This window comes from Lolium perenne, chromosome 7 (genome assembly GCF_019359855.2).
Source record: "Lolium perenne isolate Kyuss_39 chromosome 7, Kyuss_2.0, whole genome shotgun sequence".
Classification (NCBI taxonomy): Eukaryota; Viridiplantae; Streptophyta; class Magnoliopsida; order Poales; family Poaceae; genus Lolium; species Lolium perenne.
This window is the reverse complement of record NC_067250.2, coordinates 318,690,129-318,753,269: the sequence shown is the minus strand read 5'-3', so window position 1 is coordinate 318,753,269 and position 63,141 is coordinate 318,690,129. Positions and strand designations below refer to the sequence as shown.

The window sequence follows — 63,141 nt, the reverse complement described above, 5'->3', positions numbered from 1 at the left end:
ATCTCTTGAGGAGGAGAAAAACTCTTGCCTCGATGCTCTTGCTTCTCATGTGTTTTCCATTGTTGTGAGCAATGTAGTTACTTCGTCAATCATGCCTTTTGGGAGCTCTCATGAATTATGGACAAAGCTTCAAGACAAATATGATGTGTCCAATATTATTAAGGATGATTGTATTGCTTCCACTTCCGGCCGTGATGAGTTCTCATCTTCATCCACTTCACTAAAGTGTGGTAAGACACAAGGTAATGATATGGTGAGTGGTGGTGAAAATTGCAATGTTGATATTGAGCTTACTATTGATGATTCTTCATCTCTATCTCATTGCAATGCTTCATCTTTGGACTTAAAGATATCTAGCACTAGAAATGATTTACATGCTTGTGTTGATAGTCCTTGCATATCATGTGTAAGTTGCTTGAATAAATCTCATAATGATATGCTTGATTTGTCTTGGGGCCATGATAAAAATGATTCTATTTCCTCTAGTTGTTGTGTGTCTAACAATGTAGAGGAAACCAAAGATTCTATTGGTCAAGACAAGATCTTGAAAGGAGCCTCAAGTAACTCCTCATCTTTATCTCACGGTCCTCATATATGCCTTATGGCCAAGGGTTCCACGGTACCTCCTACCATGGAACCTAATATGTCTCGTGGTGATAAGGATGAGGATGAATATGAAGAAGAGGATTGGGTTGTCTCTCTACGCGATAAGGGTGAGAGCGTATTCAAGGTTATTTGCAAAGATAAAATTGCTAGCACTCACTTCTTTGAAATCTTGACTACCGCTATTGAGAGCCAAAAACTTATTTGGATGCATGAGAACACCATTGATAAAAAGGGTGCTCTTGAAAGAGAGTATGCCAATGATGTAGCATCCTTAAAGAATGATCTTGAAGAAGAACAAGATACCGTAGCCTCTCTAGAGGAGCAACTTGAAACCCTTAAGGTGTCTCAAAATGAAATATTTGCTAAACTCACTAAAGAAAGAGACCATGCTAAAGCTAAATTAAAATTGCTTAAAAATGAAAAGTCCAAAGTTGGTGTTGGTCATGATAAACTTGTTAAGGATCTAGATGATCTAGACAAGGCCCACAAGGCCTTGGAGAGCGAACACTCTATCCTCACCAAGTCATATGGGCAACTACAAGCTTCATATTTAAAAGAGCATGCTATGTTACCCTCTCTTCTTGATATGTCTTGTGATGATGCTTGTGCTACTAACTCTACTTCTTGTGAAGCATCTATCTTGAAGGAGAATGTTGATCTAAGGGCTCAACTTGATTTGCTAACTAGCAATTATAGGAAATTGGAAGAAAATCATGGAAAGCTTGCTAGCTCCCATGAGGATCTTCTAGCCTCTCATGATAGGCTAAAGTTAGCTCATGAGGCTATCATATCTAAGGCAACACCTTGTGAGCCTCATGTGGGTACTAGCACTACTACTCAAAATGTTATATTGCCATGTGCTAGTCCTAGTAATTCATCCACTCATAATATTGCTAAATCTTGTGATGAATTATCTTCCTTGCCTTCTTGCTCTAACAATGAAGGTTCTACTTCCTCTAGTACTTGTGTTGTTACTAACCATGTAGAGAAAAATCAAAGAGCTCAAGGCTCAAGTCACTTCTTTGAAGAATGACTTGGTAAAGAGTCATGAAGGGAAATGCAAACTTGACACGATGTTAAGTGTGCAACAATCCCCCAATGACAAGAGTGGACTTGGATTCAAATCCAACAACAAGAACAAGTCCAAGAACAACAACAACAACAACAACAACAACAAGGGCCAAGTACAAGTCAAAGACCCGGCCAAGATTGTTTGCTTCAAGTGCAAAATTGAAGGGCACCATGTTAGATCTTGCCCTTTGAAGAAGAAGCAAAAAGGGAAGCGGCCTCAAGCTCAAACTCATATTCAACCTCAAGTTGAAGAAATTCCACTTCCCAAGAAGAATCAAGCCAATGCTCCCATTGTGGAGAAATCTAGTGAGAAGAAGGAGAAGAAAAGAACTTGCTACATATGCCGTGAGAAGGGCCACATCTCCTCTTTTTGCACTATTGGTACCTCATCCAACTCTATCTCCATTGATGATGTTTATTCTCTTCGTAAGGATGAGGGTGGCAATGTGTTTGCCAAATATGTTGGTGCTCAAAGTGGTGTCAAGAAAAGAACCATTTGGGTTGCCAAGCCTATTGTGACTAACCTCTTAGGACCCAACTTAGTTGGGGACCAACAATCCAAAACTTGATCAATAGGTGCTTGTTGGAGGGCATTGGAGACTTGGCTACATCATGAAGAATTAAGGGATCTTCATCATTTATATTATCTCAAGCCAAGTCTTTTGGTTATCTTGCTTCTATCATGTATTCAATGTTCCTCCTTGCGGTAACATGTTCTCAACTCACTTATATTGAAAGTTACTCGCCCCTTTGCATGTGTTAGTTTTTGTTCCTAACATGTGTTTGTATATGTTGTGATTCCTATTTGCTTTTCTTGAGAAATCAAGTCTATGCATGTTGGGTTGCACACCATGTATTTGTGTTTGTGTTGGAGCCACTTTGCATCTTGTTGTATCTTATATGGCTCTTATGAGAGATTAATGGACTATAACATTTTGGAGGAGTGATATGCCTTTAGAAATTTCACAATCCTAACAATGTGTGTACATGAGGAATATCACTTAGAATTGATATTGCAAGATTATCTAGTCTCTATGTGGTATGTCATCTTCATGAGAAATTCAAATTCTAATGTCCATTAATATCTATAGTTGGATCTTATTTGCCTCTTGTGAAAATAAATTCCTTATCACATTATGGGGGAGTAATAAGCTTTGTGCATATTACAAGCCTAGGAAATGTGAACATTTGAGGTTGTGTCACATAGAATTGATATTGTAAATTGTCTCTCATATGTGACATGTTTTCTCAAACAAGTTCCAATTTGCTTAAATGGCTTCATTGCTAATATCTTTGTGGATCTTATTTGTGAAAGTTTTTCTTGGCATGGTTTTTCACAATGTGTCCCTCAATACATTTTTGGAAAACCATATGCTTCAAGTCATACTATTAATTTCTTTGCATGTTGGTATGAATACTATTAATTGCTTTGCATGTTGGTATGAATACGATTAATTGCTTTGCATGTTGGTATGAATACTATTAATTGCTTTGCATGTTGGTATGAATACTATTAATTGTTTTGCATGTTGGTATGACTAAATGAAGCTATCAAGAAACTATCTTTGCAAGATGGTTAACTCTTATCTTTTACCATATGCTTTATTTGTTGTAAATATGATCTTATGTATACTTACAAACTACCACCGGGAAATATTTCCTAATATCTCTTGTCCTAGGACAAGTGGTAATAAATTATGAGGTAGATATTTATTGATCATATCAACATTGGCTCTTCTGTTCAAATTGCCCTATTTATTGCCATGAATTTGTTTTGCTTTGACTCCCATGTGTCTTCCTTGCATCTTATGGATCTAATTTGACTATTCAAACTTTCTTAGCATTTTAGTAGATATAGGTAGCGTGATGATCCTAGTTTCGTGCATTTTGTATTCATATGAAAAATCCTAGATAATGCACTAATCTTGGGGGAGCTCTCCTATATTTGTTAGATTGCTTAACATCTCTTGATCATTATCAAAAAAAATTGGTTTTGGGAGACATAAATTTTCTTTTTTGGTACTTTATGCCATCGTAAAAAGTTTCGAGGGTTTGGTTTATTTGTTGGAACCTTTCTCTCTTGGGAGTTGGTTATCTCATTCCTTTGTGTTTAGGTTTAATTAGCTTCTTATAATGAGATAAGTCTTTGGAGTCAATCTTGTGTTGATTTGATTCTTTGATATAAGTTGGACAACCATTGTCTCTTGATTTATTTGGTATTTTTTCCTTTGGTTCTTGAAAGTATTGTGCATGCATATTTAATATATGTATATCTTATGGCATGTGTTACTTTCTTTGATCCAATATATAGGGTAAACTCCATCAAATCCTAATTTGGCTAAGATGTGCATGAAATTCAATTGCATATCTATATGCACATAGTATTGTGGAGTTCGTCATATATGTTGTAGTGTGTCTAACTACTTCGGACCCAATTAGTTTGGGGACCTTTTTGTACTTACCTTTGTGTTAGGTACAATGGATATGCATTGGATGCTTGTCTCACTCTTGGGGAGAAGTGGTGACTCAATGGTAACTTGAGGCAAGCTAGGATGGTCAACGAACACATATCTACTACATCCACACCAATGCTATCTCGGTAACAAGTATCTTCTCATGCATATTTTTCTAGCATCCAACCATGTGGTTGCATCTTGGCATGAATCTCTTGATTTGCAAATGTTGTGCTTCTTGCTAAAGTCTTAACGAAACCTCTTTATTGCGAATGTGAGTAATTTGAGATGAGTACATATGTTGGGAAGTATATAAAATCATGCTCATGATTCACCCATCCCATCTATGCCTATCTAGCAATTTTATTTCATATCAATTCCTCAAGGCTCTCACGTGTGTAATATAGATGAAAGTGCAAATTTAGTTATTTCTTTTGGTATCCTCGTTTGTGATACTTGTTGCCTTTCTAAATGCATCCCAACTATCTTCTATCCCTTGTTGATATTTGTGATGTATTTTAGATGTTTGTGGTTTAAGTTCATGAATGTACAATAAGATAAAATTGAGCCTTTGGCCATGCTATTAAGCAAAAATTCTTATTGGTAAACTGCATGACTTCTTTTTGGGATATCATACTATATTTCTTGCGTATCCATTTTGTGTGTGCATGTTTCTTTGTGGATAAATATCTTTGTGATATTTCTCACTTAGAGAAACTTATACACATAAGAGATGATACATCTCCATTTGATATCTTATTTATTTGTTGCATGTTGATTGGTCATGCTAAGCAATATAATTCATTGAACACTATGATGATGCTTTTTGCTCATCCTTGTAATAGTCTTATAATATGCTTTATCATGCCTTTCACATATCCTCTTGGTTGAGCCTTTCATTATGGTGCCTCTTACTTGTTGCTCAACCATTTGTTTGTTACAAGTGTTAAGCTTAATTTTCTATCTATGATCTATTGCAAATGTTTGTGTTTTAAATGGTAATGAGGGAGTAAGGATTCCATGTTATGCATATTGTATTCAAATGCAACATTTTAATTTATGCATGTACCTTGGGGAGCTTCCTCATTCTATTTAAGGCACTATTTTGTGGTGATCATTAGAGTTTGATTCACTTGGTATCTTTTGTTTTGAATGATATTATGGGAGTGATGATTCCATGTTTGTGCACTTTATACTTCAATGCAAATTGTCTAGTTTTGTGCACAAACCTTGGGGAGCTTCCTCATATTATTTAGAGTAATCTTCTTGATCTTATCATAATATCTATCTTTCTTTTGGTATCTTCTTTGTGGTTCATTTGGTTGCTTGCTTCATTTGTTGAAGCTTCTAGACTTTGTTATCTTTTTGCAATCTTTGATCCTATCTATAGTGTGATTCCTTCTGAATATTCGTCATTGGATACGTGCATTTGATTCCACTCAAATTATGAGAAATGCACACGCTATGGAGGAACTCTCACTATATTGACCTTCTAAATTTTTCACCCATTTCGGCAATTGGTGCCAATGGGGGAGAAGTTTGGAGGGTTTAAGGGAATTTGGTTATGTCTTTGCTTTGTGCTTAAGCATGTGCCTTTATTGCATTGCATCTTGTTGCTTTGCATAGTTGAATAGTTACAGGAAACTCCACTAGGCTTTCAATGCCAATATATGCAATGAAAGTCAAGATCATTCACACACGCATATATTATGGGGGAGTTTGCTCTATATATTCAACTTGCTTGCTACTTCAATTCCTTATATAAACCCTCTCAAAGAGATTGTCATCAATTACCAAAATGGGGGAGATTGAAAGTGCATGGAGCCCCCATGTGTGGTTTTGTTAATTAATGACAATCCCTATGGACTAATGTTTGCATTGAGTTATATTTGTAGGAGTTGTCCATAGGCAATTCTTGAACCATATGTTGGCTTCAAGGTTGCAATAAGAAGAAATTGATGAAGGATATCAAGTGTCAAGTATGTCTTGAAGATGAAGATGAAGATGAAGTGAGCCCTCAAGTTACTTCAAGACATCAACATGATGAAGAATGAAGAAATGAAGTGCAAGTTCAAGATGAGCCAACTCGAAGAGTTCATAAGCTTGAAGCTTGCCATGGAGAAGTGATGTGCAAGTTCAAGATGAGCCATCTCGAAGAGATCCTTTGCTTGAGTCTTGCCATCCATATGGTGATCATGGATATGTGAAGATGCGCCGAAGAAGAAGCTCTCCCATGGTGGACTATGGGGGAGCAATCCACATGGTGGTCATGGTTATGTGAAGATGCGCCGAAGAAGTAGCTCTCCCATGGTGGATTATGGGGGAGCAATCCACAAGACTTCGTCAAGCAAGCACAAGCAAGAAAGGCGTTTCATCTTGTTGAGGTCAAGATCGTCGTCATCGAGCTCAAGTGGAATGCGCAAGTATAAGGTTTGCTCTTGATAGGGTTTCTTTCTCACCGGTCTCATAGTGTAGTTGGAGACCGGTTTATAGTTTAGTTGCCGTACTATCAAGAGGGCTCTCGAGTGAGTAACTCGATCGTATCGTTCGGAGAGAGCTCAAACCTTTGGCATCCTTGCATCATCTTTCTTGGTTGTTATTTGGATCTTATCCATGTGATGTTTTAGAGCTTGTGCGTATTCTCATGACAAGCTCTAGTTCATCGAAAATGGATTTTGCATAGATCACTTGTTGCATTTTCAAGGTTGAAAGTTTTACCGGTATGTCTTTTTTAGATAGGTCAAACCTTTCTTCATTTATTTATATCCTACCTTGCTGGACTATGATGGTTCCCTGCATGATCTTGTAGAGCTTGTTACTAGCTTCGAAACAAGCCCAAGATCATCAAAATCGGAGTCCGGATGCTCAAGTTATGATCATTCTCGTTTTGGTGTTTCTGCAGTTTTCAGGGGGGCGGATATTCCGGCCCAAGTTTGGGGCGGATAATCCGGCCCCCCCGAAAAATCCGGTTTTTGGGAAAATCCGGCCAAATATCCGGCCCCCTTACTGAGAGCAGTTTTCTCATGTCCTTAGCCATTTTTTGGGGCCCGGATATTTTGCAAATATCCGGCCCGGAAAATCCGGCCTAAGCACACCCAAACGGTCATATTTCGATGGGAGGGGGTATTTAAGCCCCCCTTCTTCCTCCTTGGGCAGCTATCTCTTCCCCTTTGTGCTCTCCACCATTTTTGACCTTGAGAGCTTCCCTTTCCCTCTACTCCTCCTATGCTTCTTGAATCTTTTTGAAGGAAAAGGAAGAGGAGATCTAGATCTACATTCCTACCAATCAAATCCCTCTCTTTGTGAGGGGAATCCACTAGATCTAGATCTTGGAGAATTTTGTGTTCTCCTCTTTGTTCTTCCTCTCTTATTCCCCCAATAGCTTTTGTAGCTTTGTTGGAATTTGAGAGAGAAGGACTTGAGCATCTTTGTGGTGTTCTTGCCATTGCATTTGGTGCATCGGTTTGAGTTCTCCACGGTGATTCGTGGAGGTGAAAGGAAGAAGGTTGTTACTCTTGGGTTCTTGGAACCCTAGACGGATTCTAGACCTTTGTGGTGATTTGTTGGGAGCCTCCAATTAAGTTGTGGATGTGTGCCCCAACCTTTGTGTAAGGCCCGGTTTCCGCCTCGAAGGAAATCCCTTAGTGGAACCGTGACCTAGGCCTTTGTGGCGAGGGTCACCGGAGATTTAGGTGAGGCGCCTTCGTGGCGTTCGGTGTGTGGTGTGAGTACCGCATCTTGGGGTGAGGCCTTTGTGGCGTTGGTGTGCATCGAGCAACCACACCTCAAGGTGAGCCTCTTGTGGCGTTCGGGAGCACTAAGCCACCGCACCTCTCCACCGGAGATTAGCACTCGCAAGAGTGTGAACTCCGGGATAAATCATCGTCTCCCGCGTGCCTCGGTTATCTCTATACCCGAGCTCTTTACTTATGCACTTTACCTTGTGATAGCCATCGTGCTTGAAGTTATATATATCTTGCTATCACATACTTGCTTGTATTGCTTAGCATAAGTTGTTGGTGCACATAGGTGAACCTTTGCTTAGAATAAGTTGTTGGTGCACATAGGTGAACCATAGTTTATAGGCTTTGGACTTGACAAAGTAAACGCTAGTTTTATTCCGCATTTGTTAAGCCCATCTCGTAAAAGTTTTAAACCGCCTATTCACCCCCCCTCTAGGCGACATCCGTGTCCTTTCAGACAGGGCGGCGGTTGCCTCCATGGCAACGCTGATGGGTTGTTGAAGTGTGGAAATTTTATAATTTGGCTCACTTTTCTCTGATTCACTATTATTTGCCACGTGGCCACCACATGTCAGTGATATGATAAGTGGTGGTTGTGTGGCAAATAATAAAGGTGTAAAGAAAAGTGTGGCAAATTATAAAATGCCCCAGTGAATTTATAGAGAGACGAGGGAGAGAGTGACACATGGGCATGTGAAATCAAAATTACCTAACTACCCTTATAGTAATGAAAAATATATGAATATTGCCAATACTTTTCAGTACTCCTATGTTTTCCACCATTGGATTGACTAGCTTGGACGGACTCCTAAAATCTCCAACCATGATAAACCATGTAATTGAACAAATGTTTGTCCTTGTAGTTGTATTTATGGTAAGACGTTGTATTGCTAATTATTTATGGTTAAATGTTGTAGTTGAACAAATGTTTATCTTAGCATTACTCTCACCGATATAATTTGAATATGTATCAAGGAATAATATATGAAGAAAGATGGCCAGTACCTTAGCTGTTCATCTGCCATGTGTATTTTCTTGTGTATCGACATGTTTGACGCTAATATGATTTGGTGGTGAATAAAAGATGCATTTGAATTATATATCTCAAGCTCATGGTTTTGACTTTGGTGCATGCCGAGATTAAAATTCTTGAAGATAGAGCAGCTTGATATGTTTCCATGCAGTAAAACCAGAATTCTCACAAAGAAGTTCACCATTTGCAAAACTGTACAATGGTTTAAATGGTAAGTATTGAATGTTGCATAAATCTTTATTTCGTTAGAGCGTACCAGTTGCATATTCTTACATATTTTAGGTAAAATATTTTTTTTTTTAATAACAGCAGGAGAGCTGCTGTGTTCGTTGCATTAGAAGAAAAGGTACAGAGACCAAAAACTGCTCAGTTTATTGAAGGAAAACCGAGCGAAAACCTTTACATCAACAAAAGCACCGCTAGACATAAAGGACGCCAGGAAGGTTAGGAGCGAAACAAACATAAAAAGCACACCACCGGGGCAAGCAGCGTCACCGAACATCATCCATCGTGCTTACGATGGGACGACTTCGACTTCATTGCAACAGCACCAAGGTCACTCCAATCATGTTGCATCGATCACATTTGCCACGAGCTTGTTCGTCGGCTTCAACAACACCAGAGAGAGAAGACATAACCGAAGGGAGGCGGCATGTGCCGCTCTGGTCTTGGGAGGGCGGAAACAAGACTCGTCTGACGCCGTCTGCATGTCGAGAGTGCTCTTGCTATCGCCACCACGGGGCAACCCACGATCACCACAGACTCCAAGAACGTCCGCCACTGATAGTGCCCGGCCAACCGCTTGACCGCAGTCCGTGTGCTCCCATCGGTACTAAGTCTCCAAAACGATGCTTCCAACAAAGTCGCGACATCGGGATGCCGCCATCGCCAATCCGACAAGCGGATTTAGGTTTTCACCCAAAGACAAGAACCAAGAGTGGGAGAGGTGCACGATCTCCTCAGTGACGCCTTCAACAAGGCGAACGACACCCAACAGTGACGTCATCACCAGCATCGACGGGAGTCGAGCAAGATTTTCATCCGGAGAATCGCGCATCTCGCCGGAGCCTGAGTTCCAGCACACCTCAGTCACACCCAACTGCTCCACATACCTCACCGGAGCACCAACGAAAGACGCCTTCATGACCAGCACCTCCGCCGGCAACCAAGAGCCTGTGTGCACCGCACATACTTCCAGCCGTCAGCCGGGCAGCCTGCAAACTGCCTCAGCCGCCAGAGCTCTGGATCTGGAGCAAGGACCGCTTGGCCATCCGCTCCACCATGACTGGAAGCAGCCGGAGCAGTGTATCGCGCCACCACGGAAAAGCCACGGCCCGGGCTGCCCAGATCCGGCCCAATCGGGTCCGCGCGGCCAGGCGCAAAGCAGAACACGCCGCAGCTGCCGACCTCCATCGGCCCGCCAGGAACCGCCGCGCCCCGTCCCACTTCCGCACCGGCGCCCGCTTGGGCGAGGCCGTTCGTACCAGCGCCGACGTCGTCGCGGCGAGCAAGAAGCCTCACTTCGCCGGCGACCGCCACCGCAGCCGGCCCGCCGCCCGGCGCACAACCGCTCCGACGCCCGCGTGAGCGCGGCCGGCCTCGCCGCGCCAACGGCCGCTTGGCCGCGGTCGGCCTCGCCCGCACCGACGCCCGCTTGGGCGCGGCCGGCCTCACCCGCACCAATCAACGCCCGCTTGGGCTCGGTCGGCGCCATCGAGGGAGGATCTCGCATCGTCGCTACGGGGAGAAGACCCGCCGCCACCGGCCACCGCACGGGCTTTGCCCGGCGGCATCCACCAGCGGCGGCGGGGGAGGACCCAGGGGGAGGGGGCGGCTTGGTGGTGCTGGTGTGGGCTCCGCCCGAGCCGCTCCAGGAGGAGCGACGCGGGGGCGTTCCGAGCGGAGAGGGGGGCTCTCTCTTCTTTTTGGAATCAGCAAATGGCGGAGTCCCTTTACATATTTTAGGTAAAATATTTATGGTGACATACAATGCTCATGTAAGATGGTTATGACCAGAGGAAGGTGCTCAAGTACAATTCAAATGAAGTCAAAAACAACATTTATGTTGTTGTGCGAGAATATACTAATTGTGTCAAGTGAGTACATCTAAGTTATTTGGATCCTTATGCTGTATGCATACGGAATTGTATTGTGCAAAGTACAAATTTATTTTTCATATTTATATACATAACATGTGATATGATAAAAAAAATTAAGAGCACTTTAGGAGGTTTATAATTGTTGTACATGGAATTTTTCTGTTGATCCATCGTATATGTTCATGCTTTGATGTTTTGGGGAGTTCTAAAAAGGTTGTGTACCCAATTTAAATATGATTACACTTTTCTCATTATTAAATGAACCCACAGAACATTTGGGAATAATAGACTATGGACTCTCATTTTTATCTGTTCAAAATGATAGAGATTACACTGAGCTTATTTTCTACTTATTGTTTCGCTTCTCTACTTTTCCCTGCCTCATGTTTCAAGTTAGAGCCTTTCTAGAACACCAATACGTAGTTTGCATGGAATATATAGACTACAGCTTCAAGTAACAAGTATACTATAGGGCGAGAGGTAACTAGAACTGCCCTTAGATACATATGGAAGATACTAACTGCCGTTTACTCCGTAGCGAAGCACGGGCATTCAACTAGTGTTTGATCTAATAAGAGAAACAATTCATTCGCCATACAAGGGAAAAATCTTGGCTCAGAAAAATGCAAATGTGATGTGTCAAGGTTTCTAGAATATGAACATCATACTTAAGATATAGATACAGTTTCAAAAGACAGAACCTGGAAATGCTTCTCACCGATCAGTCAAGATGCTCAAGCGCAGTTCAAAAAAAAAGTTGCTCAAGCGCTCAGCTCCATTCCTTTCATATGCTTGAGCAATTTCGACCTACAGGACTCCCTGAGTATGCCTCGGTGATGCCCTCTTGACGTCAGCAATTAATGCCAGCACCCCATTACGTTACGCTTGTAGGCTGCTGCCAGAGCACCATGCCACCATAACCATGAGAATGACATTAGTTCTCTCTGGTGCCTGTATGACATTAGTTCTCTCTGGTGCCTGTTTAGGAGCAAGACTCTGATTTCTACTTCTGTGCGATTACAGCGACACAGCAAACACGACATTAGCTCAACAGAGGACTCTCATCTCGTCGGACTCTGAACGAACTAGATCATCGATTCATGTGGGCCTCCACTTTCTAGATGGGCTTTTGGGCAGACCCTAAATGGCAGGAGACCCAGAGGCAGGTTCGCTTTTGTTGGGCTAACGAATCGCGGGTACTGGCTCGTTGGAATAGTCCCATATCGCTAGGACGATCGAGCAAAGGCGGTTCGTGGAACAATAAAACAGGACGCAGGGCACCGATCCAAATCATACCTTTCTCGGCCTCTGGCTAAGATCAAGTGTAGTATCTGTTCTTATCAGTTTAATATCTGATATGTAACCCTACGGGTTCATAATATTAAATTAATCTTTTGTGGGGGAGTTCTCAGCAGCTTGCTGCTGGGTTCCTCAAGTGTTGCCATTGCGTTGCACTACAGCTCTGGCCGGCGCACCCCAACCAAAACTGAAAAACAAACATGTTTAGTCGTGCAGAGCTGAGGCTCCATTGCAAGATTGGAGCAGCAGATACAACTCTGAACAGATGGTTCATCCAAAGGTAAATAGACAAACTTCATCTTTCTTTGTACCTAGAACACCTACAGTAATATATCATATGATTATTTCCCGCATCAGAAAATCACATGTTTATTGCTCATCCGGAAGGAATCAAGAGAGCATTATTCTTCACGCGGGTGGCCTGGCAGCTACTAACTTCTAGTCTACAGCCAAAACAAGTCCGATCTAGTTGCTTCAATGCAAAAGTTCCTTCCCAAAGAGCCCAGCGATGGCTCGCCCAGGGTCTTCTTGCTTCACCAAGGATTCTCCTACCAAAACCTACATTCACGACATGCACGCTTGTGTCAAATGAGGTTCAAGGCAGTCAAAGAATTAAAATAACTAGAGAAGCAAATATAAGCTGTCCTTTCGGTAAAGCTATCATTTATATCCGACTAAATCTCATGGTTTTCTGATAGCATTTATATTTTATGGGACAAAACTGATGACATTGGAAGAAAAAAATAATGCTTTTTGAAAATCATGCATGAAAAGTTTCAATAATCCAAAAGCAATCTGGTGACTTACAGCAGAGACGCCAGCATTCTGCACATAAGCAACGTCGTCTGGGTTGAATAGCCCAGATTCACCAACAACCTGAAAATAATACATAAAGGTAGGGGAAATAGTTCAGCAAAAAACCAACAATGAGCATTTGAGATGACAAAGTAGAATGACCCTTGCAACAAAAGAAGCGGATATATGTCTGACTTCAAGGGACATGTAACATTCAGCATGACAACAATGATAGAACTTCAGATAATACCAAGATAACTGTGTAGAGTTTGGTCAGGGTGGCATAATAGTTCCCGTTTTACTTTTACTGTAAAACTTGTCTTCCAAATACATTCAGACAGTAATCCAAGTGACTGGAAGTTTATGGGTTCAACATACCAAAAAAAATACGACATTTAATGGCATTGATGTCGTATAAAGTTTTTTGAAGAAGTTAATTACTGTATGCCTGAGAACATTCAGTCATACCTTCCAATTAGAGCATAAATATTAAGGGACTAACGAATGTTTTTTCTTCAGTCAAAGAACATACATGCATATAAAACTTGACAAGAAAAATTCACACATTAGCATCAGAAATTACCAATATTCCTTTCTCCCTGATGGCATTGCCATGCTTCTCCAACAACGTCTTCGTGTTCGAAGTATCCACTATAAATGTTTCTGCATCATAAATAAATTTCGAATAATAAGAAAAACGATTATAAGCCATACAAGGGACAATTCTTGACTCAGATAACTGCAAATGTGGCATCAAAATTCTAGAATAAAAATATCATACTTAACATAGCAGTATGTTTACTCAACTACTGAACGAAATGAGCACCAGAAGAATCTCATACCAAGGCTGCGGTTGTTAATGCCAATAAGCTGAACATCATCTATCCTCAGGACACGCTCCATCTCATTTTCATCATGAACCTAAAATCAGACAGAAACTTAGTTTTCTGCAGACTAAAGATCAAATCATATGGAAGGAGTACCTCAATAAGGAAAAAATAAAGGATATGTCAAACCTCAATAAGAGCTGTCAATCCCAACTCCTTGCATATCTGGAGCAAATATTTTAAGTCCATATCAGTTAGTACAGCAGCAATGAGCAGAACTGCATCAGCACCAATCGAGCGGGCATAATAGATCTGCCATTCATCAATGACAAACTCTTTGCATAGAAGGGGGCACTGCATTAATAACAGATACAACGGTACAATGAGAAAAAATGGCAACCCAGAACAATCCGCTTCACATGTAAAGTTTATCCATCTATCATTACCTTCACTCCTGCTCTGCGCACCTTCCGAAGATTCTCAAAGCTTCCCTGTAGAATCAAATAAATTTTTAGCTTGCCCAGCAAATAAAACATCTAACATCGCCAGATACAGTTTCAAACAACGAACCTGAAAGTACTTCGCATCAGTCAAGATGCTCAAGCACGCAGCTCCATGCTTTTCATAAGCTTGAGCAATTTCAACCTACAAGAATTTTCCACGCCAGTTATTTAATTAATCTTTGAAATTACCAGGGCTCATGGCAGCTTGAAGGAGACCAGAACTCACAGGATCGAAATTCTCCCTGATCACCCCCCTACTTGGTGATGCCTTCTTGACCTCAGCAATCAATGCTGGTACACCATTACGCTTGTAGGCTGCTGCCAAAGCAGCATAGAAGTCTCTTGTAGGAGGAGCCTTCACTGCAGACTCAATCACCTCCTTTAGAGGATTCCTGGCAAGCCCCTGTGGAAGAACATTAACACCCATCATATATAAGAAGCCATACCCCCCCTAACATTATAAGAAACCTGCACGAGTGTGTGCCATTTGGTGCTTCACAGTTGAACTACAACATGTTGTTGAATATCACGACGCCATCAAGTAACTTAATTGTCCTTGTCCTTCATACCTCACCATGTATCACGTGGACGTACAAGTACAGATTTACGAATTACTTCTACATCTGTATGGGTATTATTGCTTTTCTTTGATAAGCACTAATGTGAAGAGAATCCGAAACAATCCATATTGAGGGATCTGCAATGACGATCTTCAGAAGCACTAATGCACATGAATACTAGTTCATCACTAATTCGATCATACGCGTATACTGAAGATCCTACATCAAAGGTGTCTTTTCTAGGACTAACATGGATGTTTAAAAGGAGCCTCTGATTAACACCATTGGGTGTAGAATATCTGGACTCCGTCAAAAAACCTGTGTTATAGGCATAGCACTGTTAGTAGTTTCAGTTAGGACTATATATTAGTGTATGGGTTCTTGACCAAATAAGCGATCCATGTGTATGGATTTCAATCAAGTCATTTCATATTTGAAATCTGGCAATAAATTTACATATTTCGACCTATGAAAGGACTATAATTGTATTCTTTTTTTAGAAGGTGGGCCATCATTCTATTCTGTAGTAAACTAAGACCCAATCCAAATATAAGCATGAGAGAGCAATAAAAACATACCTCAGCTACTTCGATCTCCTTGTCCCAGATGATCTTCTCGAGGATGTTGCGCGGCGCCCCCATCTCCTCCTCGATCTCCCTCATGGAGGCGGTGGGGCGGCGGTGCCGGCGGATGCGGATCCCCTGGCTGGCCGCGGCGTCCTCCCACTGCGCCGGCTCCGCCGCACCCAGCATCTCGTCCCGCGCCAGCGCCTGGACGGTGTTCTGGAGACAACAGCAGCAGAGGAGAAACCCTCTTTGTATAAGAGAACTGCATATCGAACTCTGAATTCGTGCCCTGAGAAATCGCTGGTCCAAGCGAGCTGGGATGGAGACCAAGATCAAACGGATCCGGCCAGGTGGACAGCGCAGAGATTTTCCTCTGAAAACGGTGCAGAGGGGACAGGTGAAATAAACAGAGCAGGGCAGCAGGCCGCACCTTGGGGCCGGAGCGGAGAGGGCGAGCACGGGCGGGGGCGGAGGCGGAGGCGGGGGTGAGGGCGACGACCCGCGACGGCAGAGGGGAGCGGCCGGGGGCGGCGGCGCGGATGGGAGCGGCGCTAAGCTTTGGCGCGCTGAGGACGGCTTCCATTTACGCGCAAGGTGGCCGGGGTAGGTGGGGGTTGGTTGGCGATGTGCGGGTGTGAGCTTCGTCGCAGGTGATGTTTTATACTGGCACGGACGGCGGGAACGGGACGGTGGCGGCAGCGGCGGCGGGGTCAGCAACGGTCGGAGGCGGGTGATGCCGATGGGCACAGAGCTAAATTGGGCAAGTCATGGAAACAAAGCAGCACGCGTTCCACGCGCCATCTGGCCGATCTGCCACGAGCGACGCATCGCAAGGCCGAAAAGGACCGTCATCCACCTGGCAGATCTCGTGTCTCATAGGCCATATCTACACATCTCTGACATCCGCACTTTCGTATGTTTTTTTACATTTTGTTTATGTACTTACTTCCCTCCTATTTAAAATAAGCGTCACAAGTTTAATTTAAATTTAAACTAAACTGCGATATTTATTATGGATCGGAGGGAGTATGATAGTGGCACTTCGACCCATACCCACGATCCACCGCTATGCATCTAGCAGAGGATTTCAGGGTTGCTTCGTGTGCTCGCACACCATATCTCGAGGGCTAGATCTTGCTCTTCATCCTAGCCCTCTCTTTTCGGTTGGGGCTGGTTGTCGGCGTCTTCTTCATGTCGACTCTGATGTTGGCTAGGGAGATGGTGGTGTGAGTTGGGGCCAGGAGAAAATCACTAGTCCTCTGTGAACAATGGCAATGATGCTTTTTGGCGCCGCTTTCCCTCATGGAAGAGTTGTTGAGACCCCATTCCCCCACCCTCCCCACCGTCCTAGGTGAAATTTTAAAATTTGCTTCGAATTGGACGGCGATGGCGTTGTGGGTGTCGTTTCCTCCTTGGAGGCGTCGTCTGGTATACGGTGATGCAGCAGGCGAGTGGTTCCATGGATGGTAGGAGTATGGCGGTGATGTGGCCGTGGTGCTGGTGGTGACAGGAAGGTTGGAGTGGAATTTTGAACGTCTTCGATTGGCGTCTTTGTTGCTGGCACTTGTCTGGAGGGGCCAAGGTTCTCCTTCCTAGTGAGAGCACCATGGTAGCTGGAATGGCTCCTTGGGATCATCACTACAGTCATTCCCTACGCTTGTTATCGTTATCGTCTCTGCTCGGTCTTTCTACATCTTCGTGCTCGACGGTTGCTCCCCGGTTTACCCTCTTCGTCTTGGGTTCTAAAGCTACTTTGATATACTGATGTGCTCATCGCAGGAAGATGGTTCGTTTGTGGTCTAACCTTTTGGTGGTCTGTTGCCTCTTGGAATGCACACCTCCTTGTTCTAGGGTGAACGTCTCCTTCACCTGACGATCTGATGCCTTTCGAGCCGGGGCGAGTGGGTATGGTCCCTTTTTGGCGATGGAGGGGGTTGTGTGTTTCCTTAGGCATCTGAAGTTCACTGTTTTGTGATGACCTCATATTGATAAGTTGATATGTTCCTGATAGTATACTTTTGCTTTGGCGTTCGAGTGTGGAAGACTTTGTCTTCTTCAAGTTGTGTTTCTTTTTCTTACCTTTTTTCAAGTTGCGTTTCTTTTTCTTACCTTTTTGCGTGATTGGGTTTGTGTTGTGTTGTAAGCTATTTTTCGTGCACCCGACGATTTTCAGCATCACTTGTTAGAGCATCTCTAGCGGGCAGACCCAAATGGTAGTCGGCAGTGCACATGTCGGACATGTTTGGGGAGCGCCGATGATAATACCATCAGTTTTGGGGAGAGATGCACACACTAGTATTTTGCCCAAACCGGTGTCAACAAAGTTGGAAAGACAAAGGTGGAGGTACGTGAGGAGAGAGAAAGGAGTGATCCTGGTAGTTTATGTCACTAGCATGTGAGCTAGACCGAAGGGAAGCCAAATGGAGTTGTTTGCTAGCAGCGCCGGCGCTCCCAATCAGACGGCCTCGTACAGGGTGTGGGTTGGATTTCTACCGATTTTATTGGGAGCGGAGTGACCTAGATCTTTGTTGGGACCACCGATGTGAGCAATTTAACCCTAAATTACTGTTGGTTACGATTTTAGGCTCCCAGTGGAAATGCTCTTAGCTGATTCGTGCTAGCTGCGCTAATACTTGTGTTTTAGCATGGGTTCTCTACATGTATACATCTTTGACACCACTTGCTTAGTTTCCTAGTGCGTAAAAGATCAGAAGACTGAACAATTTGGCGCGAAAGCTTCACCTCTTCCGAGCCCCTACATGTACAGTCAACGAAGCTAGCTGTTGCGATGGTGAGTACTCCCTTTGACTGTTCCTTACCGACAGCTAGCAGAGAGGTGACCGTTTGGAGCGACAGCCAAAATGGCTAGCTCTACTTGCATTGCACTGGGTCGCCTCTCCGGCATCGGATTCCCACACACACAGCGCGCCTTTTCCGCCGTTCTGTGGTGCGTTCACTCTGACCAGCTCCCTATCTCTCTATTCATCCGCGAGAACCAAATTGTCAAAAGTGCCAGGCTTCCAAAATTCAGAGAACAGAGTGAATTGTAGCTCAGACTCAGAGAGTGAAGTTCAGTATTTTCTTTGTCGCCAGTCGCCGCACTGCAGCGCAATCCAAGCTCGGCTCAACTCTGAATGAAATGTAATCCACATGGGGCCTCCGGAATCAGAAATCGGAGCAGATTTTAATCAAGAGCTTTGAAATGATCGAAACTGTCAGAGATAAAAGTTTCAGAGAGAGGGAGAACAGGGACAAATTTCTGTGACAATCAAGTCCTCAGTTCACTGTATATTAGTGGTCGATTACACGGGGAACCATTTCGGTTTGCTACTACTGCTATACTCCTCTCGCTACAATGTTGCTCGAAGATAAAGTAATTCCTTAGAGTTACAGATGTAAGTAAGGGCTTCAGTCTCGCTTAGAGAAGAAAATCAAATCAGAGTTACAGGAAAAAATAACAGAGTTCAGGCAATGGCGACGGCGGTGAGCCTGCGGGCGGCTGCCGGCTTCGGCGAGGGCGGCAGGCGGGAGCTGAAGTCCCGGTACCGGAACGCGGCCGCTGCGGCATCGGCGCCCTCGTCGCTGTCGTCGCTGCCGCCGTCGTCGAAGTTGAGCGCGTAGCTGAGCGGGTCGTACCTGAACTCGCCCGTGGCGGCCACCCGTCTCCTCCACTTGGCCCTGCCGCCGTCGTTGCCGGGCGAGCCGAAGCAGCCGCACACGGTGGTCCGCAGCTTGTGGCGCAGGGTCGGGGGCGAGTAGGCCGACGTCGACGACTCCGAGTCCATGGCCGGAGACTGGCTTGGGGGTAGTGTGCTTGCTCGAGGTCGGGGACGTGGTTATGAGACTGTCGAGGTGCGTCGCAGTGTGGCTGGCTGAGTGGAGACGAAGGAGCGCGGGCGGCGCTAAATAGGGAGAGATGGCAAAAAGACGGATAAGGACAGTGACGACGGCGGCGTGAAGGGTAGGAGACGCGCACGAGGCGCGGAGCGAAGCAAAACAAGCAGCGCCGTCGTCGGGCGACGTCTGAGGGTAGTCTGGGGATTTCGCGTGAGGGAGCCGTTAACGGTCGGTCCTCGCGCGCGCAAGCTGGACGATGGCAACGGTCCGTCGCTTTATGTGCAGAGTGCAAGCTGTCCCGCACGCATGGGCCGCCGTTAACGGTAAATGTGCTACCACTAGTCGTTGTATTTCCAGCTAGCGCGAGGCATATGGGCAACTACGCTAGCTTTATAAAAAAAAAGGCTTATGTTTTGAAACAAGAGTACTCCAATACAAGTCTAGCACAATAGATAGATGTAATTCACCCGAATATTGCAAACGGGGGCCGAGCTATATGTAGCCCTTTATTTTCAAAAATTTGGAGTCATAATTTTAAGTTTTAAAAAAATCTGAATAAAAATCCTAGATATAGACAATGATGAAATCTACAAACGTGCGAAATCTTAATCTAAAATTCTTTGATTAGATAATAATCATCTGTGATCCTACAATTGATGATGCCCTCCCACTCAACAAAAAATCGTCTTGATCTGACAACTATACAAAACTAGTAAACGGGACAAGTAGTTGGGATGGACCGAGATAGAACATGTGGCTCGAGCGCGAGTAAATCAAGAGCTACTACTCGTGTGCAATAAAACATAACAGTAAGCAATCAAGAGGCATCGCCTTCTTGAACACCATCGTGGTCCACAATATTGCCATTGTTGTGATCAGTGGTATTGTGTCCATCGATTCCATGCCAATGGGGTTCACCCCCTCCTCGTTACCATGTTTGGTGTTACCATGTTTGGTATCACCTAGGGGCGGAGACATGATTATAGGTTAACGAGCGCCAAACATGTTAATCATCAGTTGGGATGATGGTGTGCAAGAAGGCCAATTTGCACTATAAAAAACTTGTCAAAATCATACTTAGCTCTAAAATATGTCCTGGTGTACAATGGCATGGCCCCTACCTCCCCTAACTTCGCCACTCGTATCAACATCCTTGTTGTTCTAGATTCAATACGTTAGATTCGATGTTAACTGAGTGTAATGTGGCGATATAAACTACTCCATCCATTCCGTTTAAATTGACGTGAGGGAGACAAGACAATGAGAAGATAATGGTTTGGATTGGGGGACTTTTATGGTACCCCCAATAGGATATAGACCATTCATTTTCGTAGATCTAACGGTTTGTGTGGACTCATACTACTCCCTAAAACCATAGTGGTATGATTCATACCACAAGGGCCATAATCGGCAAGTTGCAATAATAAATCCGTAAAAATGGAAGGCTCACAAATGACGGCAGCAAATCCCGTTAAAAAGGGAGATTGTCTAGATCTTTCCTTCTTCGAATTTTTTTCGTCAGTTTTATCTGCTCAATTATCCAGATTGGGAGAGTAATATGAATTTACACTACCTTGATTGAGAACTCATAAGGCGTCTGGCTAGTTTCCTTGTCATGTGTTTTGCAAAACTCCAGCGAGATAGAGCTCTTCTTATGGCCATTGTTTCGTAACGCAAAAACATGACATGGAGCAAGATCTATACCAATACAGACGCACAAAGCCAGAAACAATGGTGAAGAACATGTTCTCGTATTTTGAGATCTAGCTGACGGGATTTTAGGGGAAAATAATAGGAGAATTAGTGCGCTTAATGTTACCATAATTGATCGGTCAAAAAATGTTACCATAATTGATTTGTTATAAACTTTAATACCCCTCTAAATCAATGGCTAGATTTTAAATCATACCACTCACCTCCCATGTGTAGTAAAAGGTACTGTAAAAACTCCCTTGGATTGAAGTTCATTAAATCGGAATAGAGGGAGTAGAAGCTAATCTTTGGCCATTATGGGCGCTGCAATAGTCATGGTTAAGTAAGAAAATCAAAAGGTGTTGGTTTGGAACCTTTTTCCGATTTCTTTTGGTTTTCTTCATTCATATTTACCCTCATTCTTCTCATGCTTAGCATGATTGACTGAAAGCCACGCGACTAAGTGCATAAACCTTGTTAATTAGTCCTACAAGTACGTGCGTGCTCCTCAGCACAACCCCTCTCTCAGCGATATGATACGATACGATACGGGAGAGATTACGTCCACTGTCAAACATTCGATACTTCCTCTCTTCCGAGGCTAATAACATCTGATACTCACACTCACGCGGAACTGACATGATAAAAAGCACGCTGCCGAAAGGAAGGCCAAAAAGGACAGGGAGCGACAGCGTTCCTCCGTTGCTCCAAAAGGCACCTAGCGGAGACAGCGGGCATGTGTACAAAAATGAATCGATGTGAACGCGAGCCGAACCCGATGCTACTCCGAAAGAAAGGTTTGGCACGGCGGACTGGACGGACGGACGATCGGCGTCTGCTTTTGCGCAACGGCCGACGGACGGACGAGAGGCGACGATCGGCGTCTTCCTTTGCCGAGGCGGCAACGGTCACACAACTGACATAACCCGATGCTGCTCCGAGAGAAAGGCTTCGTACGGCTAGAGGAGTGGACGGACGGGCGAGAGGCGACGATCGGCGTCTTCCTTTACCGCAGCGGCGACGGTGACGCCGCCCAGTCAGACGAGTAGACGGACAGAGTGTAACTGCTAATCTGCATCAACGAACTGATCTTTTTTCGTCACCTGAAACCCTTTATGCTAAGTCTTTACATAAAACTGCATTGCAAGTGGCATTTCGGCCTGGTGTGGGTGCTTGATTTGGTCAGTGAAAAACTGCATTCCAACTTGTGAGTGGAATGCTCAAGCCCATCCATCGGCTACGGCGGCCGGGAGGGATAAGGATCGGTTCCATGATCACCAAAGCATACCTCCAGAGGTAATCCAGTTATAATAAACTAACCAACGGTCTATCACAAAGCCATTACGTGATAGGAATGGCAATCAACATGTACCTTTCTTTCTGCTCCCACGAACGCAGTCACGTCGCACCATGCACTATTCAGTACTCAGGCAGATAAAGTCGGCTAAGGTTAACGAACCAGACCTTTCAATTCATCACTACAAGCCTGCCACACACAAGTCACAAGTGTCAAGACTCTCCCGAACACATTGTTCAGAACTGTCAAGTTTCATTGTTCACGTTCTAGATTGATTAGGCTGGGACAGCAGCCACATGACCGATATGGGTTACACTAGACTGACCGAAGACACGAGTAGAGAGCTCATGAAAGGAAGAACAATGAGGACACAATTCATGGGCACGGACATGTGAGTCGCCAACTGTAGATTAGCTATGACGCCTTGTAGCCTTGTAGGCAAGGCAATGGCATCCGCGCCAAGTCCACGCTGCCGGAATGACACAAAAAACTTGGAGCTCCGAGGATGGGAGTGCTGATCCAGAAATGGCTCCATCGAGACAAGGGATTAATATTCAGACGTGACCAAACAGATGTCCCAGGGAAGCTCCTGGATAGGCACGACATGGCCAGGACACAAAGTAAACGTGCTCTAATTGCCTGTGTGTGCTCTCTACTATCCTACAGAGATTAATGGCATGAATTGGTAACCTACAGATTCATTTCGAAGCAACAACGAAGATAAAAAAATATATAGCTGTGAAGAACTGAAGATGACTAAAAGTCTAGAAGAAAAACTTCAGGCAGAGAAGGGGGACATATTCATGTAACAATTGTCAGCTCAGATAGTACATATTCAAGAGTTTACAATCAAAATGGAACAGATTATCTGGGGCTACAGAGTATACATAATTACAGACAGAAGTAGAGTAGCATCTGTCCAAATGGTAATATTAATCTCAACTGAATTTCAACATGTCACTGCAAATATTCACTATTATGTGTATAGCGGTGTAACTAGCAATGCATGGTGGAACACAAAGCCAAACAGAGGCATGTAAGCATAAATAACGAGTCCTGGAAAACTTGGATCATGCAAAAGTGGTACCTTTCTGTTGCAGAACTTTTTATACAACCTAAGTAGTCTACAAACTTCTAAGTTTGGTATGTTTGAATAAGAAACTTAGAACTTACATCACAGAAGGAAAAAGAATCTGGGGTTCCCCACTACCATCCTACAGAGATTAATGCTTATATTTGGCATATATTGGGAGACTCGGAAAAAGGCAGGTGAACTGTTCAAACTATCTTATAGAACAAACAAAAAGAAAAAGTGTGTGACCCACCTATGACTGACCTTACGAGGCTCATTCAAATAAAACAGCTTGTGCTCGAGCACAAGCTGTTCTTTCTATAAAGAGCACTGAATCTGGCTCTTATTTGTGACTAGCAATTACGGAGATTTATTTCAAAACCATATCGATAATAAAATTATAGATGAGAAGGTGACTAAAAGTAAAAAAATAAACTTTTTTTCAGTATCCTTATATTAATAAAGAAAAGCAGCCAAGATGAACCGTGCTTGGATGAAACGAATTTTAAACTGGATCCACACTAGTATTCCTTCTACACCTTGAATATGAAATATAGAAAATAGTTATCGTGATATAGCATTTCCGTGATTTCATTAGGCCTAAAATAACAATGGATGCATAAGCGATGTGAAAGATCATTTTTATTGTCAGCTTCCCTCCAAATGGCGATTGGAGCAAACAAAACAAGAAATCATAATTATGTTCCTGAGCTTGATTACCCACAACCACAAGAAAAGAACCGGTGCTAAATCGTCCAAAGGAATGAACGATCATAATAATGAACTATTAAGCATCAGACGAGCTGTGTGCAAACTATGAATGGAAGGACATAAAACTAGGATGCAATAGAAAACTTACCACTTCATATTGTCGGTGAAGACAACGATGGCGGGAAGTTGGTATATATCCAAGTCCTGGACATGGCAAACCCAGATGATTTACTACAAACCTTCTCAAGCTGCAACGTCCTGACATCAACTGAGATATATTCCAAGCCCGGCAACCAAGGAGTTGAGCCTGCGAACTGCATGGCTCGAAACTTTCCTACGAGCAAGTACCTCCCAGATGCAGTTTTGATATGATGCTGGCACCCAGAACCTAGTGAGATTGTCTTCTCCAACTTCCACTGGCTAGAACTCTCAGCGTTGTTTCCCCTGATGTAATAACAGAGTTCAAATTTGCCAGCAAAAGTTTTATCAAGGATACCGAACAGTCCAAGCCTGCCTTCCCCTACCTCCACAATGGCTAGACCTAGCGTACACCATTCTCTGGGCGGGAGGTCAGAAAGGGAGAACTCCATCGTACGGGTGTCAAGCACAAGCAACCCTTTCTTCTGACTTGTGGTGGACTCCCAGTAGAAGCAGCCATAAGCGTAATGGCGCTCGTGATATTCACGGTCGATCGGTGACACCATGGTCGACTTGCCCTGGCCAAGGAACAAATCCCTCCATTCCTTGGATGCAGCCACTTGCCACTGTCCAGTGATTGAAGAGAAGACCAAAGCGGCCAACCTAGTACTGAAATGTACCATCCATATCACGCTGAATGCAGTATCTGCCTCTTCCTCGAGGGGGGCGAGGAAAGCCTCGTAACAGGGCCTGTAATCCGTGGCCGCATGCGCCACCGAAGCTACTAAGTCGTCAGGTACTGGGGGAAGCAGGACGTATCTCCGGTGCAAGGGATCGCACACCGCAAGCTCCATGGAGACCTGGCGCTGCTGGCCCTCGTCGGCGTGGAGAACCTCCATGGAGACCCGGCGCTGCTGGCCCTCGCCGGGTCGGAGGAGGAGGACGCGTCCGTCGCGGATGTCCTGAACGGCCCAGTCGCCATGGTTGGGGAAGAATGAGAATGAGAAGTCGGCAGCGGAGGCGAGCGCGGAGGGGTGCGGCGGGACGGCGTGGTGGAACCCGTCGCGGTCGAAAAAGGCGAGGAGGAGCGGGTCGTGGAGGCGGCGGAAGCGGCGGAGGAAGGATCCGTCGGTGTCGATGACGAGGCGGCGAAATGTGACGCAGGCGGCGGAGACACGGGCGAGGTCTCCTGCGGCGGGCAGCCGGAGGAGGATCTCGGACAGGAGGTGGTCGGGGATCTCTGTGAGAGTCGTCTTGGTTTTCTTGCGACCGTGCCGACGGCGCGCCGTGGAGGTCGCCATTGGCGTGGAGGAGTGGAGAACGGTAGCTGCACGCCGGTGGAGGCGGCGGAAGCCACGGAGGAAGGATTTGTCCTTGACGAGCCGGCGGAAGGAGACGCAGACGGCAGAGGCACGGGCGAGGTCTTCTGCGGCGGGCAGCCGGAGGAAGATCTCCGCCAGGAGGTGGTCGGGGATTTCCGTCAGAGTCGTCGCCGCTTTCCTGCGCACGCTCCGACGGCGCGCGGTGGATGCCTCCATTGGCCTGGTGGGATAGAGAACGGGAGCTGCAGGCCGGCGGCGGCGGCGGAAGAGCTGGCAGTCGGAGGAGCCGGCCGCCGGAAACCCTCGAGGAGATGGGAGAGCGCTTGAGAGGAGTGCTCTCTGCTGCCACGATGGGCTTTGGACGGCCAGAGTGAGAGAAAAAAAATTAACTCTTACTCCATTTTATTTGAGGGAGAACAAGAATAAAATGTGCTACAGTTTTTTTACAGGGAACCATAAAAAAAGCCTTCTACATGTGTATGATTGGCCGGAAAAACTTGATAAACACTTAGGGCTTTTTTTTGGCGAAAAGAACATTGGCATTAAGAGAAACATCGAACCGTACAAATCACCTCAACTAAAATGAATAATCAGTGTCGATGGCGCGTCACCGCTGCCGCTCCTCCCTCAGTCGGCCTGACGTTGTTGGATGCGGACGGGAAGTCGCCGAACAGGTCAAGAAGACCACATCCGTCCCAGAGATGAGGAAGAAGGAATAACCGTCGATGAAGCTCCATGACAATCCGAATACCCCCCCCCCCCCCCCCCCCTCCCCCGCCAGAAAAGATCCTCGAGAACCACACCACTCCCACAAGTTTCTCGACGTTGCCGCTAAAATAAGGCTGAACCCAAGGAGACTTTATTGGAGAAAGCGTCGCCGCCCCACCAAACTTTCAACCTAAAACCAGGAAAACGGAGCCCTCCTGCCAACGGGAACCAGGTCCATTCCTCCCCATGGCCCGAAGGCCACAGACTTGGGGCAGATTGGTGGTGACGGCTGGTGGTTCATAACGCCGGATTGGAATGGCATGTCTTTCTCTAATCCGTACATGTACCCATGGTGAGACCAGTTATTCCATTTGTGCATGTTGTGAGTTTCGCGTGAAGGAAATATTTTTCAAGTGAACTTTCTGTTCGATTAACAAAAATGAGTTCTCATAAAACTAGAGTCAGCAGGGCCTTCTATTCATGATAGGAAGAACAACATAGACATGGCCGCTGCCAAGTTGACCCGCTGTTAATTTCAATGCCATGCTCGGTCAGGGAAACGACCACATCGATATTTGCTTAATTAACTGAAATAGACACGGCAGCCTGTCAAGTGAAGCACATGTAGATTGTGCCATCCTGTAGGCAAGGGGGTCACTTCAGAGAGAACTCCACTGATGAAATTTGAAACATGTGACTGCAAATACTTTGCTTTTCCATGTTTAGCACTGTCACTTGCAATGGAAGTTGGAACACACAGCCAGACTAAGGCATGTAAAGTAAGTTCAGTGTCACACTCTTCGGCATGATAGGAAGAACAACATAGACATGACCACTGCCAACTGTTAACCACTGGTAACCTCAATGTGACACTCTCAGGCAGGAAACATTCACATACACGTTACACTAATTAACTGAAACAATAGACACGACCACCACCAGGTGAAGCAATGTAGATTGTGCTGTAGATAAGGTGATAACATCTCCTGAGAACTCCACGCCATTGGAATCAGAATTGATTTGAATTAAGAATGATCTCAATATGGCTCCATCAAATCTGCACAAACGAGACAGAAGTTAGAAGAATTTTGTACACAGATCGATTCAAGAGTTTACAAGCTTAACAGAATAAGTTATATAGGTCTTAGATTAGCAGAATAGGATTTGCTCCATTGGTGATATATTGATCTCAACTGTACTTGAAACATGTGACTGCAAAGACTTGCTTTTCCATTTGCAGTGTAAATTGGAACACATAGCCAGACGGAAGCATGTAAAGTAACACATTTACATGCGTTTCTCGCCTGAAATCTACTAGGTGGCTCACAAATGCATCAAAGAGAATTAATCTGACATATAACGTGAGTAAACTATCTTCACATCCTTTTTTATGTGTCTTATACTAGTTAACAAAAAAAAACGTCCTGGAAATATTAGGTACTGCTCAATTGGTAGTTTCCTATTGAGGATATCAGCTTCAAAGATAAAAAGAACTTCAGACTTAGATCAAGGAAGGAGACTAGGAGACACCTCAGAGGGATCTTGGTTAGTCAGAATCAACAAATCATGGATTTGCTATTCAGAGCAGTGACTTGCTCATGCTGTTATTTGTGACCATACCCATTAGGCAGATTTATTTTGAAAAAAACATCAGGGTAGAAAACTGATATATGTGATAATACAAAAAAAACTTGCAATTCTACTCCAAAGGTAAATTAAATTTACACTTGCATTCCTACTCCATTAACTTGACCATAGAATTGTTCCTCCAAAATAATTATTGCGACCTACTGAGTAGTATTTTTGTGATTCTATGAGGCCTACAATAATAGTGATGAGCTATGTGAAAGATCTTCTATCATGGTTCTTTTAAAAGATCATTTGGAACAAACAGGACAACGAATCACAATTATAACCCTGAGCTTGATTAGCTTTCCCACATGCACAAGAAAATAACAGATACTAAATCATGTAAATAAGAATGTCCAAATGCAAAAATGAACTGTCGACGATTAGAAAGGCTGTGTGGTAACTACAAAGGTTACCACTTCATATTATCAGTGAAGACAACAACAATGGTGGGAAGAATTTTGGGTCCAAAGCGTACACATATTCAAGAGCTGACGAGCTAAAAGGAGCATATTTTAGGTCTTATATTGGGCTAGGTATACGGAAACTCGGAATGGAGGACAAGCTCCATGTAGCTTTTTATTTTGAAAAATTAAAAAAATCATAGTTCAAAGTATTAAAAATTCTGAAAAAAAAACTATAGGCAGTCAATGTTGTATACTATAAGCGTGCAATCTCAATACAAAATACTATGTAGTCTATGCTATACAAAAAATGACAAAAGTGTGGATCTGAAAATAGTGAACAATACACATTTTGTGAACTCCAATTTTTTTCAGATTTTGTTATTTTGGTGTAGCCCGAAATACCGAGAATTTTGCACGCCTATAGTATACATCATTGGCTACATACATAATATTTTTCGATTTTTTCAATCTAAAAGGCTCCATGGAGCTCGGGGACCATTTGCCCGCACCCGCTCGGTATAACAGTATCAAGAGCATTACCAGAATAGCATTTGTCCCATAGGTGATACTGATCTCAACTGGAATTAAAATAGGTGACTGCAAAGTCAAACTTTTCTGTGTCTAGTACTGTAATTTGCAATCCATATTGGAACATATAGCCAGACTCATGTACACAATAAGAAACGAGCCCTGGAAATCATAGGTCATGCTAACTTGGTGGCTTCATGCCGAGCAGTATAACAAACTTCTAACTTAGGTGTGCTTCATAGAAGAAAAAATCAAACTTAGGTCACGGAAAGAAATTTATCAGGAAATCATAGTAGCCACAGTGAGTATTTGATACATGTGAAGCCTAAAACTGATCCTATGAGGCTGATTCAAATCAAACAGCTTGTGAGCACATGCTTAGAACTGACCCTATGAGGCTGATTCAAATCAAACAGCTTGTGAGAACATGCTATTCTTGCTATTCAGATCAATGACTCAGGTGAAAGCACCAGTTATGCAGATTTATTTCAAAAACAACATCACGACAAAAGGAACTAAAGTGGACAAGGAGTCGTGCTTGAGTCTTATGAATTTTGGTGAGGTCAAACACTTCGAATGTAAACATGATCTATAATCGCATTCCTTCTCCTTTACCCCTACCATACAGCTATCCTAAAAATAATGCAACCTAGTATTTTTGTGATTTCACGAGTCCTAGAATAGTGGATGCATGAGCTATGTGAAAGATCTTCTCTCTTGCCTGGTTCTCTTAAAAGAGCATTTAGACCAAACAAGAGAAGGAATCAGAATTATGCTCGTCAGCTAGATTAGCTTTCCCACAAACGCAATAAAAATAACTCTTTAATTTGATTTTTAAAGAAATATCATAGTTCAAAGTTCTAAAAAAAATCTGTAGGCAATCATTGTTGTATACTATAAGCGTGCAAAATGTCAATGCAAAATACTATGTACTCTAGGCTACACAAAAATGAAAAAAAGTGTGGATCTGAGAATAGTGACCAGTACACATTTTCAAAACTCCATAATTTGTCAGATATTGTTATTCTTTTGTAGCCCAAAATACCTAGAATTTTGCACTGAGATTTCGCACGTCTATATTATACATCATTGACTCTCTACAGAATATTTTTCAGATTTTCAGGAGCCATTTGTCCACACCTGCTACTCCGCTAGGTATAACAGTATCAAGAGCATTACCAGAACAACATCTGTCCCATAGGTGATACTGATCTCAACTGGAAATACATGACTGCAAAGTCACACTTTTTCTGTGTCTAGCACTGTAATTTGCAATCCATGTTGGCACACATAGCCAGACTCATGTACACAATAGGAAAAGAGCCCTGGAAATCGTAGGTCATGCTAACTTAGTTGCTTCATGCCGAGTAGCACCACAAACTTCTAGGTGTGTTTCATAGGGAAAAAAAATCAAACTTAGGTCACGAAAGGAAATTTATCAGGAAATCATAATACCCAGTGTGTAATTGATACATGTGAAGCCTAGAACTGACCCTATGAGGCTAATTCAAATCAAACAGCGTGTGCGCACACGCTATTCTTGCTATTCGGATCAGTGAATTGGGGTGAAAGCACCAGTTAGGCAGATTTATTTCAAAAACAACATCACGGCAAAAAAAAATGAAGTGGACAAGGAGTCATGCTTGAGTGTAATGAATTATGCTAAGTGAAACACTTCAAAGGTAAACTGAATCTATAATTGCATTCCTTCTCCTTCACCCCTACAATACAGCTATCCTAAAAATAATGCAACCTAGTATTTTTGTGATAGAATAATAGTCGATGCATGAGCTATGTGAAAGATCTTCTCACTTGCCTGGTTCTCTTAAAAGAGCATTTAGACCAAACAAGACAAGGAAACAGAATTATGCTCCTCAGCTAGATTAGCTTTCCCACAAACACAAGAAAAATAACCACAAGTAAATTGTGTAAACAAGAACGACGAATTGCAGTAATGAACTATTTAAGCATTAGAAAAGTTGTGTGATAACTTTGAAAGGAAGGACATAACTAGAATGCAGTAAAAGTTTACCATTTCATATTGTTGGTGAAGACAAAAACGATGGCGGGAAGTTGGTATATATGCGCGTCCTGGACAAGGCTAACCCAAAAGGTTCCACACAAACCCTCTCAAGCTGCAATTTCTTGACATCCATGGAAAAATATTCCAATTCCAAGTCTGCCATCTTCAAAGATGAGCCTACGCGTCGTCCTGGGGCATCAGCACTTACTAGGAGAAAGTACCTCTCTGTTGAAGCTTTGATATTATGCAGACACCCAGAACCTAGTGCGATTGCCTTCACCATCTGCCACTGACTGGACCTCTTGCCTTTGTTTTGTCTAATGGTATAACAGAGGTCACGTTTGCCACCTGCAGGTTCATCGCGTATACCGAACAACCCAAGCTTGCCTTCCCCTGCCTCCAGAATGGCTACTCCGAACGTACTCCATCCTTTGGATGGGAGGTCAGCAATCGAGAACTCCATCCTCCGGGTGTCAAGCACGAGTAACTCTTTCCTTTTAATCATGGTGGACTCCCAGTAGAAGCATCCATAAGCGTAATGGCGTCTGAGAAACATAGGGTCCAGTGGTGAATTCGATGGTGAATTCACGGTCGACTCGCCCCTGCCGCGGAACAATTCACGCCAACCCTTGCACACGGAGGCTCGCCATTGTCCCGTGCTCGAAGAGAAAACGAAGGTGGCCAGCTTGCTTTCGCAGTGTACCACGCAGATGACTGTGAATGCTGTCGCTGCCTCGTCCTCGCCGAGGGGCGCGAGGCAAGGCTCGCACCAGGGCATGCGTACCACGGGTGCCGGACGGCACACCGAAGCGGCCAGGGCGTCGGGAACCGAGGGGAGCGCGATGTACCGGCCGTGCAAGGGGTCGCACACCACGAGCTCCTTGAAGACCGGGGAATGCGCATCTTCTCCGTGGTCGCGGGCGAGGAGGACGCGGCCGTCGCGGATTTCCTGGACGATCCAGCCGCAGTGGGCTGGCAGGAAGGAGAAGGTGAAGTCGGCGGCGGCGGCGAACGAGCTGGCGGCGGGCGCGGAGGGGTGGGGCGGGAGGGCGGGGTGGAAGCCTTCGAGGTCGAGGAAGCCGAGTAGGGGCGGGGCGTGGAGGCGGCGGAAGCGGCGGAGGAAGGAGCCGTCGGTGACGAGGCGGCGGAAGGTGGTGCAGACGGCGGAGGTGCGGGCGATGTCTTCTGGGGCCGGCAGTCGGAGAAAAATCTGGGCCAGCAGGTGGCTCGGGATCTCCGGCAGCTCCAGTGCCATTTCCTGCCCGGTCGACGGAGGAACGGGGCGTCGGAGGGCGGCGGAGTTCGCCGCCGGGAACCCCTCTTTTCAGATGCCGCCGGAAACCCTCGACGAGACTGGACTGGAAGAGGATGCGTCGGACTAGGGAAGTTTTTTTCTCTTTGTTTTCTGTCTGTACTGGCGAAATGGGCCTTGGCAAGGCCTGCTGATTGCTGAGGACTATAGCCTAGCCGAAATACCTCTCTGCCACTATAGTTCACTAGATTGACAACCAAATTCTCAACAAAAAAAAAAACTAGATTGACAACCAAATTCTCAAAAAAAAAAAAACTAGATTGACAACCGCAAATAAAAAAGAACATGTTATTGAACATGTTGTTCATCATTCACAGAAATGTGAAACAAATAATGTATGCCAATGTGTCTAAATTTACTTTTTTTTACTTCACTTGCACTCTGCAGTTCATTTCATATGGGTTGGAGTAGTTTTTTTCTTTTTTTTGCTGTAAATGAGTTCTTACCCCTATAATCTTTAAGGTGGAAGAAGACAATATAAAGCTTCTAATCATGCGTGGTTTTAAAAATGACAAGCATATGATAAATAACTGTACTGAAACACGCACATACAAAAATAAAGATACTACAAGCATAAGAAATTTTTAACCATTAAGTAGTTTTATACAAATATTGTTTGCATATATTTTGGTGAAGATCCACAACTCAAGAATAAAGACAACAAGCATTTTTCAAATATATTTACTCCGTAACATAAAATTTAATCTATTTAAACATGGAAAAAATCTAACATGGAGATTTTTTAAGGAAATAATAAGTGTAATTAGAAGCCAAAACCTACCGGATTACATAATTTGAACAACTAAACGCGGAGTTTCTAAATAATGAACTTAGGGAATGTATAATCTTAGAGAAGGCATGGCTTCTCTTAGCTCTTCATGTCATCAAGAGAAGGCAATGACTATAACTTGTACTCCTTCCATCTAAAAATAGACGTATCACACTTTTATCTATTTGTATCTAGATGCATTTTAGTTAGAGATACAACTGTATCTAGATAAAGTTGAGACACCTATTTTTAGACGGAGGAAGTACAATGCATATGTTGTTAAGGGAATGCATGCGGTATAATGGAGTAAGTCGTCTTCTCTTATATATAAGGGGTCATCCATTAGCTAAGGGAAGACAACTTTTTTTTTCTATTCTCACTAGTTGAATGTTCGTACTTCACTATGGTTTTTAAATATTTTTTCATTGAACCTCTTACATATATGAAGCATGTAATAGAGAACTTGTGTGTTGCTTTCGAACAAATAAAAGTGTGTAATGCCATTTGTAAAAATTCATTCCTAAAAGTGCATAATATCACATATATAAAAAAATCATTCTATTGTGCAAATGTATGCCTTGATTGTGGTTCATGATAATAACATGACATTGATGTTTTGTGATATCATGGTGATACATGTTGACATCATTCTCAGAAAAGGCTAAAGAGACAGGCTGAATCAGAAGCAATTTCAATGGAAGAAGAAAGAGAAGAGCGCAACAATGTTAGACTTAAGCACGCTCATCCAGCTTTGCTTCAAGGCCCTATAACAGGACACCTTCCATTTTTGCAAGTCAACAAAAATGAAGAGTTATGTCCTACACATAGACGAAGCGAGCAAAATCCATATAGGAGTGACACAAATTGGTTTTCAGAGCAGCAAAATCCATATAGGAGTGACACAAATAGGAATAATTCTGGTAACAACTATAGGTCATATCCTTCTGCTAATAGTAATGGTTATGGTAATTCTTATGGGAATTCTTACAACAATAATAGGAGTGTACCCCCTGGTCTTGAAGCCATGCTTAAAGAATTTATTAGTACACAAACTGCTTTTAACAAATCTGTTGAAGAAAAGCTTGATAAAATTGATATTCTTGCTTCTAAGGTTGATAGACTTGCCTCTGATGTTGATCTTTTAAAATTGAAAGTTATGCCTAATAAGGATATTGATAATAAGATTGTTACTACAGCAAATGCAATCCAAGTTAGAATTAATGAAAATATAAGATTGATGGCTGAATTGCATGCTAGGTGGGAAAGAGAAGAAAATGAAAAACTAGCTAAAGAGAATAATGTAGCTAAAGTTTGGACTATTACCACCACTAGTAATGATAATGATTCACATGTTGCTAAACCTCCTACTATCAATGGTAAAATAATTGGTGTTGGCAATGTTTCTACTCCTAGTGCAAAGCGTGCAAAATTGCCTCAAACTGCTAAAACTGCTGAAACTGCTTGTGATAAAACTGCTGAAATTTTTTCCAACATTGGGGACAATGATTCCATTGATGTAGATCATAATGGTTTAGATTTTGATGATTGTCACATCTCTGAAGTTATAAAGTTCTTACAAAAACTTGCTAGAAGTCCCAATGCTAGTGCTATAAATTTGGCCTTTACAAAACATATTACAAATGCTCTCATAAAAGCTAGAGAAGAGAAACTAAAACTTGAAACTTCTATTCCTAGGAAGTTAGAAGATGGTTGGGAGCCCATCATTAAGATGAGGGTCAATGATTTTGATTGTAATGCTTTATGTGATCTTGGTGCAAGTATTTCTGTTATGCCTAAGAAAATCTATGATATGCTTGACTTGCCACCATTGAAAAATTGTTATTTGGATGTTAATCTTGCTGATAATGCTATAAAGAAACCTTTGGGGAGGATTGATAATGTTCGTATTATGGTTAACAATAACTTTGTCCCCGTTGATTTTGTTGTCTTGGATATTGAATGCAATGCATCTTGTCCCATTATATTGGGAAGACCTTTTCTTCGAACTGTTGGTGCTACCATTGATATGAAGGAAGGTAATATTAAATATCAATTTCCTCTCAACAAAGGTATGGAACACTTCCCTAGAAAGAGAATGAAGTTACCTTATGATTCTATTATTAGAACAAATTATGATGTCGATGCCTCATCTCTTAATAATACTTGATTCACACTTTCTGCACCTAGCTGAAAGGCGTTAAAGAAAAGCGCTTATGGGAGACAACCCATTATTTTACTTCTGCACTTTGTTTTATATTTGAGTCTTGGAAGTTGTTACTACTGTAGCAACCTCTTCTTATCTTTATTTTATTGCATTGTTGTGCCAAGTAAAGTCTTTGATAGTAAAGTCAATACTAGATTTGGATTACTGCGCAGAAATAGATTTCTTGCTGTCACGAATTTGGGTATGGTTCTCTGTAGGTAACTCAGAAAAATCTGCCAATTTACGTGCGTGATCCTCAGATATGTACGCAACTTTCATTCAATTTGGGAATTTTCATCTGAGCAAGTCTGGTGCCTCTAAAAAATTCGTCTTTACGGACTGTTCTGTTTTGACAGATTCTGCCTTTTATTTCGCATTGCCTGTTTTGCTATGTTTGATGGATTTCTTTGTTCCATTAACTTTCAGTAGCTTTGTGCAATGTCCAGAAGTGTTAAGAATGATTATGTCACCTCTGAATATATTAATTATGCACTGACCCTCTAATGAGTTTGTTTTAAGTTTGGTGTGGAGGAAGTTTTCAAGGGTCAAGAGAGGAGGATGATACAATATGATCAAGAAGAGTGAAGAGTTTAAGCTTGGGGATGCCCCCGTGGTTCATCCCTGCATATTTTAAGAAGACCCAAGAGTCTAAGCTTGGGGATACCCAAGGCATCCCTTCTTCATCGACAACTTATCAGGTCACCTCTAGTGAAACTATATTTTTATTCCGTCACATCTTATGTGCTTTACTTGGATCGTCTGTTTGTTTTTTATTTTCATTTTGTTTGAATAAGATCGGATCCTAGCATTCTTTGTTTGGGAGAGAGACACGCTCCGCTGTTTCGTATGAACACATATGTTCTTAGCTTTATCTTTAATGTTCATTGCGAAAGTTGGACTATTTCATTCATTGCTATATGGTTGGAAACGGAAAATGCCGCATGTGGTAAATGGTATAATGTCTTGAATAATGTGATACTTGGCAATTGTTGTGCTCATATAGATCATGTTTAAGCTCTTGCATCATGTACCTTGTACCTATTAATGAATAACTACATAGAGCTTGTTAAAATTTGGTTTGCATGATTGATCTCTAGAGTCTAGATATTTTCTGGTTAAGGTGTTTGAACAACAAGGAGACAATGTAAAGTCTTATAATAGTTACAATATGTTCATATGTGAGCTTTGCTGCACCTTTTATACTTGAGTTTGCTTCAAACAACCTTGCTAGCCTAGCCTTGTATTGAGAGGAATTCTTCTCGTGCATCCAAATCCTTGAGCCAAATACTATGCCATTTGTGTCCACCATACCTACCTACCACATGGTATTTCTCCGTCATTCCAAAGTACATTACTTGAGTGCTACCTTTAAATTTCTATTCTTTGCCTTTACAATATATAGCTCATGGGACAAATAGCCTTAAAAACTATTGTGGTGAAGAATATGTACTTATGTGTCTTATTTCTTAGGGCTTTCTATTTTCGTGCCCTCAGGTCCTTAGTTGTACTCAGTTTTCCCCAGCTCCTTAGTTTTTCCTCAGTTTTCCCCAAGCCCTTGTTTGAAACCCGCAGAAGCAGCTCAGACGGCAGGATTCCCGTTTAGTTGACCGTTCTGTCACGTGTGGGGCCGCGTCGTGTGGGCCCGCGTCGCGTGGGGCTGGTAGAAAGGGACCGCGTGGGACAGGACGAGAAGCGTTTGGTTGCACGTGAGCAGGAGCTGGGTTCTGTCTCTCTCGGCCCCAAATTGGCATTATTAAGTGCACCTTTTTCCCCTCTTTCTCTCTGTCCTTTTCACCAAATTAGTATAAAATCTGGAGAAGCTTGCATTTCTGACTTTCTTCAATTATTTGTGCCTTTTGGCCCTCGTTGTTTGCCCAATATGGCAGCAAATCTAGTACTCCCTCTGGTCCATATGTATGTAGTTAAATCTAGAAGCAAATCTCCAGAATAATGTACGATAAATTCACAGTCAAAGTAAATCAAGAAAACTAAGTACGGCCAACAAAATATAGTAGACTAGGGATAGATAATCCCTAGATAATATGGATAGATAATAAGCTGCATACACAGCAGCCAACATAGTAACAGGTTCTTCACAGCACCATCATACTAACATAACAACAAGGGATCCCTAGCTAACAACAAAGGGATCCCAACAACAAACTAGGAGGCAGCAGCAGCACACGTCCAGGACTCCGCCTACCCCATCTGGCTCTGCCTCCACTTGTTGCTCTTGCTCCCCTTGGGAGCCTTGGGCTTGAGCGGAGGCATGCGCCCGGCGGAGATCTCCACCCGCTGCAAGCTGCGGAGGTGCATGCCGAGCGCCCTGTGCTTGGCGCGGAAGGAGTGGACGTTCACCGTCGTGCCGACCTTGGGGAAGGTGGTGCTGATGTTCTCAGCATGCGTGACGAGGCAGTTGATGTCCGTGGCGCCGAGTCTCCTGGTGCAGAAGGGGCAACTGTAGACCTCCTTGGCGAAGTAGGAGATGTACTGGCCGACCTGCAGCCTCCGCAGCACCTGGCGAGTCTTGACGTCCTCCTCCTCCTCGTCGCTGCCAACGTCGCTGCTAGACATCTGATCCATATCAAACAGAAACTAGTGAATGAGTTGCAACGATGACTAACGTACATGATAACAAAGTTAAGAAAAACAGAGTCAGCCTCAGTTAGAGTGGACATGATTATATATCTACAGGGAAGGTGTAAGCGAACTAAAGCTCATGCACAACAGATTTGTACACAACAATGGTTCGCTGAACCCTCCCTGTAAAAATTTGTGCCCAACCATTCATCATAGGCAAAGAAACAGATTCTAGATCTGAACTAGATCTGAACTTGAACACATTCGAGATTATTTGCAAAATTAAACGGTTGATATCTTTTGATTAGTGCATAAAATAACTGATTGAGATCTCATGATTGCTTGCATAAATTAACTGATTGAGATCCAATATTACTTGCATAAATTAACCGAACAGCCGAACCCCAAATCTTAAACGAAATCAAGAAGTGATCAAAACAAAATGGAATAAAATCGGCGCAAATATTAGCCCAATACTCATCCATCTACAGATCCATCTACACCAGCAAAAATAGGGTTCAAAAAGGAATGGGGAACAAAAAAGGAAGCAAACCGTAGTTACCTCGTTCCATGGGTCCTCCAGGGAGGTGTCGTAGGGGTTCGGGGGCGGGACGTACGGCACGGGGTCGTAGGGGTCCCATCCCGCCGGGATCGATCGCCACCGGCGGCAGCAGCCTCCGATGCACCGGCGACGGCGGCGGCGGCGGCGACGTCCGTAGAGGGGACGGCGCCGAAGATGGAGGCGTCGCGCTTCGAGCCTACCTCGACGATGGGATTGGCATTCTCCTTGTCCATCTCTCCGGCGGAGGAAGAGGAAGAGGGAGAGGGTTTTTTGCTTTGGAGAAGATGATGGGACGTGAGAGAGTTGGCGATGCGTGAGCGAGTGAGAGTGACAGAGAGAGTGCGAGGAGGCGTCTATAAAGGCGAGGGTGGTTAATGCGACCGCGTCCTACGCGTGCACTGTGTGCACGTCTGCACGTCTTGGACTTCTGCAACGCGACACGCGTCCACGATTGCACGTCTAGACTTCTCCACCGCGACCCGCGTCTACGCGTCAACAATTGCACGTGTCCTCGAGTCTAACCCTGGAAATTTAGATATACTCAGGTATACCCTCGAGTTTTATACTAGCATTTTTTGTGTGCTCAATTTTCCCCTCGAGTGCTAATACTGGCTAGTGCAATATACTCAGTTTTACCCTCAAGTGGCTGGTCAACAGAGAGTCAACAAATGGGATTAACTAGTTAAATGAGTCATTTAATGTGCAAAAAAATCCGAAAAAGAGTGGCACTTACTCATGGAGTCTTTACCACCAATTGCCACTTCTCAAATCATAGATAAATCGTAGATAAATCAAGTTTTACCACAAATTGCCACTTCTCAAATCACCTAGTAGCTATGAAGGTGCATGGTTTTCCACAATAAGCCCTTCCCAAAACAGCTTCCCCCGAATCATACTTTGTCTAAATGAGGCCACAATTCTCACACTGATGTATATTGGTATTGCAAATAGTTTGAGGTAGGCCAAGATGGGTTTCATTGTACAAAACACGCATTTTCCATTTTTTAAATCTCATATTTGAATCCCTTAGTCTATTTACTACTCAGGTGCCCTTGGTTTCTTGATAGTACTCAGTTTTGCCCTCTCTCTTCACAAATTCTCGCAGACGTGCAACATCGCCCTGATTGGTCTATCCCATGTCACGCGGATCGTGCCTGCCGACCGTTGATCGTATGATATAGGGAACGGGCAGGATAACCCCTCTCTCTCTCTGTTGGCGGTTAATTAGCTTCCACCCTCTAAGTATGCTGAAGGGCGGTTTTCTGTATTATTTTTCACGCGCTAAAAATTATAAACTCTTTTAGGCGTTATTTTTCACGCAAAAAATGATAAACCATCACCGATTTGTTGTTGCCATTACTTTTCACGCAAAAAAAATGATAAACCATCACCGATTTGTTGTAGCCATTACTTTTCACGCAAAAAATCATAAACCATCAACAATTTGTTGTAGCCATTACTTTTCACGCAAAAAAAATGATAAACCATCACCGATTTGTTGTTGCCACTACTTTTCACGCAAAAAAAATGATAAACCATCACCGATTTGTTGTTGCCATTACTTTTCACGCAAAAAATCATAAACCATCAACAATTTGTTGTAGCCATTACTTTTCACGCAAAAAAAAATGATAAACCATCACCGATTTGTTGTTGCCATTACTTTTCACGCAAAAAAATGATAAACCATCACCGATTTGTTGTTGCCATTACTTTTCACGCAAAAAAAATGATAAACCATCACCGATTTGTTGTTGCCATTACTTTTCACGCAAAAAATGATAAACCATCAACAATTTGTTGTAGCCACTACTTTTCACGCAAAAAATCATAAACCATCTATCTTTGTATAGAATGATAAACCTATCACGTACGATTTTTGAGGTTATTTAGAGAAGGCAGAAAAAACCTAATTTGTTACAAAAGTTTGGCATACATGATGGCATATCTATAACAACAAGGAATATCTAAAAGGGAAAGTTTCAGAAAATTTGAAATTTAGGGTGAAAATGATGCCATACATGATGTTGTTTTTCGAGGTTTTGACCTGAAAATCAATTGGGTATTATAAAGGGAAATAAAAAGTTCGAAAAATGTAAAAACGAAACAATCTATCTATCTATGTATAGAAGATCAGCTGTATGAAATTTGAGGTTATTTAGAGAAGGTAGAAATAATCACCTTGTTAGAAAAGCTGGTTTCAGCGAGACGAAACGGCATGCGCTTAAGCAAAGTGATTTTTTCGAACATCTCCAAATTACCCCAAATTTTCCATACATGATGCCATACGTGTAACAACAAGGAACCCTATCTAAAAAGTGTCAAAAAAGTTTGCCCAACCGTATAGCTCTATCAAAAAGAACCTCACCATGGCGCTAGTATAATTTTGGGATAGTTACAAACTTTCGTTACCTAACCTTCAACATGAAACTTGTTTCAAATTCATTTTGTCCTACAAGAAACAAATCCCAACTTGATTCGAGCACCACAGCCTCCAAACGATGCCGATGCCGATATTGGCATGGTCAGAATGGCTATGCTCGCCGCCACTGCTAGGTCAACGTCGGGATGCACCCTCAATCCCGTCCCCTCATTCGATCACTGACACACCAGAGATACCGCCGAGGCCAATGCCGAACGTACATGCTGATGCCAATGCCGAACATGCATGCACGCCGCTGTGGGCACGGCCACGCCGACCCGCTATGCTGGACGCCACAGACCGCCGCGAGGTCTTTCCCTTCGCCACCACACTCTCCTAGCACCCACCTATACACGCCAGAAAGGAGAGACACTAGTTTTCTCTACATTGTTCGCGTTCGTGTCCGACACGGTCAGTCAAAGTTTTGAGGTGGTCGTCGATGTCGTCGACCATTTCTTCTCTTCTTTGCATGGTTAAACGCGTCTAGTTCATATCTATCTAATGCGTCTGGTCTCGCCTCATGCAGTTCTTTGTGGAGGTCGATCTCATCTCGGCACCCCGCATGCCACCTCCTCCGTGCCATCGCTGTAGAGCTCCGTTTAAAAATCTAATCCTACCCGTGTATTGCCCCTTGTATCAGCGTCATGGCCCCACTTGTCATTTGATATAGCGAAGCCCCACTCGTTCGCGTTTTGGTCAGGGATACAGCGATGCTTACGGTCAAACAAAGATGGATGGTCTGACGTGTCTTTGCAGGCTCTACGTGGCCCCACTAGTCAGAAGATAACGGTCAACCGTCGGGCAACCGGCCGTTACATCACGTGTGATGGTTTCAGACAAACGCTTGGGTAAAACTGAGGAAAAACTAAGGAGCTGGGGAAAACTGAGCACAACTAAGGACCCGAGGGCACGAAAATAGAAATCCCTATTTCTTAATAAGTTGCTTGTTGAGCGGTAACCATGTTTCTGGGGACGCCTTCAACTTTTACCATTGTTGAATATCATGTGAGTTGCTATGCATGTTCGTCTTGTCTGAAGTAAGGGCGATTTTCATGATCAAATGGTTTGAGTATGCATAATGTTAGAGAAGAACATTGGGCCGCTAACTAAAGCCATGAATCATGGTGGAAGTTTCAGTTTGGACACAAAACCTCAATCTCTTATGAGAATATTAACTGTTGTTGAATGCTTATGCATTAAAGAGGAGTCCATTATCTGTTGTCTATGTTGTCCCGGTATGGATGTCTAAGTTGAGAATGATCAAATGAGAGAAATCCAATGCGAACCTTCTCCTTAGACCCTTGTACAGGCGGCATAGAGGTACCCCTTTGTGACACTTGGTTGAAACATATGTTATGCAATGATAATCCGTGTTAATCCAAGCTAATTAGGACAAGGTGCGAGCACTATTAGTATACTATGCATGAGGCTTGCAACTTATAGGATGTCTTATACATAACACATATGCTTTATTACTACCGTTGACAAAATTGTTTCTATGTTTTCAAAATGAAAAGCTCTAGCACAAAAATAGTAATCCATGCTTCCCTCTGCGAAGGGCCTTTCTTCTACTTTATTATTGAGTCAGTTTACCTACTTCTTTCTATCTTAGAAGCAAACACTTGTGTAAACTGTGTGCATTGATTCTTACATGTTTACCTATTGCACTTGTTATATTACTTTGTGTTGACAATTATCCATGAGATAAACATGTTGAAGTTGAAAGCAATTGCTGAAACTTATATCTTCCTTTGTGATTGTTTCAAAACTTTCTACTAAGAATTTATTGCTTTATGAGTAACTCTTATGCAAGCTTATTGATGCTTGTCTTGAAAGTATTATTCATGAAAAGTCTTTGCTATATGATTCATTTGTTTACTCATTATCTTCATCATTGCTTCGAATCGCTGCATTCATCTCATATGCTTACAATAGTATGATCAAGATTATGATAGCATGTCACTTCAGAAATTATCTTTGTTATCGTTTACCTACTCGAGGGCGAGTAGGAACTAAGCTTGGGGATGCTTGATACGTCCCAAACGTATCTATAATTTCTTATGTTCCATGCTACTTTTATGATGATATTCACATGTTTTATACACATTATATGTCATTATTATGCATTTTCCGGCACTAACCTATTGACGAGATGCCAAAGAGCCGATTCTTTGTTTCTGCAGTTTTTGGTTTCAGAAATCCTAGTAAGGAAATATTCTCGGAATTGGACGAAATCAACGCCCAGGGTCCTATTTTTCCACGAAGCTTCCAGAAGTCCGAAGAGGAAACGAAGTGGGGCCACGAGGTGGCCACACAACAGGGCGGCACGGCCCAAGCCTTGGCCGCGCCGGCCTACTGTGTGGGCCCCTCGTGACGCCTCCTGACCTACCCTTCCGCCTACATATAGCCTTCGTCGCGAAACCCCCAGTACCGAGAGCCACGATACGGAAAACCTTCCAGAGACGCAGCCGCCGCCAATCCCATCTCGGGGGATTCAGGAGATCGCCTCCGGCACCCTGCCGGAGAGGGGAATCATCTCCCGGAGGTCTCTTCATCGCCATGATCGCCTCCGGATCGATGTGTGAGTAGTCCTCCCCTGGACTATGGGTCCATAGCAGTAGCTAGATGGTTGTCTTCTCCTCATTGTGCTATCATGTTAGATCTTGTGAGCTGCCTATCATGATCAAGATCATCTATTTGTAATGCTACATGTTGTGTTTGTTGGGATCCGATGAATATTGAATACTATGTCAAGTTGATTATCAATCTATCATATATGTTGTTTATGTTCTTGCATGCTCTCCGTTGCTAGTAGAGGCTCTGACCAAGTTGATACTTGTGACTCCAAGAGGGAGTATTTATGCTCGATAGTGGGTTCATGCCTCCATTAAATCTGGGACAGTGACAGAAAGTTCTAAGGTTGTGGATATGCTGTTGCTACTAGGGATAAAACATCGATGCTTTGTCTAAGGATATTTGTGTTGATTACATTACGCACTATACTTAATGCAATTGTCTGTTGCTTGCAACTTAATACTGGAAGGGGTTCGGATGATAACCTGAAGGTGGACTTTTTAGCCATAGATGCATGCTGGATAGCGGTCTATGTACTTTGTCGTAATGCCCTGATTAAATCTCATAGTACTCATCATGATATATGTATGTGCATTGTTATGCCTTCTTTATTTGTCAATTGCCCAACTGTAATTCGTTCACCCAACATGCTATTTATCTTATGGGAGAGACACCACTAGTGAATTGTGGACCCCGGTCCTATTCTTTACATCTGAAATACAATCTACTGCAATTGTTCTTTACTGTTCTTCGCAAACAATCATCATCATCCACACTATACATCTAATCCTTTGTTTACAGCAAGCCGGTGAGATTGACAACCTCACTGTTACGTTGGGGCAAAGTACTGTGATTGTGTTGTGCAGGTTCCACGTTGGCGCCGGAATCCCTGGTGTTGCGCCGCACTACACTCCGCCACCAACAACCTTCAACGTGCTTCTTGGCTCCTACTGGTTCGATAAACCTTGGTTTCTTTCTGAGGGAAAACTTACTGCTGTGCACATCACACCTTCCTCTTGGGGTTCCCAACGGACGTGTGTCTCACGCGCATCAGTGTTGTACGCAATTGGGGAGCTCAGAGGTGAAATGATCAAGCCAGCATCAATGAACACACCCACCAAGATCAAGAACAGCTGCATGTGGTTCCCCTATTTCAGGGTGAGTACAAAATCATGTTCCTTCTACCTATCAGATGTGTGCTACTGTCAGAAACATGATTGTGTGCTAATATTTTTACAGGATTGCATTGGGGCTATTGATGGTACGCATGTCAGTGCAAAGGTGCCGAGATCAATGTCTCCATCATTCCGCGGGAGGAAGCACTACACCAGCAGAACGTTCTAGCAGCTGTGGATTTCGATATGAGGTTCACCTACGTGCTTGCTGGGTAGGAGGGTTCACCTCATGATGCAAGCATCCTGGCCGACAGCTTGTCAAGGCCTGATGGGTTGCAAATCCCTGACGGTAAGTTCTACCTTGGAGATGCTGGATATGCATGCCGACCTGGAATTCTACCTCCCTTCAGGAAAACAAGGTACCACCTCAACGAGTTCTCTGCGAAGCACCGACCTCTGAATGCGAGAGAGTTGTTCAATCTCCGACACTCAAGCCTTAGAGTCACCATTGTGAGGGCCTTTGCTGCATTGAAGAACAGGTTCAAGGTCCTTGACCAGAAACCGTTCCACACGTTTGACACTCAGGTAAAGCTGGTCCTTGCTTGCTGCATTCTTCACAACTGGATCCTAGGTTGGGGCGAGGATGAGTTCTTCGAAGAGGTTGTCACTTTTGATGAAGTAGAGACCGGCCATGGCATGGAAGCAGGCGACAATGATGCCTGGAAGGTGAAGAGGCAAGACTGGGCAGACGAATGTGAAAAGTTAGAGGCAACACCACCATCTGAGAAGAAGTGAAAAAGTAAAGAAGAAGTGAAGAAGTGAAGAAGAAGAAGTGAAGAAGAAGAACCCCCCTATGATCCCCTGTTTCTCGAACCCATTTTTCGATCCCCGTATGTTGAACGACCCCGTTATGATAAACTGCAATTCGTAGTAGCTAGGCCATTCGTAGTAGCTAGGGATGATTTCATGAACAGCTATGTTTCGTAAGTTTGCAACTATCATGAACTGTGATTTTATGTGTGGTTGGAGGTGAGAGCATGGTAAGGCTACCCGTCGTAGAGAAGAGGTAACATTAGGCATGCCTGGATGGTACCAAACAAGCCTAATATCATCTCCATCGAGATTTGGGTTTGGCTGCAGGCAAACAAACAGAAAGTCCTTTTTGACTCAGACGGTGCAGCCCGACCTACCAAACAACGGGCCAATTTCGACCCATGACTCGTTCAGGACGCGCAAGTGCGCTTGCACCGCTGCGCGCACAATATGATCAGGTAGTTTCAATCTACTCGGATAGTTTCTGAGCTATCTATTGCCATGTATATATAGTAGTCTGGTACAGGGAGAGATTGGGGAGATAGGGAGAGATTACATCGTATGACCATAGAACTCTATACCGACTAGGAGTACTACACATGTCCTAGTCGGGTCCCAAAACTCTATCTCTAATACCCTCCCTTAATCACAACTTCGCAAGTTGAGATTATGCTTGAAATCTTCAAAGGCTCGATAAGGCAATGGTTTAGTAAACCCGTCTGCGACTTGATCTTTAGAAGGAACAAACCGAATCTCCAGCTGTTTCCTCAACACTCGTTCTCGAACAAAATGGAAATCAATCTCGATGTGTTTGGCTCTTGCATGAAAAACAGGATTAGCAGACAAATATGTAGCTCCCAAATTATCACACCATAAACAAGGCGTTTGTCGCTGTCTGACACCCAACTCAGCAAGCAAAGACTGAACCCACATCATCTCAGCCGTTGCATTAGCCACTGACTTATACTCTGCCTCAGTACTTGATCTAGACACTGTAGCTTGCTTCTTAGCACTCCATGAGATCAGATTTGGTCCAAAAAACACAGCAAATCCTCCAGTAGACCGACGGTCATCAACACAACCCGCCCAGTCGGCATCGGAGAAAGCACTGACAAGAGTAGATGCAGACTTGACAAATGTTAACCCAACTGTCATAGTATGCTTAACATATCTCAAAATCCTTTTAGCAGCAGTATAGTGAACAGTATAAGGAGCATGTAAATACTGACAGACTTTGTTAACTGCATAGGAAATATCTGGACGAGTGAGGGTAAGATACTGTAAGGCTCCCACTAAACTCCGATATTTGGTACTATCATCTGGACCCAATGGATCTCCTTGGTGAGCAGTTATCTTCTCAGAGGAAGACAATGGTGTAGGCATACCAGTACAATTTAACATGCCAACCCGTGCCAAAATATCACGAGCATACTTGGACTGACTGAGAACAATACCATTGTCAACTTTCTGCACTTCAACTCCCAGAAAGAAACTCAAATCACCAAGATCTTTCAAAGCAAACTCTTGACTCAAATCTCTCAGCAAAGCATCAGTTGCAGCTTGAGAAGAACTAGCAACTATGATATCATCCACATATATAAGCATAAAGATGGTGATATTGGACTTACGATAGATAAACAGAGAAGCATCAGATCTGGAAGCAAAGAAACCAAGAGCAAGTAGTTTAGAACTCAACCGAGAGTACCATGCTCGAGGTGCCTGTTTTAGTCCATAGAGTGCCTTATCTAGTTTGCACAGAAAGTGTGGTGTGCTGCTATTTTTATACCCAGGAGGTTGTTTCATATATACTTCCTCTTCCAGAACACCATGAAGAAACGCATTCTTAACATCCAACTGTCGCAAGCTCCACCCTCTGGAAACAGCTAAAGACAAAACTAGACGAACAGTTGCAATTTTAACAACATGACTGAAAGTGTCTTCATAGTCAATTCCATACCGCTGTTTAAAACCTTTAGCAACAAGACGAGCCTTATACCTGTCAATCGAACCATCTGATTTACGCTTCACCTTATACACCCATCGACAGTCAATGACATTTTTACCTTCACGCGGAGGTACCAATCTCCACGTTTTATTTCGCATGATAGCATCATATTCCTCATCCATCGCTCCTTTCCAATTTAGATCATCAAGAGCAGATTGTAAATTGGTTGGTTCATCAGTAGCAGCCGTCAAAAGCCAACGGACTGTTCCATCTTTGTACTCACGAGGCTTGACAATTCCTCTAGTCGCACGTGTAGTTGGACGCTGAGAGGGCACAGGCTGAGCTACACGTGAAGAAGGAGCAGCCGATCCAGTGTGGCCAGCAGAATCTGGTGGAACAGGCGCAGACTGCGAGGCGCCTGGATCCGCTGTGGCTGCGCTGCGTGCTGTTGAGTCCGGACTGTGCTGTGCATGCGGAAGGCTGTCCGCAGAAGATCCAGGCGAGGACGACGCCGCGTCCCGCCCACGTGCGTTCGGCCCTCGCTGCCCGCCTGACGCTGACGCAGAACCTGGCGGGACAGAAGACGATCCCGAGGCGTCGGAGGCGGATCCCGATGGCACCTGGGAGGATCCCGAGGTGGATTCTGGCAGAAAATCCCCATGGGAGTCTGTGCTGCTGTTATTTTCTCCTGATTGCTGGTATGAGCTGCTCGGGGCACTGTTTTGGGCAGAATTTTCACCTGCTGCTACGTCTCGACGAGCTGCACCCTGTAGATCATAAGGAACAACACTTGCAGATGGGTTAGTAGTATGAGTATTTTCCATAATAGAATCACTAATAGTGTCGTCCCCCTGCTCAAAATTGCAAAGTGAAGGATCAAGGAGAAGAATTTGTTTTCGAAGAAGAGCACCAGCATTAGGATGTAGGGATTTGAAAGGGAAAACTGCCTCATCAAAAACAACATCACGAGAAATATAGACTCGTCCAGTGGACACTTCGAGACATTTAACTCCTTTATGTCGAGGGCTGTAGCCTAGAAAGACACACTGTTTGGAACGAAACGCAAGTTTGCGCTGATTGTAGGGCCGAAGATTTGGCCAACATGCACAACCAAAGACACGAAGAGATGAATAATTAGGATGTCTACCAAGCAGGCGATGGACAGGAGTGTCATTATTAATAACTCGACTAGGGAGCATATTGATTAGATATGTGGCTGTGAGAAAAGCTTCATCCCAAAATTTTAGAGGCATACCAGCATGAGCAAGGAGAGAGAGACCAACTTCAACAATGTGACGGTGTTTTCTTTCTGCAGAACCGTTTTGCTGATGAGCATGTGGACAAGAGATATGATGAGAAATACCCTGAGTCTGAAAAAGTGAATTGAGCTTAATATATTCACCTCCCCCATCAGACTGGACTGCAAGAATTTTTTGTGTCAAATTGGCGTTCAACAAGTTTTTGGAAATTGACAAAGGCATCGAAGACATCAGACTTGTGTTTAAGCAAATAGATCCAAGTAAACTTGCTGTAATCATCGATAAAACTCACATAATAATCATGTCGTCCAACAGAGGTTGGGGCAGGCCCCCAAACATCAGAAAAAACTAACTGAAGAGGAGCAGTAGACACACTAGTAGAAACAGGGTAGGGAAGTTGATGACTCTTGCCTTGCTGACAAGAATCACAAACGGACACAATGCTGGTATCTCTAACACATGGAAGCTTATGCTTACTTATTATTTGTCTAACAATAACTAAAGAGGGATGACCTAGACGACTATGCCACTGGGACTGGTCAAGCTTGGCGGCGACAAAGGCATGCTTCAGGGATCCAGAAGACGCCAAGGATGAAATAAGAGGATAGAGGCCGCCAACACACCGTCCTCTATGGATGATTCTCCGGGTGACCTGATCCTTGATGAGAAAGAAGAAGGGGTGAAATTCGATAAAGACACCATTATCATATGTGAACCGATGAACGGAGAGCAAATTTTTAGAAGCGTGAGGAACATGCAAAATATTGCGAAGATGAAAATTTCGAGTAGGGTTACGAACTATTGAATGACCAATATGGGAAATATTCATACCTTGCCCATTGGCGGTGTTGACCCTGTCGGATCCCTTGTATGTGTCCCTGAAGGTCAAGTTGTTGAGCTCGCTTGTAATATGATGAGTGGCACCCGAATCTTGATACCAATTAGTGTCGACCCCATAAGCAGCGTGGATTTCTTTGTCACCATAGTCATCATCTTCAGTGTACCGGGACCAGCAGTCTTTTGCGGGATGACCTTCCTTGTTACATATCTGGCAGGTAACATCCACCCACGGGGTCGTGCGGCGGCGCCCGCGGCCACGGCCTCGCCCGCCTCCAGAGGGTCCACGACCGCCCCCACGGCCCTGATAGAAGGGACGGTCATCACGGCGGAAATCTCGTCGTTCCCCACGGTCGCCACGGTCGACACGATCGCCGCGATCACCGCGGTCACCGCGGTCACCGCGGTTGCGGGCGAAGTTGTTGTTGGCAGATCGTGGGCGCCATTGGCGAGCGGCGGCGTTGGCAGAGGTCTCGAACTCCGGTGGAGAGGGACCATTGAGCATCAGCTGCCGTTGATCATATGCATGCAGATGAGAGAATAGAAGGCTCAGGGTGATCGGCGTCGTCGCAACGCCGAGAGCGGCCACCAGGGCATTGTAGTCAGCGCCAAGTCCGGCGAGAATATACGAGACGAGCTGGCGATCGGTGAGAGGATGGCCAGCAGCAATGAGATCATCTGCAAATCCTTGCATCTTGGAGAGGAACTCCGAGGTCGTCATCTGCAACTTCTTGGTGTTGGCAAGGGCAACGAGCAGATTGTTGATTTTGGCTTCGTTCTGGGCGGCGAACATCTCCTGAAGGGCGCGCCAGACACCGGCGGTGTGTTCAATCCGGTGAACGTGAGGTAGAATCTCGCGAGACAGCGACTGCAGAAGGTAGGACAAGACAATCTGATCGCGAGACAGCCAAGAGGCGTAGTCAGGGTTCGGCCCCATCTTGGCAGCAGTGCCGGAGGTTTTGTCAGCGGGGACGATCTCCACTTCTGTCGGCGGAGCAGCATCGCTGCCATCAAGGAGGCCGACGAGTTGCGCACCGCGGATCGCGGGCAGGACCTGGGAGCGCCAGATCGGGTAATTATCTCTGGTGAGAAGCTCTCGCGGAGGAAGGCCGAGGTTGATCGGCGGTTGGGAGGAGGACGCCATGGCGGCTGGGGAAGAACCAGCAGGCGGCGACGTCGAAGCTTGCGATGGATTACCGGCGGAAGAGCCGGCCTGATACCATATAAGAACACAATATGATCAGGTAGTTTCAATCTACTCGGATAGTTTCCGAGCTATCTATTGCCATGTATATATAGTAGTCTGGTACAGGGAGAGAATTGGGAGATAGGGAGAGATTACATCGTATGACCATAGAACTCTATACCGACTAGGAGTACTACACATGTCCTAGTCGGGTCCCAAAACTCTATCTCTAATAGACCCAAGCGCCCTAATTGAAGCACTGCTAGTTTGTACTTTCCAAACTCTTAGGCAGGGCATCAACAACGATGTTACACTAATTAACTGAAGCAACAGACAGGAGCACGGCAGGCGCCAAGTGAAGCGATGTGGATTGAGTCGTCTTGCAGGCAATGCGGTCATTTCTGACAACTCCCTGCTGTAGAAACCACACGTCCTTTGATTTGCGAATGCTCCATCGGTAGAAACCACAACTCCCTGCCCGTCGTCCACTCGGTCCAGAAAAGGTGCTCAAATCCCTTAAAAAAGAGCTCAAAATGCTGAGAAAAAACGTGTTCAAAATGCTCCAGTCAGAGTAGAAAGAAAAACAAAAGATCCTAGATTATTTTTAGAGAGAAATAATAAAAAACAAAAGCTCCTAGATGTGTATGCCAAACACATGTTTACTATACATATACATACATAAAAGGATCTTATTGTATTGTGAGACCACAGTGGATACTGATACTGAACGTATGATATGACGTTTTTTCTTCATATAGTGAATTTCGAGCGATGGAAATATTTTCCAAGTGAAAATAGTTTTTCCAATTAACGGAAACAAGTCATAAATCATCGACCGTCATCATTGATTCTTTACGTAGTGCCAATTGGTACTTGTGCATTAAAAAATGATATTCCGCCTCACCTTTGGACGTGCATGTCGTGAACGTGCGGAATCGAGCACGACGGGTGTGGCAGCCGCCCGATGTGTCACCAACGGAGGTATTTTTATGCGAAAAATATAAATTTTTAGGCCCACAACAACAACAAAAATAGCTTGGCAACTTACCTTTGTCATCGTCACGCTAACTTGCAAATGCGGGCATGTTCGGCCCATAGCTTTTCCGTTACTTTTAAAATTTGAAAGTATTAAGTTGTTTGACATAATATCCATTTCATGTGCACTTGTCTTTAATCTTAGTCTTGTATTTGTGTAACAGTGCAAAACCATTGCAATTCACCACCCACAGACATCCATCAATCTAAATCGTGGACCCCCAGTGAATCCACAACCGACTTAAGTAAATTTTCAAATAGTATCATGACTGGTATGTGCTCACCTATCACAAGGGTGGAAATTTTGACTCGGATTCGGAAGCACATGCCTATTAAAGCATGCCGCCAAGTGATAAAAACGGTAATGAAAACAAGATGAATGTCATTTTACTATTTTAGGAATAAGAGAGGAATGTAGCGGTCAAGCAGAAAATATAAAGATGCAGTTGTTTCCACTCAGGTAGTAGAAACTAACAAGAACAAACATTAATTAATACTCCCGGCCTCCGGTCCGCCATATAGTTTTTGGCATGGAAATTAAGGAACTCATATTTCGGAAAAATTACACCTGGTTTGAATTAATCCTAAGTAATTGTCGTGAGCTAATAGAGGACTTTGCATAAGATAAGTAAACCTAATCAAATCTCTAAAAATAGTGTCCATACAAGTAGGGCAACACAATAACTCTTATATTCTGGAATTTTTCTCAAAAAACTATATGGCTTATATATAGGAACGGAGGGAGTAATGCATAGTACATGATATCCACATAACAAACCAAGAAAAGTTTCAAAGAGACGATGGCAAAAAAGTAATATGAGGAGCTAAACATCAGGGCGTCGTTCCTTAAACTATTGCCAAAATATTTATTGTGCGTAGGACCCTGAGGCATGCTTAAGAAGCTTCCCAGTCATGCAAGGGGTATACGCAAAACATTCATGTATACCACCTATAGGTAAGTTGTGGTAATCCTTTGCGCGCATTTTACCTAGATATTGAACTTTCAAGCTTTTCAGATGATAAGCCACTCCTACCAACGATCTTAATCCAAGGAAAACAACCTCTTTGTACGGGTGAAACCCAAGGAAGGTGATGGTGCCGTCGCAAGTACCATAATCCTCAATATTCAGGATATTGTCATCGTCGGAGTTCCAGTCGCTCTCCTCGCTCGTTACCTCCTCCTCCTCCCCCTCCTCCTCTTCTTCCTCCTCCTCGCCGTCATCCTCCTCCTCCTCCTCCTCTTCATCCTCATCCTCCTCCTCCTCCTCCTCCTCCTCATCATCAAAATTATAATCATAATAACGAATATTATCATCATCGCCTATGGTCCAAGTGTTTTCAAAAACCCTGATGTCATGTAAATCTACCATTGTCAATGGCTCAAGATCAACATGGTGCTTCAACACCCAGTGTGTCCACCTGGTTGATTCACTGAGGGTCCATACCCGAAGTTGATAGTTATCGTGTAGTGTTGCAAGGTACACCCCCATTTCCGATCTCCCAAGAAATTGTGGATAGTTGGTTTTCTTGGTATCTATGGGGGCTTGTATTACTTGGTATTTGCAATCTGACAAAGATAACCTGCACAAATATTAATTAATTCAAGAAAAAATATCATCAATGCCAATGCTCCAGTGATGTGATGCTTGTAAAAACATCCACATAGAGGCGAAACACTACAAGTAGAATAATTTGAAAAATATTTTGCAAAGATGTGCTTCGGTGTTTATACCTCACGACGAAAGCGCCATGACAATGCACGTAGAGTGATCCTTTCCAATAAGCACTGTAGCGCCGCCTCGGTCCCCCATATTTTCCCCAACAAGAAGGTCTAGGCTCCAATAGATCTAGTCGTGCATCAGCCATTGTCCCTGCAGCCCCACATTCACGGAGAAACGACCTTGTCTGCCATTGCCTTGTGTTAGATGAGAATACATTTAACCCCCATAAATATGGTGGCCATTCCATCAAATCTGTTGTTGGGTCATCGTTCTCCCCTCTGATGTCAATCAACGATGACTCAAAACACGGCAACATGTCACTCTTTTGTTTGTACTCTTTCGATGATGATTCTGTGGATCCATCTTGGACATCATGGGACCTTGAGGGTTGTTTGAGGCTGCCAGACTTTGCGAGCGTTTGAGGCACCGGTGGCGGTGAGTTTGGGACTATTTTGTTAGGCACTCGCGGAATCGAGAACACCTCGTAGTACGGTGAGGCGGCGGGGTCAAACACAAGATGCGGGTTAGCATTCTCATACTTCCAAGGCAGATTATCCCACTGTCTCGTGGCAGGGTTAACCACGCAGCGCGTGCTCGGTGCGTCATTGCATAACAAGAGGCCGTTGCAGTGATCCAAGATTGTGTTGAAATGATGGTGGTGATGTGGTAAAAAGTTGAGGTTGCCATTAATCGCGGGCTGCGCTGAGGGGCGGGCAAAGAAGTGCGGGCGATGGAAATCGACGTAGTTGAAGAAGAGACCGCGCACCGAGTGCGGGAGGATGTGCGGGAGCAACAGCCGATGGGCGTCGACGATGGCTAGCCACGCCTTGCGCACGCAGCGGGAGGCGGCGAGGTCACGCGGCAGGAGGAGGCCGAGGATGCTGGCGAGCACGTCGTCTGGCAAGGTTTGCGTGTGATCCATGGTTACTGCGCCCGGCAAGACCTGCTAGCTGCGGCGACAGTGTTTTGCAGGATAGCGATTCCGTAGTGTTTTATGTCTTCCCACGGTGCCCAAGTGCTAGCCGACTAGCCGTGCCAAACTCAAACCGGAAAAGAGTTCCTGAAAGCTGGACAGTGCTGAGCGTCCCCCGGGGGATCAAACACTCCGATCCCCCGGGTCGCCAGCCGTAGATGCAAACAATCAGAACCGTACACCACGGACAAGGGACAACGAGAATTCCCACCTAGAAAAATAAAGAAAAACACGCCCACCTGTCGCTGTCTTCGTCCACGGACTCATGCTGCCCAGGTGTGGTCCTACCTCAGGTTGGGCATCCCTCCTCGACCGCTCTGCCCCAGTGCCCCATCCGTGCAGGCCGACGGCGCTCCTCTGTTGGTCAGGACCGTCGACGGAGAACCCGGCGCGCCGTCGCGGACGCAGCAGCTGGTAGCAGCCCCGGTGTGCCTCGGAGCAACGATGGCGGCCGCTGGTAGCAATATATGCAGCCCTACCATTGTAGCGACGCCCAACCGTCGATTGGAGCAAGGCCGGCCGCCACCCGCTGCTACCCACGGCCTCCGCCGCTGCTTCGAACGGTCGCCATCCTGCTGCAAACGGCGGCCGCAGCTGCTACCCACGGTCTCGGTCGCTGCTACAAACCGGCCGCCGCCCCTGCTGCAAACGGCCTCCGCGGTTGCTACTACATGCCGCGGTCGCTGCTACCCACGGCCTCCGTGGTTGCTACTACCTTCCGCCGCCCTTGCTGCAAATGGTCGCCGCCGTTACTACCGACGGCCTTCGTGGCTGCTACGCACGGCGGCAGCTGTTGCTACTGCCGGCTGCCGCCACTGCTGCCGACGGCCTCCGTGGCTGCTACGAACGGCGGCAGCCGTTGCTACTACCGGCGGCCGACCCTGCTGCAAATGGTCGCCGCCGCTCCTACCAATGGCCGTCGCGACTGCTTCTATCGGCCGCCGCCCCTGCTGCAAATGGCCGCCGCCCTTGCTGCAACCGGCCGTAGCCGTGCTACCAACCGCGCCCCCAAGGTAGCAGCCCCCTCGAGGAGGTGGCGTCGGCGTCGAGCCTGCCGCGCGTATGAGAGACAAAAAAGCTCAGCCGGCGGAGCTCAGCATGGGCGCATACGGGGGCACGGCGGGCGGCTGGAGTAGAGGAGGTCGGGGGAGCAAGGCGGCCACGCGCAGCTGAGCCAGAGCTTGGCATGGGAGCGGAAAAGGTTGTGTGGCTGCGAGGTGGAGGGAGTCGGGGGAGGCTGCGACATCGCAGAGGAGAGGCGGGTGAGGGTGTGGCGGCCGCGCGCTGGAGCGACGGAGCTGTCTGGGAAGGGGAGCAACCGAGAGGGAGGTAGAAGATGACTACTCTGCTTCTTGGCGTGAGCGGAGGTAGATAAGGTACTGGTAGGAAATTTCCCACCGCTCAGTTTAATTGGGCCCACCCATGTGCGTGCGTGGAGAGAACCCACTATGCATCGCATGCGTGTCAGAGGCGGACGATGAAACGTTTGATCCCCCGGATGATCAGAAGCATTTTCCTTTCTGAAAGCGTAACCGGCACCAAGACTAACCGCAGATGGAAAGTTTTTATAAATATATCACGCGCAACGGCGAAGCTTGAGGCGCCATGTCTGACCAAGCTGGAGCATTCATTTCGTTCTTTCCTTTCCCGCGCACCTCCGGCGTCGTACTGCGATTGCAGCCCCATGGAGCTCGTGGAGTCGTGGCGAGAGCGGCGGCGGCTGCCAGTTCCTCAGTACCCGTCGTTCTGGTGTGCTCGCATCCTCCCGTCGCCTCCGTCGCCGTGGCAACTCAGAGCATCTCCACCGGCGGCTCCCAAATAGTCGCCGGTAGGGGGCGGCGGCAGAGCATCCTCTATTTAGTGATGTTGTTCCCACACCGACGTCCCTATACGGCATCCCCAATAGAAATTTAAATTTAAAATGACATTAAAAACCGAAATTCATACAAAATTTATACAAAAGTTACTCGAATTTAAACCTAAACACTTAACCCTAATCTACTGGCCGTCGGTTGGATCGCGCGATGGGTCTGCCTCGTCGTCGTTCTTCCCCTTTGCCGTCTGCGTCCGTGCCCACCTCTCCGCCCTTGCTTCGCGCATCTGACGGTGGAGCATGGCCACCGGCGTCGCAGGAGCTTACCGGCGGCGCTGTCCCCGCGCTGCCAGCCTTTGCCGAGAAGCCTCGTTCTGGGCAAGCCTCGCTTGCTCGTGGGCGAATGCCTCGGTGTGGAGATGAGCGTTCAGCTCGATGAGCTTATGTCGCTCCGCCGCCATGAGGAGGCGTCCCGCTCCTCCTCTTTCAACCTCCGGAAGCGTTGCGCGTTCAACGACGCCAGGATCACCGCCTGCTCCGGGTCGGTGGGGGCCTGCGGCTGCTCGCCCCACTGCGCCGCCTCCTCCACCGCCTCGGCTTCTGCGTCTGTGACGTAGGCCTCGTCCCACACCACGAACCGTGGGTTGACTGCGGCGTCGGGCTGCGACTCCGGCTGCGGTGGTGGTTGAGGCGTTGCATGTAGCGCGCGACCGTTGAGGCCAAGCATTGAGTACGTCGTGCGGAGACGGCACAGCATTTTTGAGGTGGAGAGAAGAGGATGGCGCGGCGGCGGTGGTGGAGACGAGAGAGGAGATGAGAGAATAGCGTCGCGGCGGCGGGCGACGTACGTACTAATACGGCGGATAGCGTCGCCAACTACCCACATTTACGGCGGCGTAGGCGCGTGGGGAAGGCGGGTGGATGCCGCGTGGCCAGTCGCCGCCTCAGTTTCCGCATGGGAGACCATTAAATGCTGACGACCAACCTTCCTGCATCGCTTTCGATGCGAACCGTGGCGACCTCTCGCTGACAAGGTGTCCCCACCCGTGAAAACCGTCGTGCCGCGAGGCGCCGGTGCGCCCAATTCGCGCTCTTCGCGAAAGGGCCGGCATGAAAAAAGCGCCAGCGCTTTCTGGGCGCACCGGTGCGAGCCAATTTTCGATACCGACCTCCAAAACGCTATGGGGCCGCCGGTGGAGATTTTTTTTTCAGGACTACAGCTACCGGCTTGCAGAGTGTGGCCGTCGCCGTCAACCCGGTTGAGGTACCGGCTTGCGGAGTGGCCGTCGCCGTCGACCCGGTAAGTACGCCTCTAGGCTCTAGCTGCTTCCTGAAGGGAAGAACGAGCTGTTACACACCAGGTGTTCGGTGTGTTGTACTGTTATGCCGAGGTGGGAGAGAGCAGAAACCTAGATTGTTGGCCAATCTGCAAATCACGAGCAAGGAGAGAAGAGCGCAGGATCTACCGGAGGCACGGTGTGCGCCTCACGCTCGTCTAGGACATCAAGAGTTCGAGACGGCAGAGAAGACCTCCCCGACACATTGGCACTACCACGCCATTGCTACCGCTGGCAAGCTTCACACTATGCAGCAATCGCTCTACCTATGAGAGGCGCCGCTGCCAATGCAACGCCCAGCTCTGACAACCACAATTGCATCCTCCACACGATCATGGTCTGGCCTGCATCCTGGATGTGATCTGTGTAGACATGCAGGGTAGAGAACAAATCACACAATGTATCCTCGATAGACAGGGACAGTTAACTTCATGTCACACTCTTAGGCATGATAGGAAGAACGACATAGACATGAGCACTGCCACCTGAAGCATGCAGTTAAGTTTGCAGACTCTTAGGCAAGGAACATCCACAACGCTGTCACACTAATTGACCAAAACCATAGACACGACCACCGTCCAGTGGAGCAGTGTAGATTGGGTCGTTTTGCAGGCGAGGTGATCAGTTCTGAGAGAACTCCACGCTCCCAAAACCAAGAGTTGCTTTGAGTTGACAATGCTGTTCAGATCACGGCTCCGTCGAACCTGAAGAAACAATACAGAAATTCAGACAACAAAAAGAATTATGGGAATAATTTCTACAAAGATTCAAGAGTTCACAAGGAACACGCTATAGAGGTCTTATATTGGGCTAGATAAACACTAGCAGACTAGCATTTGTTCCACTGGTGATACTGATCCCGACTGGATTTTTAAATATGTGTCTGCAAAGACTTGCTTTTCCATGTTTAGCACTTTATTTTGCAATGCAAGTTGGAACACAGCAGACAGGGGCATGCAAAGCAATAAACAAAAAGAAATGAGTCCTGGAAATATTAGGTAGTGCTAAATTGCTAGTTTCCTGCATTTCCATTTTTAGGGAGACTTCATATATTACCAAGCACTATTAACAAACTTCTATCTTAGTTTATCTTCAAAGAAAAAAGCTTCTGACTTACAGAGATGCATCGGAAAGAAAAAACACTTCTATCTTCGGTTACGGAAGGAGATACATCAGAAGGGAGTTCCAAAGAAAAACACTTCTAACTTACAGGAAATACATAAGAGGGTTCTTGGACTCTTGGTTAGTCACAATCAACAAATCATAGATTTTTCTATATAGAGCAGTGACTCACTCATGCTGTTAGGTGTGACCATACCAGTTACGCAGATTTGTTTCAAAACCATCATGAGGGGAAAAACCGATATACTTAAAAATGACCAAAAGAAAACTTCTATCCCTCCTTATATTTGTAAAGTAAAATTGGACATGAGTCATGCTTGACTGTAATGATTTTCTTTTCCTGAGGTAAAACACTCCAAAGGTAAACTGGATTTATAATTGCATTCATTCTCCATTACCTTGACCATAGAACTATTCCATGACAACAATTATTGTGACCCGGTATTTTTATGATTACATGAAACCTACAATAGCAGTGGATGCATGAGCTATGTGAAAGATGTTTTCGCTTGTATGACTCTTAAAACAGGAGTTGGAACAAACAAGACAACGAACCACAACTATCTTCCAAAGCTTGACCAACTTTCCCACAAGCACAAGAAAAAATAACTGATACAAAATCATCCAAGTAAGAATGAACCATCAAGGATAGACAAGTGTCTGTTGCATGCCCTCTATCACCCTACAGAGATTAATGACACGCATTGGCAGACCAAGAAAAGAGGCAGGTGAAATGTTCAAACTATCCTAAAACACTCCAAAGGTAAATTGGATTTATACTTGCTTTCATTCTCCATTACATTGACCATAGAACTATTCCTTTACAACAATTACTGTCACCTAGTATTTTTATGATTACATGAAACCTACAATAGTAGTGGATACATGAGCTATGTGAAAGGTCATCTCTCTTATATGACTCTTAAAATGTGAATTGGAACAAATAAGAGAACATGCCACAACTATGTTCCTGAGATTGATTAATTTTCCATGAGTACAAGAAAAATAACTGATACTAAATCATGTAAACAAGAATGACCAGTGCAATAATGAACTATCAAAAATTTAGACAAGCTGTATGATAAATTGAAGGGAAGGACATAACTAGAATGAAGGACGCACATTAGAAAGTCTACAGCTTCATATTATTGGTGAAGACAACAATAATGATGGGAAAAATGGGTAAAATTTAATGTATAGGATTACATATTCAAGGGGTTACGAGCTAAAAGGAATGTGTTATATAGGTTTTGTGTTGTGCTAGATATAACAGTATCACAAGCATTACAAGAATAGCATTAGCCAATATGTGATGTTGATCTCAACTGGAATTGAAATATGTGACTGCAAAGTAATACTTTTATGTGTCTAGCACTGTAATTTGCAATGCAAGTTGGAACACAGGCAGAGAGAGGCATGTACATAAAAGGAAACAAAATCTGGAAATCTTCAAATCATGCTAAATTGGTAATCTAGTGTTGCAGAACTTTGTATATTACATAGTAGTATAACAAACTTCTAGCTTAGGTGTGTTTCACAGAATAAAATCTAACTTAAGTCATGAAGGGAAATCTATTAGGGTATCAACCTGTAACTGATCTTATGAGGCTGATTCAAATCAAACAGCTTGTGAGCACGCTACTCTTGCTATTAAGAGCAGTGAATAAGGTTGTTATTTGCGAAAGAGCTACTAGGCAGATTTATTACATGCATACAAATTATTGTACTACTGATGTTACTTTACCAAATATTTTTGAAATGGCAGTGTAAGTACTAACTAAAAGTGGCATTGGCTGTGAGCCTTTCGTTGCATACATGACCAAGAATTTAATGTTATCTAAACATGCTTCACACGTCCTAAGAGCTCTGGCACTTTTACCATTTTAAGTTAAAAATATGTTTCACTCGTGCGGGAGAGCAATAATTTAATTTTGATACGAAAAATGGCATTTACTGCATATCCTCCCTGACACATAGTGCTATACTACATGTACTGAAGACAATGTTATTTCATTCCTCTTGTGGCTGTTTAGTTAATTCATCTAGTTGTGCAGTTAATAACCTGTTTCGAGGGCCGTGGACGCCTAGCAACAGGAGGCAACCTACAGATGCAGTAGGTAACCCACGAGCAATGTGCAGAGCTGAAGATGATCAGAAGAAAAATTCTCTGCATCCTTGTATTTATAAAAAGAAACTGAAATGGATGAGTTTGATTGTTATGAATTGTGCTGAGGTGAAACACTCCAAAGGTAAACAACTGGAACTAAAAATTGCATTGCTTCTCCTTTACCCCAACCATAAAACTATTCTTCGAAAATATCGTGGCCTAGTATTTTTGTGATCTCAAGAGTCCTAGAATAATAGTGGATCCATGAGCTACGTGAAAGATTTTCTCTCTTGTGCCGGGTCCTCTTAAAAGAACATTTAGACCAAACAAGAGAAAGAATCACAATTATGCTCCTCAGCTTGATCAGCTTTCCCACAGCCACAAGAAAAATAACTGCTAGGTAATTGTGTAAACAAGAACGGTCAATTGCAATAATGAACTATGAATCATTAGACATAAAGTTGTGTGATAACTATGAAAGGCATGCAGGACATAGCTAGGATGCAGTAGAAAACTTTACCATTTCATATTGTCGGTGAAGACAGCAGCGACGGCGGGAAGTTGGTATATATGCGCGTCCTGGACAAGGCAGCCCCGAAAGGTTTCACAGAAACCCTCTGAAGCTGCAATTCCTTGACATCCATGGAGAAGTATTCCAAGTCTGGCATCTTGAAAGACGAGCCTAGCCACCGCGGGGCATCGGCGCTTACAAGGAGAAAGTACCTCTCCGTCGAAGCCTTGATATAGTGCAGACACCCAGAACCCAGCGCGATCGTCCTCACCATCTGCCACTGACCGCCCTTGTTTTCTCTAACGGTGTAGCAGAGATCAGGTTTGCCGCCTGCCGGTTGGTCGCGTATGCCGAACAACCCGAGCTCGCCTTCCCCTGCCTCCAGAATGGCCACTCCAAGCGTGCCCCACCCCTTGGATGGCAGGTCGGTGATCGAGAACTCCATCGTCCGGGTGTCGAGGACCAGCAGGTCTTTCCTTTTGGCCATGGTGGACTCCCAGTAGAAGCAGCCGTACGCGTAGTGGCGTCTGAGGAACGTCGGGTCCAGCGGGGAATTGGATGAAGTAGGCTCCCGCACCGACGCGTCCGCGGCCGACTCGACCCTGCCGCGGAACAGCTCGCTCCAGCCCTTGCTCGCCGAGGGGAGCCACTGCCCCGTGCTCGAGGAGAAGACGAAGGTGGCCAGCTTGGTTTCGCAGTGCACCACGCAGATGACTGTGAATGCTGTGTCGTCGTCGTCGCCGAGGGGCGCGAGGCAGGGCTCGCACCAGGGCATGCGCGCCACGGGTGCCGGTTGAAACAGTACCGAGGCGGCTAGGGTGGATGGGAGCGGGGGCAGCGTGACGTACCGGCGGTGCAAGGGGTCGCACACCACGAGCTCGCGGAAGACCGGGGGGCGCTCTTCTCCGCCGTGGTCGCGGGCGAGGAGGACGCGGCCGTCGCGGATTTCCTGGATGATCCAGGAGCAGTGGGGCGGCAGGAAGGAGAAGGCGAAGTCGGCGCCGGCGGCGGCGAGCGCGGCGGCGGCGGGCGCGGAGGGGTGGGGCGGGAGCGCGGGGTGGAAGCCCTCGAGGTCGAGGAAGGCGAGGAGGGGTGGGGCGTGGAGGCGGCGGAAGCGGCGCAGGAAGGGGCCGTCGGTGACGAGGCGGCGGAAGGCGACGCATGCGGCGGAGGTGCGGGCGAGGTCCTCTGGGGCCGGCAGGCGGAGGAATATCTCGGCCAGGAGGTGGCCCGGGATCTCCGGAATCTCCGAGGCCATCTCGTAGGCCGGTCGCCGGAGGATCCGGGCGGCGGAGGGCGGCGTATTTCGCCGCCGGGAACCCTTGACGAGACTGGACTAGAAGGGGAGGCGACGGCTGTGTGCCGCTCGAGGCTGGACTCGTGTTTTTTCTCCCTTCTTTCTTTTGTCTACTGCCGAAATGGGCCTTCACGATACCAGCGCACGTGATAGGCGTGCTACTTTTTTTTTTTTTCCAGAGCGACGCAAACAGACGATAAACAAACAGACGATAAGCAACCGTTTACGTTCACGCGGTCGAAAAATGGCTCTTCTAGGACCAGACTCAGCGGCTCAACACGTAGTAATCGGATCATCCGCGGAAACGCAAACGCGACACATATTTTGCGTCTCGAATGCATCGTTGCGGACGCGTCAAGTTACCGCTCGCTTTTCCAACGGGTCGCCTTGCAGCGAGCCGTATTGATCTCATCGCTTCCGCAGCCGTCCCTCAGTAGTTTTCGCTTCCGCGTCTGCGCCGCAGCCTTCGCCATCAATGGCATCGCTTCCTCTTCGGCAGCAGGACTGGCGGCGGTGGTTGGGCTTCTGCGCCGTAATTAATGGCATCGTGTCCCGTGCGCGTCCGGCCTTTAAAAATCAACCGGCATCGTACCTACCATTTCCCACACCTCCGCCCCCATCCGCACCACTGCACGACGCTGCATCACCATGGGAAGAAGAAGAACGACTTCGAGGCGTCCGGCAGCGGCACCAAGAAGGAGGCGCGACCGAGCAGGGTGCCGCTGCCCG

At 45.1% G+C, this 63,141-nt stretch overlaps 7 protein-coding genes and 1 non-coding gene across 9 annotated transcripts; 1 reads left to right on the top strand and 7 right to left on the bottom strand.

Moving 5' to 3' along the window:
- Positions 1-12,297: 12,297 nt before the first annotated feature.
- Positions 12,298-12,485, top strand: LOC127323615 (U2 spliceosomal RNA). Its single transcript, XR_007865828.1, has one exon. It is a non-coding gene; the product is annotated as a U2 spliceosomal RNA (small nuclear RNA).
- Positions 12,486-12,492: 7 nt separating this feature from the next.
- On the bottom strand, positions 12,493-16,325 carry LOC127323605 (indole-3-glycerol phosphate synthase, chloroplastic). Its single transcript, XM_051351719.2, has 10 exons — positions 15,986-16,325; positions 15,568-15,771; positions 14,656-14,832; positions 14,497-14,571; positions 14,373-14,417; positions 14,116-14,280; positions 13,942-14,020; positions 13,683-13,762; positions 13,112-13,180; positions 12,493-12,862 (listed from the first exon to the last, which is right to left on the bottom strand). The coding sequence occupies exons 1-10, from the start codon at positions 16,136-16,138 to the stop codon at positions 12,779-12,781; spliced, it is 1,131 nt and encodes a 376-aa protein (XP_051207679.1). The 5' UTR covers positions 16,139-16,325; the 3' UTR covers positions 12,493-12,778.
- Positions 16,326-18,811: 2,486 nt separating this feature from the next.
- On the bottom strand, positions 18,812-19,453 carry LOC127323607 (uncharacterized). The gene has a single exon (XM_051351724.2). It carries the CDS (start codon positions 19,338-19,340, stop codon positions 19,020-19,022), a length of 321 nt encoding a protein of 106 aa, XP_051207684.1. The 5' UTR covers positions 19,341-19,453; the 3' UTR covers positions 18,812-19,019.
- A 4,997-nt stretch (positions 19,454-24,450) lies between these two features.
- LOC127323601 (uncharacterized) lies at positions 24,451-25,986 on the bottom strand. Its single transcript, XM_051351715.1, has 2 exons — positions 24,689-25,986; positions 24,451-24,608 (listed from the first exon to the last, which is right to left on the bottom strand). Exons 1-2 carry the CDS (start codon positions 25,838-25,840, stop codon positions 24,594-24,596), a joined length of 1,167 nt encoding a protein of 388 aa, XP_051207675.1. The 5' UTR covers positions 25,841-25,986; the 3' UTR covers positions 24,451-24,593.
- A 1,024-nt stretch (positions 25,987-27,010) lies between these two features.
- Positions 27,011-32,314, bottom strand: LOC127323604 (uncharacterized). Of its 2 annotated transcripts, none has more exons than XM_051351718.2 (2): positions 31,141-32,314; positions 27,011-27,389 (listed from the first exon to the last, which is right to left on the bottom strand). In XM_051351718.2, the coding sequence occupies exons 1-2, from the start codon at positions 32,172-32,174 to the stop codon at positions 27,239-27,241; spliced, it is 1,185 nt and encodes a 394-aa protein (XP_051207678.1). In that variant the 5' UTR covers positions 32,175-32,314; the 3' UTR covers positions 27,011-27,238. The 2 variants fall into 2 exon arrangements, with proteins under 2 accessions (XP_051207678.1, XP_051207677.1); XM_051351717.2 differs by having other exon boundaries at positions 27,253-27,389; positions 30,929-32,312.
- Positions 32,315-45,911: 13,597 nt separating this feature from the next.
- LOC139834046 (uncharacterized) lies at positions 45,912-50,454 on the bottom strand. The gene is made up of 2 exons (XM_071824428.1): positions 49,305-50,454; positions 45,912-48,247 (listed from the first exon to the last, which is right to left on the bottom strand). Exons 1-2 carry the CDS (start codon positions 50,452-50,454, stop codon positions 45,912-45,914), a joined length of 3,486 nt encoding a protein of 1,161 aa, XP_071680529.1.
- Positions 50,455-51,024: 570 nt separating this feature from the next.
- On the bottom strand, positions 51,025-55,577 carry LOC139834045 (uncharacterized). Its single transcript, XM_071824427.1, has 3 exons — positions 53,264-55,577; positions 52,748-53,112; positions 51,025-51,032 (listed from the first exon to the last, which is right to left on the bottom strand). The coding sequence occupies exons 1-3, from the start codon at positions 54,172-54,174 to the stop codon at positions 51,025-51,027; spliced, it is 1,284 nt and encodes a 427-aa protein (XP_071680528.1). The 5' UTR covers positions 54,175-55,577.
- A 2,178-nt stretch (positions 55,578-57,755) lies between these two features.
- Positions 57,756-62,506, bottom strand: LOC127323602 (uncharacterized). The gene is made up of 2 exons (XM_051351716.2): positions 61,125-62,506; positions 57,756-58,079 (listed from the first exon to the last, which is right to left on the bottom strand). Exon 1 carries the CDS (start codon positions 62,371-62,373, stop codon positions 61,129-61,131), a length of 1,245 nt encoding a protein of 414 aa, XP_051207676.1. The 5' UTR covers positions 62,374-62,506; the 3' UTR covers positions 57,756-58,079; positions 61,125-61,128.
- Positions 62,507-63,141: the final 635 nt, after the last annotated feature.

Bases quoted from the DNA above. Each gene is read 5' to 3' on its own strand.
- LOC127323605 (XM_051351719.2), bottom strand. From the start codon at position 16,138: ATGGAAGCCGTCCTCAGCGCGCCAAAGCTTAGCGCCGCTCCCATCCGC. The intron at 14,572-14,655 runs GTGAGTTCTGGT...AAATTCTTGTAG, and splicing joins TCAGGGAGAATTTCGATCCT to GTTGAAATTGCTCAAGCTTA. The intron at 12,863-13,111 runs GTAAGTCACCAG...TCGTGAATGTAG, and splicing joins AGAATGCTGGCGTCTCTGCT to GTTTTGGTAGGAGAATCCTT.
- LOC127323607 (XM_051351724.2), bottom strand. From the start codon at position 19,340: ATGGACTCGGAGTCGTCGACGTCGGCCTACTCGCCCCCGACCCTGCGC.
- LOC127323601 (XM_051351715.1), bottom strand. From the start codon at position 25,840: ATGGAGGCATCCACCGCGCGCCGTCGGAGCGTGCGCAGGAAAGCGGCG.
- LOC127323604 (XM_051351717.2), bottom strand. From the start codon at position 32,174: ATGGCACTGGAGCTGCCGGAGATCCCGAGCCACCTGCTGGCCCAGATT.
- LOC139834046 (XM_071824428.1), bottom strand. From the start codon at position 50,454: ATGGCGTCCTCCTCCCAACCGCCGATCAACCTCGGCCTTCCTCCGCGA. The intron at 48,248-49,304 runs GTATGAATATTT...GTGTCTTTCTAG, and splicing joins CAACACCGCCAATGGGCAAG to GCTACAGCCCTCGACATAAA.
- LOC139834045 (XM_071824427.1), bottom strand. From the start codon at position 54,174: ATGGATCACACGCAAACCTTGCCAGACGACGTGCTCGCCAGCATCCTC. The intron at 53,113-53,263 runs GTATAAACACCG...ATATTTGTGCAG, and splicing joins CATGGCGCTTTCGTCGTGAG to GTTATCTTTGTCAGATTGCA.
- LOC127323602 (XM_051351716.2), bottom strand. From the start codon at position 62,373: ATGGCCTCGGAGATTCCGGAGATCCCGGGCCACCTCCTGGCCGAGATA.